Raw genomic sequence first — 72,089 nt, forward strand, 5'->3', positions numbered from 1 at the left:
TTTTATAAGCTTCTCTCGGGTGCGTAGACTTGTGTGAGACTTTGCGTTGTCATGGAGAAGGAGAAGTTGGTTTGTATTTTCGTGGTGACGAACAAGCCGAAGTCGGTGGTACAGTGCACTTCAGAGTTTATCGATGCGCCTTGAGGGAGGACATCAAACAGAACAAGTTTCAGATGAACTTCTCCATGAGTACCGGCTGAGGAAGCGTCTTTGGTCTTTTTCGTCCGAAGAGAGGCAGTGCGGCGCCATGCCATGGACTGCCGTATTGTCTCCGTTTCGAAGTGATGACCCATGTTTCATTGCCTGTGACAATGTTCCACAAAACTTTCTCTCGATCACCCTCGTAGTACGCAAGCAGTTCTATATTATTCCAGACCACTGGAGATATTTTAAACGAGTAAAATGAATCACGTCTGGTAAAATAATACGAATAATTTGGTAAATTTGAAGACAGATTTGAAATACCTTAACTAAACAAATAGCAGTTACGTACATTGATGGTCCTTGTTTGCTCTTTATGATCTTCTGTTAGGAGGCGAGGACCAGAGTGCACACACCTTTGAATACACCAACTGGTGGACGAATGTCTCAGTACTATCAACAGAGACGTCGAGTTGTGGATCGAGCTGTCTGGTTGTGATCCATCGATCACCTCGAATGAGAGTGTTCGCTCTTTCTGACACTACAAGAGGCACAGATATGTGCATCCGGCCGGCACACCGAAGGTCGGACAGGTTTGAGCAACCTTGTTGCGATGATACCAGATCCCACGCCCAACGACTCACCTTGCTTGTGTTCACTGCCACGTCTTCGTGGAAATTACGTAATCGACTATGAATATCTGCGGTACTCTCTTTTTCCACCGAAAGAAACTCAGTGACAGCTCTCTGCTTGGAACGCACCTCTGTTACAGACGCCACATTGTTCGTGATGTATAGCGTCGCCATGTACCGGAAATGCATGATACTATAGGGGCCGAAGCGGGTACATTCCATGGTGTCCCACAATAAATTACACATTTTTCAACAGAAATTGGCTTAGAAAAAAACTGTGTTGCATTCGCCCCTTGCCAGCCGCTGTGGTCGATCGGTTCTAGGCGCTTCAGTCCGGAACCACGCTACCGCTACGGCGCAGGTTCGAATCCTGCCTCGGGCATGGATGTGTGTGATGTCCTTAGGTTAGTCAGGTTTAAATAGTTTCTAAGTCTAGGGGACTGATGACCTCAGATGTTAAGTCCCATAGTGCTTAGAGCCATTCGCCCCTTGTACTGCTACCAGAACTTTAATTAGTGGAAATATGACAGCGACAGTGAAAACTTTTGATTACTATCTCATATATACCTTTGCAACTACTAAAAAGTTCATATTTATGTTATCAAATGAGTTTCGTTTTATTCAGTTGGAACACCGTTGATGGTCTGGAATTAAATACATTTAAAACTTGGGTTTGTATATAAATCCAAAAACTGTTCTTTCCAAAAGACAACCAGGCGTGATTCTTACAACTTTCTTGTTATATTTTCACTTCTACGTCTATAAGCAAACAATAACTGCAAATATGATTCGAGACCATTGGAGATACTATAACGAGTAAAATGAATCATGTCTGGTAAAATAACACGAATATTTTGGTAAATTCGAAGACAGATTTGATATGCTTTTGCTAAATATATAGCAGTTACGAACATTATGACCGCACAAGTGAAAAAAATTCGCAAGCAAAGATGGTTTTTGCCTACGCTGTATTTCCTTATACTTGCACAATGGCTGCTTTCGTGTTTGCTTGGAGGTTTGGCTTAGGTATATTGTCGTTCATTCCCAAACAGACTGAGACTAACATACGAACATCTTTCTTGACTTCTATTAGTCCGTTTCTTCTTCTTCTTCTTCTTCTTCTTCTGCTTTTACGGCCTCATTGGACCACTTCAGTCAATCATTTCTGGTCCTCTTCTTTGGTATTTTCCCCTTCCGAGTGGCCCAGTATCTCTTCATTCGTTCCGATGCTTTTCGTCGTTCCTTATCTGTAAATACCCTTTTCATTGTATGTCGTTTGTCAATTTTTGGTTTAAATCTTATTTCTGTGTCCCTCAACTTCTTTAAATTTGGCGTTTTGTTCTGCAAATCATCCAGAGTTATTTCCAGTTCTTCCATATCCTCTCTTATTTCCTTAAGCCATCCTCCTTGTTGTTTCAAATTCCAGAGTTTCTCAATAATTTTCCTTGATAATCTGGTTTCTGGTGTCCTCAGAATGTGACCACAAAAAGAGATCCTTTTCTTTCGTATAGTATCAGTGATGGGCTCCAGTTCTCTGTATACCACTTCATTTGGAACTATCCGCCATTGCCCAGCTTTTTGATATTTCTTATTTATGCATGTTCTAGCAATTCTTCTCTCTACTTTTAAAATTTTGTCAATTCTGTTTTTCTGGGTGACTTTAAAAAGAGTTTCACTTCCGTATGTAACCTCTGGTTGAACCACCGTCTTGTAATGTTTTAATTTTGTTTTAATTGATAGACATTTTTTATTGTACGTAGACCATGTTAGTTTTTGAGCTTTTATCATTTTATTAGTTCTTGCTCGCCATGCAGGTTTCTCGTCCAATTTATGTGTTATAATTTCACCCAGGTATTTAAATTGTTTCACTATTTTAATTTCCCTATTGTTCACTGTGATGTGATCTATTACAAGTGGATCCGTTACCATTATTTCAGTCTTTTCAAATGATATCTGGAGTCCAAATTTTTGTGCTATATTTTGTAAGCTTGTTATTTGTTTCGTGGCTTCCTGCATATTATTAGCTAGTAATGCTACGTCATCAGCAAATCCCAAGCAATTTAGGTTTATTTTATCTTTCTTAGTTCCAATTTTAATATTCATAGGATTTTCCTTGTACCATTCTCTCATTACATATTCAAGAGCACAATTGAATAGCAATGGTGATAAACAATCTCCCTGTCTCAACCCTGTTTTAATCGTAAATGGTTCAGATATTTCTCCTCTAAATTTTACTTTGGATTTGGTGTTTGTTAAGGTTAACTGTATCATTTTTATTAATTTAGGATGAAGTCCAAAATTCCTTAATATTTTCATCATTGAAGATCTATGGATGCAATCATACGCCTTTTTGAAATCTACAAAGGTTATGACTAGTTGTTTTTGCCTTCTTTTGTAGACATCCATAACTAACTTCAAGGTGATTATCTGTTCTGGGCAGCTTCTCGAGGATCTAAATCCTCCTTGATATTCTCCCAGTTCCAGTTCTAATTGATCTTTACAGCGGTTGTATAGTATTCTTGACATGATCTTATACGTGCAGTCCAAAAGGGAAATTCCTCTATAGTTGTCTGGATTTGATTTTTCTCCTTTCTTATGTAATGGATGTATTATAGCAGTAGTCCAATTTTCTGGTAATTTCTCTTCATTCCAGATTTTTACTATGCATTGGTGTAATGCTATCTTTACTGGTTCTGCTGCATATTTCCAAAGTTCAGCAAACGTTTGATCTTCTCCACTTGCTTTGTAGTTTTTGAGTTCTTTCAAAGCTCTGTAGACCTCATTAATTGTAGGTGGATTTATATTTTCTGCTGGTGTTTTAATTGGGGTTTCTGTGTTTATCTGAAGAAGTTCTGGGGGATCTTCACAATTTAGTAACTTGTTAAATGTTTCTGCTAGAATTTCTGTATTTTTACTATTGCTATGGGCTTGGTTATTATCTTTATCTTTTAACATTAATGTTGGAGGATCATATCTTTGTAATTGTCTGCCAAATATTTTGTAGTAGTCTCTTGAGTTTGTTTTTTCACTATTTGTTTCTATCATTAGAAGTATATCTTTTTGGTATTGACGTTTAACTCTCCTTATTATTTTTTGTGTTGTCTTCCTTTGTTTTGTGAGTTCCAAATATGATTTTTCTGTTTTTTCATTTTGATGCCTTAACCAGGCTTGGTGTCGATCCAACACTGCTTCATCACATTCATCGTTCCAGCACTGGTGTTTTTTCCTTGGGTTTATAGGGGCAACTTGTTCAGCTATTTGTTTCAATTTGGGAATTATTTCTTCCAGATCATCTGTTATTTTTATATCCCTGGTTTGTGCTTCATAATCCTCATTTTGTATCAGTTTATGAGGGTCATAGATTCTCTTCTTCTTCTGGTGGGATTTTTTCTTTGCTAATGGGGTTAATTTAATTTTAATTTTTATCATGTAATGATCTGATCCGGTATCTGTCCCTCTCAGTACTTTCACATTGTAAATTTCCTTGTGGTAATTCTTATCCATGCAGACATGGTCCAGTTGCCATTCTCCTTTTTTCCAGTCTGGATGTTTCCAAGTGTTTAGTTTACTTGGTCTTCTCTTAAAATACGTCGACTTTGAGATCATGTCATGGTTTCTGCAAAATTCCACTAGTCTTATGCCATTTTTGTTTGTTCTTCTTTGTGCTGTCCATTTCCCTATTATGTCTCTATATCTCTTTTCCCTTCATAACTGGGCATTGAAGCCTCCAATCAAAATTTTGACGTGATTTTTATTAATGTTATTCGTCGTTTGATCTAAGAGCTCCCAAAATTTTTCTACCTCTTCTCTGTGTTCTTTTTTATTATTTTTATCATTTGTCGGAGCATGGGCATTTATTATTGTGTACATTTTATTTGCAGCTTTTAGAGTTAATGTTGAGAGCCTGGGAGATTGTGCTTTAAATTCTATTATGGACTCTATTATTTTCAGACTCACCACGAATCCTGTTCCAAATTGTGGACACTGTTTCATGACTCTTTTCCCTGGTATTCCCTTATAAATCCTATATCCTTGTGGTTCTATCGGCTCCTGATCAGTATTTCTCACTTCTTGAAGTCCGGTTATGAGAATCCCCTTGCGATCCATTTCATCCGTCAGAATTTTGAGTTTGCCTGGTTGTATGAGGGAATTTATATTGTGTGTCGCAATGTAGTTTATTTGTCCTGTCTTGAGTTTTGGTCGTCTGTCCGTTTTGGGTATTTTCAGATGCTCCGACTCATCCAAGTTATCTTTCAGGTGACTGCCCACCGTATCCGAGTGCAGTCTTCCTTGGTTATTGCCAAGCGGTGGATTATTCCTTGAAAGATTTCCTTCCATGTTTGACTTTCAAAGGTAGTCCGTTTATATGGAAGATAATAAAATTAAAAGTGATATCGAACGTCTTGAGTCGTTTAAGTATCGTTAAATATACCGGGATGACGATTTGCTATTGAAATTCTAAAATGACATACCTGAATTTACATGTGAGCCTACTAGGTCGGCTTAATCGGACACACTACCTATACGAATAATGCGTAGCTGTAGCACATACCATCGCAACTTGACCCATAATAGGAGACCCCAACCGTGCTGTGATAGGGCGGACTATAAAGGTAAACTGCGTAACAACTGAGTCGGATCACGTGTCATACAGATGCGCAGTGACTCACAACACAGTGAGTGCAGTTAAAAAAGTTCCCGCTAAATAAACTTTGAAATAATCAGAAGAATGTGGAAACAATACTTTGCTCTAATACTTCACGTTCACTTGAGCACGCCCAGTAACAATAGGCAATGCAGACAGAAACGCTGATTTCAGACAACAGATCTGGAAAAGGACTGAAACAACTGGATAGAAAAAACCTTTTACTCGCTTCTGTTCGTGTTAGTAGTTTCACACTTAATTCATGCGGGAAATTATAGAATGCATACAAATAAACCGTTTTGTAACTGCAAGTCATGGCAGCAGCTCCAGCAGTGCAATAAGGTTCTCACTTTAAAAAGTATACACCATAAGATGCCAGTCATGACTTTAGAATTTGCTGCTTCAGTTGAATGGTGATTGCAGTAAACGGACGTAGGTAAATAGTAGCTGGATCTAAAAACGGGCGCTTACAGTTATGAAGGCTCCAAAACATTATTTGATGCTGTTAGGTCGTAGTAATGACCAGAAACCATTAGGAACAGTTTCACGAAACGGAGATTGTTCATTATTCGATAAACATTTTGCTGATTAGGAGTGTAAAGGTAGTATATTTGAAAATTATAACTTATTTCTGATTAAAATGTCGCGAAAGAGTCTGAAATGGGATCGTCGAAGCCGACAGTAAACAAGAGCGTGAACGTCTAACATGTTTGGTGAGTTTTCCAGGATCTTTGTCCGGCTTGCTGCCATGGGTAACGGGCGCAATCGCCCTCCTTTCATTCGCATTTCATGGGTAAATTGATTGCCAGTGCATTAGAGCCGCCTTGGCTACGCACGTTGCCGATGTGCTTGCTAATAATTACTACGTCAGCACCACCCTACGAGCATCCTGATCCCACAATCTTTGCATAACCGCTTATTCCGTGCGACTCACTTTAACGCTTATACAATTGCCTCGCACAAAGGGTTTCCAGGTCGAAAAATAGAAAAGCCAGACCTGGCGTTGTATTTAGATAAAAATTTTGCCCTAAAAATCTGAATACGTATTTGAACTAAAAATAGAATCATTTAGGAATTTACAATCGTTTAATAGTTATAATAAATATTTTTGTGATCAGTTTTAAATGTGCTTAAACCAAAAAACAATCAGCAAAAGCCTTATAATTTTACAATTGTGGTAGGAAGTAAATGCTCAATTGTCTTGGTTCAAATGGCTCTGAGCACTATGCAACTTAACTTCTGAGGTCATCAGTCGCATGGAACTTAGAACTAACTAAACCTTATTAACCTAAGGACATCACACACATTCATGCCCGAGGCAGGATTCGAACCTGCGACCGTAGCGGTCGCTCGGCTCCAGACTATAGCGCCTAGAACCGCACGGCCACACCGGCCGGCTCAATCGTCTTAATTAAGCTCATTCGGCCTACGATGAAAAACGTAGGACACGGACTTAATAATAACGTTGGTTAGTACAGGATGGTTATAATTAAACTTTCGCTGTTTGAGAGGGGCCCCCATGAAAAATGAGTGATCGTAGGACAACAAAACTTTGTGGAAACATTGTAAAGATACGCGGAAGAGCAATAACGCATAAGCTATTGAAAGAATCACATTTTAATTTCCACATGAAAAAGTAACATTTGTTAATTGCGTACCGCTTTTACGTTCCAGGTTACAAACTTTGCTTACTGTGAGGACCATCTGCATCCACGACAGGCTGGAACTGCACTAGAGATTGCTCTACTGTTGGCCGAAACATCTCAGGTGGGATGTTGCCTACTGCTTCTCTATGCTTGTCTTCAGCCTTCAACGTGTGTTAGTGTCTCGTTGATTAAACCTGTCCTCCAGGTAACTCCACAGCCAGAAATCACACGTGATTAAATCTAGTGATGATGGTGGCCACGCAGTTTGGAACGATTGGTCAATGATTCGTTTTCGTCGAAATGTGTTACGTAGCAGCTGAGTGATCCGAGCAATGCGTCGATACTCGCGAAGAGGAGCAGCACTGTTGCTGCTATTTTGATAAAACAGCTTTATACCTAAAGTCCTGCGCACTTTCTCCAGACGCACGTTGACTGTCTGCAACTGTAATTGACGCCTAACTTCAAGTCATGACATTATCACTACTAACAACGCAAATCCCGCAGGGCCAGTCTGAACATCATTCTTGCAAAGTTGGATACCTACAAGGTGAATATTTTCCATATACACTGGTTGAAGTAGCTAAAATTTAATTATAACCACCCTGTATAACCGTATGTAACCTTATTCTACCTTATACAGGACGATTCCGTGATGCTGTAACAAACTTTCAGCTGGTATGAGGGAGGACAAATGTGTCAATGTGAGGTAAGGGACTCTGGTCCGGAAACGACAGAGTCGAAAGTTATTACCAAAAAGTTACACAGTGATACACATGTACCGGCCCGTTGCTAAGATTGTAAGGCAGGTAACTATCGGAGGTGGTAGTATGGGCCGAAACAAGAAATAAAACCTAGTAACCATGGACTCTAAAAGCTTAAGAGCTATGACCACTTCTTGATCTTCAATTTCTATGTTTTTGGAGTATATACGAGGGCTGTCCAGAAAGTAAGTCCCGATCGGTCGCAAAATGGAAACCACAGTGAAAACCACAAACGTTTTATTTGCAACAGTCAGGTATACCTTCCACCTACTTCTCTACATAGTCGCCGCTCCAACTTCGAGTGTTGTCGTACTGTTGTATCAAGTTTCCAATATCCTCGTCATAGAAAGTAGTGGCATGTGCTTTCGGCCTGTTATCTGCCTTGGTCTGCAACTCGTTGTCTGTGGAAAAATTTTGTCTTCATGGCCAGCGGTTCTCGTGAGCAGAGATGAGACTCAGGGGGAGCCAATCACGGACTGTACTGTGGGTGATCAGACACTTCTCATCGGAAATTCTGGAGGAGCGTCCTAATTGCCCCTACAGTGCGCGACCGAGAATTGGCATGAAGAAGGAACTGCTCGACAGTTGTGTTATGTGGGCTGCATGACACAGGCGAAACTCTAACCAGGCCCTCATACATGGTGCGAGACGCTATTCCCTACGCATCTTTACGTGGTCACTGTTCACTCAAAACTGAAAAGAGTTACGCAACACGATCGACGGGCATACTAGGGACACTGCCCAACACGTCTGTGCATAGCTTTACCGGATTCTCCCAGTGGTTTCCATATTGCGACCGATCGGAACTTACTTTCTGGACAACCCTCGTAGTTTTATCCTTCAAGATGGGGTGCAAAATGCATACCCTAAGAGCTGTGGGCCTCTTGTTCGGTGGAGAGATATGATTCACGACATATAATAACTGCAACGGGCGCCTCCTCCTGAAATTCCTCTTATGTTCCTGTCGACTGTACAATTTCACCTCACTAAACCCCCACTATATTTACACTGAGCTTTTCATTCCACATTTCAGATTTTCTAGATTTTCTACTACGTTCAAATTTCTGACAGTCTATACTCTGAGCCTACACATTCTGATACACCCATTGTGATGCTGTAGGCAGAACTGGTACGAAAAGACGATGTGGTGCCACTCTTGTGTAAAGTCTTTTCGTTGGGTGAACATTGCCGGCGCTCCTCCCTTTGCTGCCGCGACAACGGTCGTCCTGCTGTCGGTAATGCCCTAGACGTCATCGAACTGTTCGTTTGGAAACTTCTGTTGACACAAAAAGCGGACAAAGTTCCAAGGCTGCCTTCCACTAAATCCGAGCAACATGCTTCTCGGTTATGTCAATGGTAGAATGGAGAATCACACACCCGCTCAAGGCCATATTCATGGCCTGCACAATGCCATTAAGTCTTCGCGGTGGAGGGCATGCATGCCCCCTGACGGGATGCGAAGAAGCTGGTTGCTTAGCTACACAAGGAAAGAGCTTATATCTTTGTTCTAAATTCATGTTGAAGCTCCACATGGGTCAGGAAAGGTGAAATACTAAGAGAAGCAGACTGAGCCGTGGCGAGCTGGCGCCAGTGTTATTTTTTTCATGTATCCCTGAGATCGATTGTGGTTGATCTAAGTTATCTTTGCTTTTCGCGTGTCGTATCTTCCGTGTTGGCGGGCGAAGCGAGTTGGTTGTAACCCTTCGACTGGTAACCCTAGAGATCTCGTAACATTCTCTGGGAGACGAGTGTCAACGGCTGCCGAACGAGCGTGATGACCGTTATATGTTGTGGTGTGAAGTTGGTCGGGCGTTTTGGCGACATGGGCAGCCTGGAGATACAAGTTCTGTGACTTCGCTGGGAACAAAATTTGAAGTGAAGCGGTGAAGCTGTGGTACCCCTCCTTCGTATTGTGTACGTGATATGAGTAAGTGCTCAGAGCTATTTGAAACATTTGAACACGCAAACCCACATATCGAGTCAAAGGTTCTGCCGAGTGTATGTATGTTTCAGAGTTGGAATGTATTTGCGATTCGCACAAAAACCTTTGATTGTGCCAGCGCCTTGGCGGGGAGTGAAATTTTATCTGAGGTCGAGGCCTGGCAGTGTTTAAGAACCTGGCCACTACCGGGAGTTGTTCACATACCGCCTTCCAAAGTTTAGCATTTATCTTCCTTCCACCAAGGCGGGTTAAGCTGGTAGATATATAAATAAATATTGTATGTAACCTGTTCTTATACGAACCTGTTTCCTTAAATATTGGAGACTGGCAACTGGCTAAACATTAAATTGCATAGCATCTGCTGAGTTCTTTGCGCAGCTCTTTCTAGTACTCTTTTATTAACACGTCTGAGCACGTGAACATTCATTTTTAAAGATTAGTGTTTCTGTTGTGGTTTTTTTTTTATATAAGTGGTTCTAAGATGTTATGTAATTGGATCTTAGCTTGGCACTAGTGCCGAAGTGTCACGAAGTCACCCTTTATTGGTAACTGTTTTCATTATATGTATTTTTGAGGGAAATCCTCTATGGGAGTTTGAATTTCTGAAGTTTGTCACTAATTCTGTTTTCTTAATAAGGGAAAATAAAGCGAGGGGTATTAGTGCCCGGCAACGCTAAGTTTGTAATTGACCTTTTAACAAGTGCGTCTTTAACGGATTGAAATAGTAAGTTTATAAGGGTATTTTATTGAAGAATGTTTTAAGTATGGCCATCTTAATGCAATAACTGATTTTAAGGAGTTTGATGAAGTGGCTATGTGAAGTAATCGATAATTGCTCTGCTTAAGGTTCTATAAATGCCTGGCACATTAAGTTATTTATAACTTTCTCTTAAGGGACTGTTTATTTGAGTACTGAGTACGTTGGGTTTCTAACTGTATTTGCAAAGCTTTATCTAGTGACTCGTCCACAATTTGCAATTGTCAAATTCCTTATAAGGCGTTATGTCAATAAACTGTCTTAATTATAAATTGTGACTACCGACTATGATTCCATCCCGATTCCTCTTTTATGGTATCTAAGATATGGTGGGTAAGTGTGGTACGAATAAAGGGAACCCACTTACCAAAGACAGTGCATGGGTAAGAAATGAAATTGGCTCATAGTCCTTAGTTAGCCATAACGAGGGGGAAGGAAGTGATGTGTTAACTGAATATAAACATATTAATAAAACAGAGGTTTTTTTTTCTTTTATTCTTATTGGTATGTATTCTGTCTGACAAAAAAAGTAACGCGCACAGAAGACACTGCCCCATATCAATGTAACTTCCGACACATATACTTCATGGCCGGGTAAGTAAGCGATTAGAGTAGCAATTCTCTGTAAGGAGTAGTACTACCACCAAAGCGCGTTAGGGTCGTTCGTGTTTAGTGTTGTTACCAGGACCGGTAGAGATATATAAGGGGTTTGAACAGCATCAGATATTGAGTAATCACTATGAAGGACACGCAGATGCCGTATACTCGCGTGAGACTGCTTTATCAGCACCTGATAGTTTGATATGAGCCTCACTATTGTCTCCATTTAGCCGGCTGGACGAATCATATAAAATCCAGATTTGTAGGACTTGATGTAGCTGTGTTATTCTGGATGATTGAGCTAACAATACGTAAGTCCCTTCCATGCGCTAGTCGCATGGGCCCTTTAAAATCCTGTATGACGTTGAGCATGGACGCCTTACAACCGTCGGTTCAATATTCGCGAGCAGTGATCAAATGCTAACGATCAACTGCAGTCTCAAAAATGGTTCAAATGGCTCTGAGCACTATGCGACTTAACTTCTGAGGTCATCAGTCGCCTAGAACTTAGAACTAATTAAACCTAACTAACCTAAGGACAGCACACACATCCATGCCCGAGGCAGGATTCGAACCTGCGACCGTAGCAGTCCCGCGGTTCCGGACTGAACGCCTAGAACCGCTAGACCACCGCGGCCGGCTACAACTGCAGTCTCAAAAGGCCACTGTCTTGTCACTGTCTAATTCCGCCATGTGCTTTTCTCCTTCTTACATAAGACATAACTAAGACATAACATGATTGTCTCACAAACAAAACGTAATTGCTTTTTCTGAATGAGAACCTTCTCCGTAATATTTTTCTGTATACAAAGAGTTAGATGGGGTCACTCTTACCTACTTTCATCGATTATGCTGGAATGCTAGTCACCTGCATATCGAAAAATGTAACTTTGGCGTTTCTGCCCTCTCGAGCGCTAGTCGCGTGTAGCTGTATGGTGTGAAATTGTAATAGACAGCAGAGTAAAAGGCAATAGCCAGCCGGTGTATTGTAATACGGTTCTGCGATATTTGCAGTTTTTTTGTTTGCAGCCAGGTTCGTTAAATAGCGCAAGAGATTAGTGTGAACATGCTTCAGATCTTACTAAACGGCGTTGTAAAACCGGCGGAGTATCTCTGCGCACGGCGAGAAGCTGACCACACGAAAACTGCCGCACAATTAGGAGACACGCTGCTGCCGTTGTTCGTAGCACTGTTCTTGCACACAAAGAGGTGGTTGCGAGCGAGCGACGGCAAGAGGCCGGGAGAAAGGCGGCGCGGGTCTGTTCGTATTTGCATTCAATAGGCGGGACGTGTCAAAGGGTAGCCTGCGCTGCGGTCTCGCTCCGTGAGAGCGCCTTGTAAATAAGGACCGGGCCAACGCCACCTCCGCTGCCGCCCCCCCGCCCCCCGTCCGCCACCCCCGCCAACCCTCCAACCCCCAGAAGCTGAAATTTACGGCGGCTGCTGCCCCGGGGTGTCTCGCAGCCTGCTACCAGCTAATTGCCGCGTAAAGCGAAGTCTCGCTTCCTCACGACCTCTGCACCAAGTGTTTACACTCACTGCCTTGCCTGTCCGAGTAATTCCCTCCAAGTCGAGCCGGCGCTAGGAATTTTAAGACAATTGGCGTAACAATTTGTGGCTACTGTTACGCGAGATATCTGGGAATGTTTTGCCTTACATAACAGAGGGGTTCCATGGCGACGTAACAGAGTATGCCTCTACCCTATCCTGATAGCAAGTTGCAGAGCAGTCAGCGCAGTTATTTAAATTCCAATCGCATTCCGCAGTCACCTGACGTAAGGTTGTGATCCTTGAGCAATAACCTACGACGTACGGCGTGTATTCAGTGTACAGAATATGCAACATTAAACGTCTTATTTTCAGTTCAGTTTCGTTTATTGTTTCCACATACAGTGCCTAACAGGAAAGTGAAGCACCCATAAGAGGGGGGAAACGAAATGGAACCCCACTTGTTGAAAGGGCATATGATGTAATTTCAGTAATTATAGTACTTACCCGTGTCGGGTCTTATCGATATTGCCCGTGACTGTGATCTTTGACTGTTACCCAGCAACTGCTTCTCACGTGGGGCCCAAGAGGGCATGCATAGCCGGCTCGCATGGTGGAATTTCTGTCTGGCGGTCAAAAAGGAAGATCCCACCTGATAACAAGAGCGCTGACTCCTCTCCGAGCAGAAAAACTAGGCGGGTGCCCTCAGAGCTATCGAGTCTGCTGGACGTCAGCGTCCCGGTCTATGCGAGCGTGCGGACAGGAGGTGAAGTGCGCAGCAGTGCATCGGGCGAAGGAGTCGTCGGGTTCTGGGACTGGTGTATCAGTTGCCTCTTGAGACAGCCCTTGTTCAACCAAAAAGAACTAAGCATTGGTGAGCATGTTTCATAACACTGTATGCTGCTGTGCACTTACGCTGCGGCTCCGACTTTAACGTACAGTCCAGTCTTTTTAGTGCTGTTTGCTGGACTTACCTCCCTATTGAGTTTTAGTCCCTTTTTCTACTTGCTTATTGGTCCCGACACACTTGAAAAGAGTTCATTATTTATTGTTTTATGTTAAATTACTTCTGCCCATTAATTTGTTCTTCTGATCTTGAGTCAAAATGAAATACTACTTACCTTAATTTTAAAGTGGCCATTATTAGTTTGAGTACCGAGGTGGCTGGGGAGAATAGGTCTGAGTGGTACAGCTGGTCGGATCTTTTTCAGTGAGTGCGCCCCTTTTAAGACTGTTATTATATGAACATTGTACTTGTTCTGGTCTGCACTGTACCTTTGCTTGATTCTATTTTCATTAGGCTTCCGTCATTAGCACAGTTTGTTGCAACTTAGTATTACGCTTGTACTAGCTCTTCCAGAACTTGTCGTTTATTGAGGAATTAATTACTGTTGGCGTCAGATACAGGCATTATTTTGTTGACTTAGTCTTATTTGTGGGGTTTAGATTATTTGGTAGTATCATGAAAGATTATTTTAAACATATTTCCGGGCGGGGGCAATGTATTGTGTAATTTGGGGAACTCTGAAGTGCCGCCCACTTTGGTGAGCTAGTTATTTGTTCAATCTTTTCTGTTAATATGTTTTAGAGGTACCAGTGCCTACGCTGTTTGGCTAGATTCTGTGGAACAGTTCGTCCAGTACTGTGGTTTGGTGCTGGGTTTGGGTCCTACCACATTTGGTAGATTGTAAAAAGACGCTAGCTGGACTTCTGCTGCCATCTATAATTGTATTGTAAAGGTTGGGACAATGTTTTGATTTTTATTATTTATGAGAGCAGGGCTGGTTTATTTTAATGAAATTGCTGCTGTGCGAATGCCGTTTGTTTGACGGCGTAGCCCTACCACTCCCCAAGCACTTAGCTCACTGATCATTTCAAGTATCTAGCCAAATTTACGAAGAACTGAAAATGAGCCCGTTTTTCATCATGTCGTTGCACCCACTGTGGCCAGGGTGCAAGCACTGATTCGGTTGGGAAGAGTGCCGTACAGCTGTAATGTTCCCTCCTGCAGCAAACTGGCAAACAAATGTTATAAACGGCCCTTGATATCCTGAATACTAGCACAGAGATGTAATCGATGTCAGAAAACATCTGTTCTATAGTGGACGGATGTGGGGATCTCGCTGACCATGGAAATACACTACTGGCCATTAAAATTGCTACGCCAGGAAGGAATGCAGATAATAAATGGGTATTCATAGGACAAATATATTATACTAGAACTGACATGTGATGACATCTTCATGCAATTTGGGTGCATAGATCCTGAGAAATCAGTATCGAGAACGGCCTTGATACGCCTGGGTATTGAGTCAAACAGAGCTTGGATGGCGTTTACAGGTACAGCTGCCCATGCAGCTTCAACACGATACCACAGGTCATCAAGAGTAGTGACTGGCGTATTGTGACGAGCCAGTTGCTCCGCCACCATTGACCAGACGTTTTCAGTTGGTGAGACATCTGGAGAATGTGCTGGCCAGGGCAGCAGTCGAACATTTTCTGGATCCAGAAAGGCCCGTACAGGATCTGCAACATGCGGTCGTGCAGTATCCTATTGAAATGTAGGGTTTTGCAGGGATCGAATGAAGGATAGAGCCACGGGTCATAACACATCTGAAATGTAACGTCCACTGTTCAAGGTGCCGTCAGTGCGAACAAGAGGTGACCGAGATGTGTAACCAGTGGCATCCCATACCATCACGCCGGGTGATACGCCAGTATGGCGATGACGAATACACGCTTCCAACGTGCGTTCACCGCGATGTCACCAAACACGAATGCGACCATCATGATGTTGTAAACAGAACCTGGATTCATCCGAAAAAATGACGTTTCGCCATTCGTCGTTGAGTACTCCATCGCAGGCGCTCCTATCTGTGATGCAGCGTCAAGGGTAACCGCAGCCACGGTCTCCGAGCTGATAGTCCATGCTGCTGCAAACGTTGTCGAACTGCTCGTGCAGATGGTTGTTGTCTTGCAAACGTCCCCATCTGTTGACTTAGGGATCGAGACGTGGCTGCACGATCCGTTACAGCCATGCGGATAAGGTGCCTGTCATCTCGACTTCTAGTGATACGAGGCCGTTGGGATCCAGCACGGCGTTCCGTATTACCCTCCTGAACCCACCGATTCCATACTCTGCTAACAGTCGTTGGATGTGGACCAACGCGAGCAGCAATGTAGTGATACGATAAACCGCAATCGCGATGGGCTACAATCTGACTTTTATCAAAGTCGGAAACGTGACGGTACGCATTTCTCCTCCTTACACGAGGCGTCACAACAACGTTTCACCACGCAGCGCCGGTCAACTGCTGTTTGTGTATGAGAAATCGGTCGGAAACTCTCCTCATGTCAGCACGTTGAAGGTGTCGCCACCAGTGCCAACCTTGTGTGAATGCTCTGAAAAGCTAATCATTTGCATATACAGCATCTTCTTCCTGTCGGTTAAATTTCGCGTCTGTAGCACGTCATCTTCGTGGTGTAGCAATTTTAATGGCCAATAGTGTAGTTCATAGAGTCATGTATACTCTGTGGACAAGCGTTGTCCTGTTGAAAAATTGCTCCGTAATACTGTCGCATGAGACGTAACACATGATGACGCAGAATCTACGTGACGTTCCCTTGTGCCGTCAGAGTTCCCTCAACCACTACTAGCCGTGACCTGAAGTCATACCCGAAATCTCCACACGCCATGACGCCAGAAGTGACACCCTTGTTCCTCTCCGAAGCACTGGTAGAATGGTACTTCTCGCGGGTTGTAGTGATACTCAGTAGGGATGGCCATCCGGAGTAGTGCAAAACAGTACACAATGCGAAGCCTTTCATCAATAGTACACGGTCACCGGTCACCGGTCACCGGTTACGATCATGACACCAGTCCAGACGCTGGCGTTTATGTTTAAGTGTCAACAACAGCCTACACATAGAACGGTAATTCCCAAGTTTGGCTGCTAGTAGTCTCCGAACAATAGTACACGATGACACAGAACGTTGCAGTGAGTCTTACTTGTTCCAGGATGATAGGCGCAGATTTAAAGGCGCTACAAAGTGCTTGGTACACAATACTGAGATCCTCCCTAGTGGTGCCAGACTTGAGCGACCTGAAACTTGACGGCTAGTATACTTGTCCTCACGTTCCTATGCTGCCTAACATAGGACCACTATTATGTCCGTAAGTCTCACAAATCTGAATTTTAGACGATTAGACAAGCCAGTCAAATGGAGACCACACTGATGCCCCTTTCAAACTCTGTCGCGTAATTATAATGCAGTCTCACAGGTGTATGCCGCATCTCCGTGTGATCAATCAACTTCTGACGTTGTTCACATCCCTCATATTTCCTATCAGGCCTGGTAACACCACTAAACATGGACAATTATAATGCTCTCTTCTGGCCGTAGTGTCTGTCACAGAGAATTGTAGCTGTAATCATTTACATGACGTATATGTGTACGAAGGTACACTGATATGTGATCATCTATTCTAGGTGCTTCACTTTCTCCGTCCGACAGTGTATATATCAACAGGAATATGGAACAAAAAACTTCTCCGTTTTATCAGTATGTTTATATCCAGTAAAGAACGTAGAATCAGTTTTTTGCCCTTTCTTGTAGCTAATGAAGGACCACGTGCCAGGTTTATTTCCTTCTCATTTACTATCATCGTCTCCTCTGAAAATCTTTCACCTTTTCGGAACTGTGAGGAGCTTCGATACGAAATCAAAAGAGCAATATAAGCTTCTTGCCTCTGTAGCTAAGCAGTCCCACCACGTGACATTCGTGCTCTCCACAGTTGCTTAAGTTTTATTTATTCATGTTTTGTAGATCTAGCCTGATGCATCACTATTTAAAACCAAGTTTCGTAGATTGTACGTTCTCCTTTGGCTGATATTTGCATTCTACCTAAGTCCATGTTTGGCTTTTCTTTCTTAATCTCGGACTCTTTAAGGAGACAACGAATACCTGTTTATGAGAGTTCAGGTAGTCTTCCTCTGATTTACGTAAAGGTCACATACACTGAAACGCCGAAGAAACTGGTACAGGCATGCCTATTCAAACACAGAGATATGTAAACAGGCAGAATACGACGCTGCAGCCGGCAACGCCTATATAAGACAATTATCGGGCGCAGATGTTACATTGGTTACTGCTGCTACAGGGCAGGTTATCAAGATTTAAATGAGTTTGAACGTGGTGTTACAATCGGCGCACGAGCGATGGGACACAGTATCTCCGAGGTAGTGATGAAGTAGGGATTTTCCCGTACGACCATTTCACGAGTGTACCGTGAATATCAGAAAACCAGTGAAACACCAAATTTCCGACATCACAGCGACCGGAAAAAGATCCTGCAAGAACGGGACCAACGACGACTACAGAGAATCGTTCACCGTGACAGAAGTGCAACCCTTCCACAGATTGCTGCAGATTTCAATGTTGGGCCGTCAACAAGTGTCAGCGTGCGAACCATTCAACGAAACATAATCGTTATGGGGGTCTACCCTTGATGAGTGCGCGACACAAAGTTCATCTGGGCCCGTCAACACCGACATTGGGCTGTTGATGACTCGAAACATGTTGCTTGGTCGGACGAGTCTCGTTTCAAATTGTGCCTAGCGGATAGACGTATATGGGTATGGACACAACATCGTGTATCCATGGACTTTGCATGTCAGCAGGGAACTGTTCAAGCTGGTGCAGGCTCTGTAATGGTATGGTGCATGTGCAGATGGAGTGTTATGAGATCCCTGATACGTGACACGTACGTAAGCATCCTGCCTGTCTGATCACATGCATCCATTCATGTACATTGTGCATTCCGACGGACTTGGGCAATTCCAGCAGGACAATGCGACACCCCACACGCCCAGGAATACTCTTTTGAGTTTAAACACTTCCGTTGGCCACTAAACTCTCCAGACACGAACTTTATTGAGCATATCTGAGATGCCTTACAACGTGCAGTTCAGAATAGACCTCCATCCCCTCGTACACTTACGGATTTATGGAGAGCCCTGCAGGATTCATGGTGTCACTTTCCTTCAGCACTACTTCACACGTTAGATGAGTCGAAGCCACGTCATGCTGGAGCAGGTCTGCATGCTCATGGGAGCCCTACACGATATTAGGTAGGTGTACAACTGTCTTTGGTTCTTCAGTATATTTCCCATTGTTATTGTTGTCGTTCATAGCCCGTTGTGATCTACTATGTTACAGGTGATAATTTATGTGTTAATCGAATGGTTATTCATGGTTGATGAACTATTCTGGAACATTTGTTAATTGAAGTGTTTTTCCATTTGTTATCATAGTACCGGAATTATTTTTTTTTTGTGACAGAATCTCCTTAGTGGGGTGAAATTCTACACAAGGTCACAATTTGAAATATCAAATTAATATTCATCAAGTATGAAATACAAAAGGTTTATTGTTTATTTATCACGTGTTAAAAATTAATAGTAACAGTTGGCACAACTTGTTAAATAAAATTAATTTATTTTATCTCGATGATGTGATATGTCTCTGCAGCCTGACGCCTTCTTACTCACAGTTCGTTGCTTCTCAAGGTCCTCATTTTCACTTCATCTCCTTTTTTCGTTCTTAATACCGATCCACATAGGTTCTCTTACGGCATCTTCATTGAAATCCTTCGAATTTTGACATTTTCGTTTTGAAAACATATATTTCTGACTCGTGTTCTTCTTTTATGATATAATTTTTTTCTTAACTTCTCAGATTGAACTCCTTGTTAACTTTTTGTCCTAGAGATTCTGGAGACCCGTTTCATTTTTCTGTTGTTATACATCCTTTACAAATGTCCAAAAAATTTTAGTAGTATTATTTTTATTATTTTTCCTGTGTTTTGATAGGTTTCACCATTGCTTCTTAATTTCCAGACTTCGGTGCTAGTTATTCGACGTAAGGCTTTCCTTGCAAATCTTCTCCGTAATATTTCTAGTTTGTGTAGATTAGAATTCTAGTTTCGCTACTGTGCGGTACTTTGAACGCATTTTGTTTAATGCGTCACATATTTATCATCATTTAGAATGAAATTACTTTGTTAATTCCACGTTACATATATTAGTGGCACGCTTTCCTTCAAAATGATGTGGAACAGTTTACTAGCCACATGTACATGATTTGTTTGGATGTGAAGTTACTGACCATCTGCAGATTACGAAGTAGTACAGCAGCTTAAATTTAACAGCAATGATTCCATTCGTCTCATAAGTTAATAATGAAACATTCTGAAATTTAAGAAGGATGTAAACATTAGTCTTCAGCATTACAAGTGCTGCTGCTTCAGAACTTCGTCTATAGAATAATAAAATTAGTTTCAATTGTTTGTCATAGGATAATGCACTACTACTTTAACAGGAGTCTACAAGAAATTCGTCTTAGAACAGCATTTGGCATACGATCATGAGATATCACTACCACTGGTACATGTCCTGACTCATGATTAAAAATTGAACATTGATCGTTTCTGATAAGCACTGAAACCAGTAGGTACATCCTAGGCTGTTTCTTCGAATTTTGACTACATGATGTGTTAGGGTAAGTGATTCCATTCCATTTGGTATCAGTCTCTTCAGTCGTTGTCACAAAGTGGGATCAATTATATCATTTGGTCGTTTTCAGAGCATAGAATTACGTTTACTCGCATTTAGACCTGTCTTTCATCTAAATTTGATGAGACAATGGTTGTACATGTGGTTCTGTCACGTCACAATTACATATGAAACGATTTTTATTGTATTTTACAATGGTTATGTTTTAAAACTAATTTAATTTAAAAATTAAAATAATCCAATTGACAAAGACAAATCCCACCCAAAATTAAGAGAACTTGTGCCTCTCATAAATTGATAAATGAAAGGGATACGAAGATCAAACAAAAAATGCAAAATTAACAGTTGATCTAGAGGAAATAGTTCCCCATTTGAAAGAAGCAACTGAACAGTTATCCCAATAAATTCAAAGAAAAACACCAAGGGTAGAACGATGGGCGTGATAAAACAGTGGTAGATATACACAATATTGATTAAGATAACAGAGTCATACAGCAGAAGAATCAAGTTAGGAACTCACAGAACAGAGAAAGATAACCTAATAAATAATAAGAACCAAATACTTCTAATGGTAGAAACAAATTATGAGAAAACAAACACTAAGGGTTTCTACTAAGTATTTAACAGACAATTGCAAAGATGTGTCCTCCAGTATTACAATAGTAAAAAAATAACATCGCCCATAGCAATAGAAAAAAATAAAGAAATTTTAACTGAAACATTTAACAAATTACCAAATTACTAAGATCCCCTGAACTCCTTCATATAAACATAGATAGCCCTATTCAAATATCAGCAGAAAATATAAACCCACCCTCAATCCATGAAGTGTACAAAGCTTTGAAAGGGCTCAAAAACTGCATAGCCCATGGAGAACATCAAATATCTACGAAACTTTGGAAATATGCAGCAGAACCAGTGAAGATATCACTACACCAATGCAGGGTGAAACTCTGGAACAAGGAAGAACTACCTGAACATTGGATTACAGCTACAATCCATCTATTACACAGAAAAGGAGACAAATCAGATCCAGACAGCTACAGAGGAATTTCCCTTTTGGTTTATCAGATATAAAGTCATGTCAAGAATTCTGTACAGTCGTTGTAAAAATCAATTTGAACTGGAACTAAGAGAATACCAAAGAGGGTTTAGACTCTGGAGAAGCTGCCCAGAGGACAATCACTTTGAAATTGGTAATGGATCATTACAAAAGAAACAAACACAAGTCATAACCTTTGTAAATTTCAAGAAAGCTTATGATTGTCTCCAGAGATCTTCAGTGACGACGATCCTAAGAAATTTCGGACTCCATCCAAAATTAATAAAAATGATAAAATTTACCAAACACCAAAACTAAAGTAAAGTTCAGAGGAAAAACATCTGAGACATTAAGGATTAAAACAAGATTGAGGCAGGGTATGGTTTATAGCTGTTCCTTTTCAATGGTGCTCTGGTTCACGTGATGAGGGAGTGATACAAAGAAAATCCTAAAAACATAAGAATTCTAACCAAGAAACATTAAATAAACTTGAATTGCTTGGGATTCGTAGATGTCCTAGCGTTACTAGCTAATACCAGTCAAGAAACCGGAAATCAAATAAAAGCCTACAAAATAAAGCACAAAAAATAAGATTCCAGATATCGTTCGAAAAGACTGAGATAATGGTATCAGATCCACTGGTAGTCAACCACATAACAGTAAATACAAGGAAAGTAAAGAAAAATAGTGAAACAATTCAGATACCTGGGAGAAATTAGAGCATATACAATAACAGTGACGAGAAAGCTGTATGGGAAGAAAGAACTAATAAAATGGTAAAAGCTCTAAATACAATTAAAAAATCTATAATTCGAAACTAAATTAAAACATTACAAGACGGCTGTTCTACCAGAAAAGTGAAATTCTTTTCAAAGTCACCCAGGGAAACAGAATCGACAAAATCCCAAAAGTAGAGACAAGAATAACTAGAACATAAATAAAACAGAAACATCAAAGAGATGATCAGTTGCGGATACTGGCAAATGAAGTGGTGTACCGCAAACTGGAGCCCATTATAGATACTGTACAGAAGAAAAGAATGTCTTTTTTTGGCGGAATTATCAGGACACCAGGTGCCGGATTATCAATAAATATCATAAAGAAACATGAAGCAACAAACAGGATGGATAAAGATGAAGAGCGACGAAAAAATTCAGAACCAATGAAAATGTACTGGGCAGCTCTGAAAGAGAATTTGTTAAAAAATGTGACCATAAAAATGATTGAAGTGGTCCGATGAGGCCTTAAAAGCAGGAAAGAACAATAAACTGTAATAATCATACTAAAATTCCAAATGTATGTCAGGTATATAAAAGATTAATTTCTCACAACACTAAATGTAATTTTTTTCGGTATAAATATCTTTGCAAGTAATTCCATCTTTTGCGAGATTATGTCTTTCTTTAGTTATATCTAGTGTTATGCTGAGTATGAAAGAAAGATTAATTTTTTCACCAAACTTAACAATTTATAGTTCACATAAAATAAATAACGCATTTGTTGAGAAATTTTAAGAAATGAACGAATGTGTTCGTTCAAACCTAAACTGACCAATTCTACATACACCACAGAAAATTTCAGAAGAACCCAGGACGATAATGGAAACCGGAAATCCTCTGCCTATAGTGACATACAACCAGCACTTAACAGAGGGAGAAAAAGAAAATCTTTTCTTCTCTGTGAAATGAAGATTGTGATATCGAAATATTGGACAACAATGGTAAATTCAATTGTATTTTTCAGCTATTGTTAAATGTAACGTAAACTTTATTTTTCAGTTTTTAGTAAATGTAAGGATTTCTACTTGGCATAGAAATATATTACTTTCCTTGTATCTTCTGTATTTGTATGGGTAATATCCGTTTACGTCGCACGTAGTTTCGACATTCAGTCACCAACTGACCATGGCCAAAGAAATCGAAAGCTTGTTCGCGACCAAATAAATAATAGTTCGCTTAAGACGTGGAAAGACGTTCGTATTTAATATTGTTGTCCTCTTTTGTCAAGCACCGACGGATAATTCAGTTAAGGTTTCGGTCTCTCTTTTTTTTTACATCAGTTGTACCAGTCTAGACTCACAATAACTTCAGTGCACCTGAGAGGCCTGTATATTGTCTTGGCCATCATAGCCACCTCTGAATGCATCTCACTATAGTAAATCCTCGCACGTATCATATTCCTTTCGCTGACAGCACTTCTTGGCTCCTCTTGCGCATTAAATGAATTGGACAGACTGCCGAGTGTTTGTAGCTACATTCACGTTTTTCATGATCAGATTCACCACAATGTGCACAAACTGCTTTGTCTCCGGAATGAGATTTTCACTCTGCAGCGGAGTATGCGCTGATATGAAACTTCCTGGCAGATTAAAACCGTGTGCCGGACCAGGACTTGAACTCGGGACCTTTGCCTTTCGCGGGCAAGTGCTCTACCAACTGAGCAACCCAAGCACGACTCACGCCCCGTCCTCACAGCTTTACTTTTGCCAGTACTTCGTCTCCTACTTTCCAAACTTTACAGAAGCTCTCCTGCGAACCATACAGAACTAGCACTCCTGAATGAAAGGATATTGCGGAGACATGGCTTAGCCACAGCCTAGGGGACGTTCCCAGAATTTTCACTCTGCAGTGGAGTGTGCGCTGATATGAAACTTCCTGGCAGATTAAAACTGCGTGCCGGACCGAGACTCGAGCTCGGGACCTTTGCTTTCTCTGTTTGGCATAACTTTGCAATGTGCCAAATATCGCAGTATTTGTTACACCTTGACACTAAAATGTAATATTTGACAGAGACAAAGCCTTGAGTGTATATTCGCTTTGCTCTTAGCAGTAACTTTCGTACCCTTGCGCTTATTCAAAGATCTGATGAACGAAATTATGCCCTATGGACCCTGTAAACAAAAATCTAATGTCAGTTACATGATTAACTATATTTCCTCGGAGTCTTTCGCAGCGTCATGACTGAATAAAATTTTCTTGCTTTTAAAGTCACGACAGCTCCAGTAAAATTCTCCAGATTTCGATGGCTAGCTCCGCCATCGTCATTAGGAATAAAAATACTGACTGCCAGGGCCGTTTTTTTGTGATAGGTTAATGAACAGCGTGGATCTCGGTCTTACTGTCTTGGCGGAAGGGTAAAATTGTTCTGTCCTACAATGATATGATTCAGATGACATCAATGGAGTGCACATTGAAGGTGTGGCGGTGGGACTTATTTACTGTGTTAACTATTCTAATGGAAGCTGGTTAATCCACAGGCATAGAAAACCTGTACTAGATAATGGAGTTATAGAATATGATCTGTAACAGACCGCCTGATTTAAACCAGAATCATTTCATGCTCTTCCCTGTTCAGTATTGCTACTAGTTTCATGAGTGTTGGTGATTGGTTCCATAAACAGCCGCGTCTGTTTCATTTAAGGTACATGTTGTTGATAGGCATATTTTACTGTTTGCTTTCACATTGACCATTTGTTTGTCTGACTTCCTATTTAGTAACACATTTATCCGCAAGGTTAGGTTATTGTGTTAGAGTTTGAACAGATATAAAGAAAGAGTTTAGTTTGTGTGTGTCAAGGAATGTTAGGTTAGCCTTAGCACTGCCTTCTGCTTTCTTATATTGCTTGACACAAGAGTGCCTAATTAGGCTGGCGACCGATATTAATATATATTGTTACAACTTGCTTTTGTACTGGGAGAACGTGTGTTCTTGACCCACTTGTTTACTGTTGGTGTTTCAGAAACGAATCCCAGTTTGATTGTTCTGATTCGATTAGGTTATCTCACAGTCATCTTTCTCAAAAATTCATCGCAGAGGTATTACGTTAGTATCTATTGCCGTTTAGAGGGAAGCAGTGTTACCGTTACGAGCTACATAGGTACCGATATTGGTGGTGTTAATATGGACGTCGCATGTCAAGCAGTCGTATCAAGACTGACATTTTATTAGTGGACGTAACAAGGCTGTCATTAGTCATGGTCTGAATCTGATTCCTTGAGGAACAGGGTGGTGGTGCCAGTGCCATGGAGTCGTGGTGCCAGTTTGGTGAAAGCCAGTGACCATGTCACGCAGGGCATCCACTTCGTCATAGAGATGCCTTGCCTTCTCTCAAATGGAGGTCTTTATAGTTAACATGTTTGTTTTCTCGTGGTGACTAACAAACCTTCTGAGAGGGAGCTGCATGCAGGCTCCACCAAAGCACTTTATTCTGCTGGCAATGAAGGATCTGCACCCAGAAGGCGCTAATCGTGGCCCATGCAGTGGAGCCATAGGTGAGGGAAGGGCGGAAAACCATCTGGTACAGTCAGAGCTTGGTATCTAAATTCAGTTCCCTGCTGTTGAAGAATGGATGTAACGCTTTTATCAGCATCTGTCCTTTTTGGGTGACGATGGCGATGGATGGGGATCCATCCAGACACTTAGATGTTTGGTATCCTGGCACCATTGGACCCAGACGCCTGCAATAATGATCTTGTGGCAGATGATAGGGCGCATTTGGTGAAGTATACTGCCGTAGTTTTGCTGGCACTGAGGACAACCTTGTTTGTACAACGCGTCCACCTGCATCTGGAGATGAGCAGTAAACTGGTCCGTGTTCTTGCTGGTTGTGTAGAGTGCCGTAACATCGGCGTATTGCACCAGGTGGCAATGAGGGATGTATGGAACATCATTAACATATACTGTACTTTAAAATGGATGGGAGACAACACAGAGCTTTGAGGGGTACCCATCGACATGTGACGTAAGTGCTAGTATTTTCCTTCCTGAGTAACCAAGAAGGTTCTATTGTTGAGGAATTTATTCACATCTGGGATGGTCGGTGTGTCAACATGTTGTGCACAATATTGTCCTGCCAAATCTTGTCACACATGTTTGCAGGTTTAGGAAAACCACTGGCATCAACATGGTAGAATTAAAGCCCTTACTGACATGTTCTGTAATCCTAACTTGGAGTTCGGACGCAGGTGGGAAGCGAATCCAAACTGTGGATTGCCCCAATCACTGTCAAAGACTGGGAAATGTAGTGAGGGATCAGAGATTCTAGGACCATTGCATGGTATTCAGAAGGTTAATGGGACTGTTGTTAGTAGGGATCATAGAATCCTTCAATGGCTTGGGGATAACAATCACCTTGACCTGCTTCCATTGTGGGGGGGGGGGGGGGGGGAGGCCAGTTGTGAGACAGCAGTTCGGGATGTTGGTAAATAACCAGGAGCCGACTACCCACACTTCCACTGAACTTCTGCTGGGGACATAAGGTAGGCGCAGTAAGGGGTGACCTTTGTCAGAAAGCGGTAATGGCCGCCAGAATACTGCAGAATACAGGACAGGCAATTGGTTCTGGGCCTCAAATGCATCGACTAGAGTTTCTACTACATGGAGGGCATCATGAGTTAAGCCATCCACTGTGGAGCACATTAGGGCTTGGGCAACAGCCCATTCTGATTTATGTTGGAGGAGAAAGGCGGACATCTTCTCCTCCCATTGTTATGCTTTCCAATCGGCGTGGCGGTGGCAGAATTCATGTTGGAGACGCCTCTTGCAATGCTCATGCTTAGGGACTTGAAATTGCTTCCAACACCTGCTGTAGTGGTTCTTCTGGATTTTAATTCACGCAGTAGGTGAGAGAAAAGTCATCCAGCACGGTTCAGGCCCTTGTGACAATGGAAGTAGAGGCCTCCAGTACGTCCAGAATGTTTGTGGCGAGGTAATCAACAGCGGTAACCAGATTTGTCACGTCGAGGTTTTGCCGAGTTGTTGAGGATCCTGGAAAACTTGTTACAACCCATGATGGTCAAGGTAGAATGGACATCTAAAGCCAGAGTGACATCAGTAAGGTGTGGGAGCACAGGTCGTGGTCAGAGGCGAGTTTGTGGAGTGTTTCCAATGAAAACTGTACCACAATGTTATTGAAAATGGCCACATCCAGAACATCAGTCAGAGTGAGCTGGTATATGGGAGGGAGTGTGGAAGACATAGACTGACAGTGCTAGACGGTTTTCCAGTTTAAGGAGGAGTCTGGTCTTGAGATTAGTAATGCGAAATGCCAAGATGGATGCTTGGTGTTGAGATCTGCCCTAACAATGAGTTTGCAAGTGATGTAGATATACTGAGGTACACTTCAAGAAGTGGTAGGTTAGCGTACAAATACCCCACAGCAAAAAGTAATAGTACCAATGCGGGTAGAAACAGTGACCCCTGTAGCCCCTATATGTTCTAGTGGTTAGAGAGCCTTGTGATTATGGACGGAGTCTTATGTAGCAACACTGCCATGCCCCAACCTCGGCGATGGAGTCAATCGGTGTGATAACAAACAATGTTGCAGAGATGAAAATCGTATGCGAGTTTCAGGCGGGTTTCTGAGACAAGTAAAATGTCCACATGGTGACTGAGAGGAAGGTGTCCAGTTCAGTTTCCATGTGTTTAATGCCATAGAAGAAACTAGATCCCGATGGGGCTGTTGGATCTGCGGTGGGTGATTCGCCATTATAAGAAAATCAGGCTGAGCCCATCAACAAGCGCAATGACCGTTGTGAGCCTGTCCCCTGTTTAGCAAACAACAGCCCTGATGTGGGACTGCGTGAATAGAGAAACGAGCTGGAGGATCTCTCACATATCGTCCCAGGAAGAAGCATCTGTGTCCACCACTTGGGGAATATCCCCGGTGGGCTGCTTGACCCTGTGGTGGTCAGGGGATGATATGGTGACTCGTGGAGAAAGAGCCACAATGGAGGGCTGTGGCACGTAACAGGCAGGCGTGGGAAGAATGCAGACAGTCTGTTTGGCGGGCGTTGGTATTTGTCACAGGAGATGGATGAGCAGGAGTAGACTGAGCTGCAGCAGCGAACGTGGTCGTAGGGGATGGAGCCATAGGGGGCTCCTGTGTCACAGATTCCGCAGGAACCTGAGCCCTAGTGGTTGGATGGTGTTCGCTGTGGTTCCAGGATGGTGGGGGTGGCCGATTCGTCCTCAGTGGTACCCAAACAGCAGGCGCATTTTGGTTTTCTGAGGCTGGGAGTTTGCACACATGCGAGCCGGCACTCTTGACACACCGAAAAGGCGATGAGCAGTAGTTGCTGACGTGTCGCAAACGTAGACATCTACAGCACATGGGGGGGGGGGGGGGCGGCTTGTGGCCTTCGTAAGTTTCAGGTGCACAGGTTGATATCTGATTTGTTAACTGTGTTCCATGCCCTCTCTACTAATAAGGGAGACAACATGGGCGGGTATAGGGATTAACTTTTGGTTCTCAGTGCCCCTCTTGTTGTATTGGTGGATCAAAAGGTCCAGGGACTTGAGATGGAGTAATTCATCCCTGACGTCTGTTTCCGTAAGTTCACAGGGAAGGTCTTTGATGACGATTTGTGTTCTTCTGTCGCCAGAAGTCTGATGAGTGCGATAGTCCCTAGCCCGTAACTTCACAAAGGTGAGGAATTGGCGATAATCGCCCTTTCTGTCAAGCAGGTGCTTGATATAGTCATTCTCGTAAACTGTGCAATAAGGCACTGCAGTTCAGTGTTCAGTTTAATCTAGTTTGTGAGATTGTAAACCACAAAAGGGGTGGATCTTCTCCTTTTTTGGTGGGTTCTGAGAATTGAGGTCGATAGGGGAACTTATGTCCTGCTCCGTGGCAGCAACAGGTGCGGCTGCTTCAGGTGTGGAAGCATCTGAATCCGAATCACGGCTGCTGCGATGCGCGCAAGTGGAAGATCGTTTAGATTTTCGATCACGGGGTGGGTGGTGGGGGACTAACAGGGTTGGGCCAACGAGATGGTGTAGACGAATCAGCAGTCGATGGGGCAGATGAAATATACTAATTTCTGTCGCCTATAAATCCCCAATAGTACGGGACACGCACGAAAAAACGACGGTGCCTTAGAAGGCGAATGACAAATCAACATCGACCCAGATGCTATTTCTACGAAACAACGCTGAGTAGAGCCCGTGACCGTAACGAACAACGCGCACATACTCGCAGGTGAGCACTGTCAGTTCCCCTACCGGGGCGGGCTGGTAGCAGCATAAGCGATGCTCTTCAGCCGAGAGATTTTAAAAGTGTACATGAGGACATTTAAAACAATAAAAAGGAGAAACGTGAGTGAGCATAGACATAAACAATGGGGAACATAATGGGAGAAAGAATACAGAAATAGGGATAATTGTAAAGTGGAGATTAAAAATAAAAATATTTTACACAAAAAACCACACACTGTGGGTATTAATAGACACAAGTCCAAGTATGGCAGGAGCACAAGTTGCAGAACGTTCAAAATAGCCACGCGATGGGCGGAACAGCACAGGAAAACTACGGACAACAAAACTTTATACAAGTCGAGCACATGACTAGAAAGCACACCACTTGACGACATTGTAATACTGCACCGACACGAGAACTGAAGGGTAGACAACATCCTTCACAAAGCCCCAAAGAAAAATCTAATGGGCCTATGTCAGGACACCTTGGGGGACAGGGAATGGGTCTCCCTTTGCCAATCCAGCGACCAGGAAATGTGTCGTCCAAAGCCTTCCTAACGAACGAGGCTCAGCGTGGAGCGGCAGCTGCTGCAGCATGATCTCAAGTGGCAGTTCTTCGAACTGTGGAAATGAAAACTGTTTCAACATGACCAGATAAACAGACAATGTTTTTGACGCCTCTACACAAAAAAACGGTTCCACCAGACCGTCATGAGGCAGCCACACCACACGATTGCCTTTGGACTGTCGCGCACAGCTTCCATGGTAAAATCGGAGTTCTCAGTGCCCCAGATCCTTACATTTTGTGTCCCTCACCTTTTTCAGATAGTCCTGGTCATCGCCGACGCGCCTCAGAACCACGTTTGTTAATACTTTACGCTTCGGACTGTCATCAGGTTGAATTGCATGTAGCAGCTGCACCTTACAGGCATGAAGCCACTGTACCTCGTGTAATACGTTGTGAACTGTGTTTGGTGGTAGCAGCAAGTGTCGTGATCCTTGACCGATTGATTTGGTTCGACTCCGAATAAATGCTTTTGGCACCCGTTCCTCTTCTGCACCACTCGTATTCGGATGTCCAGAAGCCGTCCTGTTCTTGAACCTCATGTGTCACTCTCTGATGCTCGAAAGTGAGGGTCGTGTCCTTCTGTGACTTGTCCGGAAGTCCCATTGGACCTGGTTGTCATATTTGGCCTCTATCAACCATTTCACACTGTACTATTTGGTGGTGGTGCCCATTTTCGTTAACAACTAACACGGAAAAAAAAAGAAACTGTAGGTGTGTGTGAATGCTACGCCGCAAATCTCACCTTTCTACATATCCCCATTTCTGAAATATACGTGATCAAAAATGTAAAGATCTTTTTGGAACGCCCTGTACATTGATAACCTCTGTACGCCTTAAATTAAATCACGCATTTAATTCTCTTTCTCTTTAGTGACACTTCCTAATGTGGTAACATCGGTATGTTGAAAACTGAGTGTTACTTTCAATCTTCAGTTGTCTCTTTGGTCTTTTGTGGTTGTTCGGCTCCTTTCTTGTTTTGTTTGATTACCTTTAGTACGCATTAGCCGGCATTTCACAACTGCGTATGTGCTTTCGTACCTGTACTCAGGAGATGGAAGCTATAAAGCGAAACAGCCCGAGTACCTTCAGCTGTGATCTAATGGACGTAGTGAGTTTGGTTGATCTCGACTGGCACTGATGTCATTGACTTTCTTTGCCTGTGGTTCGCAATTATACCATTTCTGTTCGCCTAAGCGTTTATCAGACAGTCGAAAAAATAGCTTTGAGATTTGAGAGAATTTTTCTCGCTTTCACTGACATTCTATGATAATCTAGAATTAAACTACAAAATCTCACGCACTAAAATTTCCTGAAGTAGAATCGTTATAGCAGTAGTAAGAAATGAAGCAATCAAGGCGATAATGATAGTACACCTCGTGATTCAGCATCTGCATATGGTGTCCATAGGATATTACGCAGTGCGTAGCGGAAGGTAGTACCTACTATAACGAAGTTGCTCTGTTTATATTTGCAATGATGTATCGATCGAGAAAAAATGGATATTAGTATACTTCCTCATGCACCTAACAATATTTCCGATTTTGCGTTGCTTTAAAAATTTACTAGACCAGGAACCAAACCTGGACACCTCATTTGGCTGATAATGACTTTCAGTTGAGCTACCCTCCCCTTCCCCCTCCCCTCTTCTCCGATCCCACCTTAATTTGTTCTTCCGCAGGACTATTAAGTATTTATAGACAATTAGGAATTTGACTTAAATTCTTGTTACCAAATGCTGATTTAATGAACACTTAGAAGAGTCAGTGTGACCAACAATAAACAATCTCTAATAACCTTTATGTTCTGCCGTTAAATACCAATCTTCCTTCCCCTTAAAAATAAATAAACAAATAAAACTATGGAAACCCCACTAGAAACGCAGGCTTGAACATTAATGCAGATACTAGCCAAGCCTGCAAGCTATGCTGTTTCATTGCACCACGAACGGCATCTGCGTAGTGTACTCAATACGTTACAAGCGTTAGTTGTAGTCACAGCAGTGTTCGTAATTGTGAGTACATTAATTAGGAAATAAGTGAATTCGAACGTGGGTAGTTGAACTCCGTAACTTTTTCCTTTATAGGAACAGAATAATAACCGCGACCAATCACAATGGAAGGTGATTTCAGTTAACACACATCGGTGTCGGACGTGTGCCCGTCTTCAGGTGGTTTACGTTCATGTACACGTTTCCAGACTCTGTGTTGGAGGTCGCTGTTTAAACCAAAAACAAATACTGTGATGATGACTAAATAGACACAAATGACACGTTTGGAAGAGGCTAAGTGCCATGTTTTGCAAAATATTATAGTACTTACATTTGGCTGGTGTATCCATATTGTTTTCACAGTACATTTACCATGTTTTACCATTTTTTTAGACGTTAACTGTTTATTAGTCACCACGCTAATTACTGGTCGTTCCATATTATGTCTTTGATAAATTAGTGGCACTTTAGATGGTTGTAACTTCGAAGCACATGCAGTCAAAACATCCAATGTGTTTACATCGGAAAACAGAGGTGATGGTCAAAGAGCTACAGAGTTGTTATACATACAGATACATAACAGAGATTAAAATTTATGAAAATGAACTTATTCCATGATTGTGGAACCGTACTGTCATTTATAATATAATAATGGGTGACAACTTACAAAGTTAAATAGCTTGCTTGTTTTCAAAAAATTGCTAGTTAATAGGGCCATGATTCACAGTTTTTATTTTTTTAAATATTTAATTAAAGATGTGTAGAAATACTTGTTTTGAAGGTTTACTTGTTCATTTAGAATTACGTGTGGTGATTTGGAACGAGGGATGTAAGCTTCGAGCTCTTCAAGAAGATTCATTTTCTCTCCTTTACTGGCAGTGTGCGGTATATGCAGGTTGTCTTTAATAGCAGTGATGTTCTTTCAGATGTGTTGCAGAAGTGGATTTATCAAAATTATTTTGCTGGAAGGTATAATATAGCGAAACGTCTTCCTGTGTTGCCTGTGTAGAATTATGGGCAATTGTCACATTAAGTTTGCAAATGTCTAATTTTCTGTGACACTGGCTATTGGTCTTGTTGCAGTGAATGATGAGCTGTTGTAGCTTGTTGTCAGTGCTGAAGAATATTTTAATACCATTGTTACGGAGAAGTTCAGCTGCTTGGTATGAAGTTTTTCCTATAAAGGGAATGCCAACAATGTGTGTATTTGTTCCAGAGAATCCGATTTAGAAGGCATGCACTGTTTCTTTTTGATTTTGTTGTGAAGTTAATCAATTACATCTGTGATTTACCCATTTCTGCGTGCAATTCCTGTGATAATGTTAATTTCTTTTTGTTCATGAAGAGGGCTGAGTGGGACATCGTGTATACGATGAAGCACAAATCTGAAGAATGCCATTTTGTGTGTGTATTGGGTGACTGGAGGAGTTGGTTATGGCAACATCACTGGTGGCGGGTTTTCAGTACATTTGAAAGGCATGTTTTATTTCACATTAGAGACTGCAAGATCAAGAAAATTGATTCCTTTATCTTCTTGATGTTCTACAGTGAAGTTAATGTAGTTCTGCACTTTACTGAGAGGATTTTAAAGTTTTTCACTCCCAGCAATTGTACCAATCTACAGAATAATGTTATCATAAACACAGCTTTTTCAATAAATTATTTCATCTTTAAATAAACATTCTGGCCTGAAGAATTGATTTTCTAAGTGAGTAAAGTAAATATCTGCAAGAATTCTTACCAAACTATTGTCCGTTGGAAGATGATCATCTCACTTGTAAATTTAGTTATGAAAAATGAAAAAGCGGTTCAATGATGTCATATATCTCAGCCTTCGATAAAATTTTGTATTTTAAAGGGCTGTTTTTAATTATCTTTATTGTGTCTCGAATATGTCCGCTAAGTTACAATGCGGAAGGAACTGAGTACTGAAAATCGTGGGAGACGGTGACTGAAGATGAATGTGACGAAAAGTAAGAGAACTACTCATGCAAAAGTCTCTGTACAACTTAAGTCAACCTCACGAATCCAGTCAGCACCAAAACAATACCAAGGGAGCTCCACAAGCAGGGAATTTCAGGGCAGGTTCGAAATCCAAAATCACTCTTTAGTGACGCAGATGGCCGTAACAAGTAAACGTGGGGCTGAAGCCATAAAACCTGGACTGTGGAGCAATGCAAGAATGTCGTTTGGTCGGATGGTTCTTGTGGCACACTATTTTAAACTTCCGGTCAGTTTGACGTCCCAAGAGTGAAACGTGGCAGGGGTTCGTTGATGATTTGGCCAGCCATATCATGATATTCCATGGACCCCATGGTTACTCTGCTAGATAGCATTACGTCCAAGGATTTTGTGACCATTTTACCTGATCAGTTCCATCCCATGTTCCCACTGGCGATGCAGTGTTGCAGGACGACAGAGTCCCTATTCACATCTAGTGACATCCAGGAGTTGTTTTGTGAGCACGAGGATGAAATGTTTCACATCCCATGGCTACAATAGTCACCAGATGTCGGTATTATTAATCCTTTGTAGTCTTCTTCGGAGATAAAGTGTGCGTGACCGCTATCCACCTCCAGTACCTGAACTTGCCGCTGTTTTTCTGGAAGAATGTTATAAGAGTTCCCCGAAAACTGCATAGGGCCTGTATTTAAAATTTCACCTTTGTTTAGGTATCTTCGGATTGGCTGACACTTGGTAGCGACGGGCATTTGGGTTACAGCACGTAAAATATCCTAGCATACAAATGCCCCCTGTCAAAGCTTTAAAAACACTATGCGGTGTGCTCACTATGGCATGTGGCGCAGTCCAGTGCAAACCAGGTGGGATCAGGCCTACAACAAATATTTACATCATAAACATGCCGCAGGTGTAGTGTACATTCTGGCCATAAGTTGGTGTGTGCAGCCGGAATTTGCGTTGTCAGGCGGCTCATGCTCCCTCCACAAGTCTGGCTCCGAAAACTGCTGTCATGGGATATGACCAGACTCTTCCCTTTCTCCATCTCGCCCCTCGCCGTCGCATAGCTTAGGAGCACACTGGGTGGCCTCTGTAGGCAGATCAGCTCATGCATGCCACTCTTCCCCTGCACCCCAGTGTAGCCTGCTGTCTGCCTCATTACCACTCACCTCTCCTCGCCCATTTGTCTCCACGTCTACGTGATGTTTATGGCCAGATGGTTTCGGCCTACAGTCTAAATTTTCAGCTGCATCACTTAACACACCTGTTTGTGGTCTCTGCCACGTGCCTTTATGCATTCCTCCCTCCCCCCACCCATTCCCCATTATTGCCATTCCATTTGTCAACGGGAAATATCGCAGATAGTAAACGGTGGCATTCTCAGTAATGTCCCTTCAGAAGCTGTGTGATTGAAACTATAATTTTCTTAAAATGATCTAAAATGAATGAAGTAGACTGTTTGCTAAAAACACCCTTTAATTGATTAAGTATGGAACAGAAGCTAAAAATCGAGCAGTTGGATGCACATGAACGAATAGATTTCTTAATGCCTCAACTCGACGGGAGCTTTCTGCAATGCATGGTTCTGCAAAACATTGTGTTTAACAGTGTGTGAAAAGAATGTATGTTTGTTATTTGGTGGTGAAGAACTGCAGACAACTGTCACTTATAAGGCTCTAAACTATTTAAGCCTCCTACTATCAGTACTTCTTTGTCTCACTGAGCAGCACCAGGATTTCATGTAAACCCCAAGAAATTTACACTGGATATATTGACAGTATTTTAATGACCTAGTATAAAAACGTACGTTGCAGTTGCTCACTGCAGTAGTCTTGATTATATTTTCATAAATATTATGTTCAAGAAACAAAAAGAAATTTAGATTGAGGTCATACTGACCTGTGCAAAAAACAATGAATAAATTTTAATGTGTTACAAATATAAAACTAAGAAAAACATCATTGGATACAATAGACTCAGAGAAAGAAACGCACATATTTTGAAAAAAAAAGGTTTCAAAAAAATAAAGACATGTAGTCATATTGACCTCTGTGGTACTAAGAAAGGTACAACAATACCTGACTCTAACAATGGATGTAAAAAGAAGCAGGAAATAATATCTTCATTGTTGCAGGTGTTTCGTATAAAAGTTGTTCAACACATTACTCATCATTCTACTTTCATAAATGTTACACTCAAGAAACAAACATACATTTTAAGTTGGGATCGTGCTGACTATTCAGTGCAAAAACCATGAACAAATTTTAATAATTGTAAATATAAAAATCAACGAAACGTCATTGGGAACAATTGACTCAGAGGGAGAATGTCATATTGTTTGAAAATAATAATTTTGAAAACAAAGGCGATATATAGTGTCTCTCACCCCTCCCCTCCCCCCAATAAAAAGAAAGAAAAACCGCGGGAAACTTTAGGGACAGGCTCCCTACATCAGAACAAGAAAAAAAATGTATCGTAAATCAGTGCTCTAAAGCGAATACCTTAAGAGATATGGGCAGCTGTTCATCTTTGATACTATGAAACATAGGTCCTCTATTGCAAGCACTTTGTTTTTCATATTTTGATAGGAGGTAGTACGGGCGGAAACAAGAAAAAATCTCTGGTAAACATCGGCTGTAAAATGCATACCTTAAGCGCTATGAGCACTTGTTCAGTAGAAGACATGTGTTTGGCATTAGTGTAGATGAACAAGTGCTCATGTGTGTGATGTCCTTAGGTTAGTTAGGTTTAAGTAGTTATAAGTTTAGCGGACTGATGACCTCAGATGTTAAGTCCCATAGTGTTCAGAGCCATTTGAACCATAAAGCTTCAAACTTTCTCATCTGGGGAGAGATTCAGCGACATTACTCGCCAAGGTCGGGTTTGCTGAGCACGAAGAAAAACAGTAGAAACTCTAGCCTTGTGCGGGTCACTATCTTGCTGAAATGGAAGCCCAGGGTGCCTTGCCGTGAAGAGCAACATAATGCGGCATAAACTGCAATTGAGGTACCTCTGCGTTGTAAGGGTGCCTCAAATGAAAACCAAAGGAGCCCTGCTATGAAAGGAAATGCCATGTCGGACCATCACTCCTGGCTGTCCGACCGTATGGCAGGCGATGATCAGTTTGGTATCCAGCACTGTCTGGGACGTCTAAAGACGCGTCATCGCTGGTTATCGGTGCTCATAGCGAAGCGAGACAGATTGCTGAGGACTGTTCTGCTCCAGTCAATGAGATTCCAGGCCTAAGACTACTGTCGCCAGCCATACGGCAAGCGCCAGGAGTGATGATCTGGGATGCCATTCTTTTCATAGCAGGAGACCTTTGGTTCTCATCTGCGGCATCGTTTCGGCACAGCGGTAAATCGACGCCCGTTTTCTTGCCCTTGATACCAAGCCATACTGAACTTTTATTTCAGGCAGAGATTCTACCTGTTATCTTCGTGATTTCCAAACCCTATCTCAACCAAATAGTCGCCGGATTTCTCCCCAACTGAGTATGCTTGGAGCATTGTGGGTAGGATCGTCCAAGCAGTTCGGGATTTTGACGGTCTGAAGATTCAATAGAACAGAATTTGGAACGATACCCCTCAGGAGGATATCCAACACGTCTATCAATCAGTGTCAAGCCGACTAACTGCTTGCGTAAGGACCAAAGATGCACCAACGCGTTATTGACTAGCTCAGTTTGTGAAGCTCTTTCCCTCTAAGGAACCATACATTTTTTCTGAAATTGTAATGATTTCAAAAATGGTTCAAATGGCTCTGAGCACTATGGGACTTAACTGTTGAGGTCATCAGTCCCCTAGAACTTAGAACTACTTAAACCTAACTAACCTAAGGACATCACACACATCCATGCCCGAGGCAGGATTCGAACCTGCGACCGTAGTGGTCGCGCGGCTCCAGACTGTAACACCTAGAACCGCTCGGCCACTCCGGCCGGCTGTAATGCTTTGTTTGACTGTACATGTACATCACATCTGCGGGATTCTGTCCCTTTCGGATAATACCTTCGTAGTGGGTCGTTTTTTATCGTAGACTCTGCATGCAGATGCAGAAACAGTGTGACAGTCATCACGTAACTTCTCTCATTTTCTGCCGTTATTCGTTAAGAAATGCTTTTGCATGAGACCGCGAGCGGCACTCAAAGCAAATTTAATGCTCTAAACTGCGGTTCTGCTGTTAAAAGAGTTCATTCACGGCAGTTCTCTGAGCATCCACCTGCGGTCGCTGCGCCTTTTCGCGACACACACTCGCGCGTCGAGTCGCCTGTGTTGTGGTACGACGGGACGGCGCTTTTCGCCGTTACTGACGACACGGAGACAGGCCCAGTGGCCACTGGCGGCTGCCTACCCCCTTCACCGTCCCCCTTTTTTCCTGCACGCCGCTTAAAATCCGCGCGTGTAATGGCGCCGGGCTGCGATGCGGATTCTCCGCTTCCGGCGGCGCCTCTTAATTCGGCCTAATTAAAAAGCCGGAATGTCCCGGTAATGGGGGGTGCGCCGGCGGGGCTTTTGTAGCGAGGGAGCGCCAACGCCACGGCGGATAGTAAAAGCTTTAAAGAGTACGGTCTGGGGCCGGCCTGGATTATTTAGAGGCTCTTGGAAAACTCCTCTCGGCTGCGCTCTCTTTATAAAAAGTCCGCCCTCTAAAATATTGAAACGTTAAAGCAACGCGCGAGGCGAAACGCGGGACAAAGCTCCGGGCTCAGCGCCTGCATCCCGTCGAGTGTTTCCTCCACTCCTCTGGATTTCTTTTTTTTATTTTTTTTCATCGCTTTTTCCTTTTTTCTGCTCCCCTTCCTCCACTTAAACACCGCTTTTACGAGTAACGTCCCTGCTGGCTTCGAGGATGTCCTCCATGCTCTCTGCGGTACGGCGGAGATGGAGCCCGCGTACGGAAACACACCGCTGACGCAGCACCACCACCTGAGCTGACTAGCAAGACCAAAAATGTTCTGTGGGGGCGGTAATAGTAGTATGAGGAGCAGGATCTTTAGTGGACATCAAACCTCCTGCTGCCTATGAATTTACCTTCAGAGAAGCGTCAGGGTTCAAACCTTGGAAAGACCGTTATCTGCATTAGATCACCATACGTTACAGTTATTTAGGTCAACTATGAATAACCTAAGGGAATAATAATAACTATCAAAAATGACAGGAGTCTATTGGGGCACATTTGTATGTGGCACCAGAATATGATTCTATAAACGATGTATGTCTTTGATAGGCTTTATATAGCTGACTGCATAAGACAGCAGAGCCAGAGATAACTGCTAGTGTTGCCGTAAGAGAGCCCTTGACGCACGGTTGTAGGTAGCTGTCTGTGAGGGAAAGACGATGGAGTAGGCAGTTTTTGTGATGTGCTGTTTGAAGCCACCAAGTGTTAGATTATTTTAGGTGTGTCAGTATTGTTAAATCTGGAAGCAGAAATCTTCATGCATGCAAGATAAAGATGTTAAATAATTATGAGTTTTGTTTTTGCCAGCGCGTTAATATAGATGAGTTGGCTGATTATTTGTGATAGTTAAGTAAACCCAGAATGTAGATAAACCGTTTTGATAAAAAGTCTAGTTACATATTTCACTTTGTAAGCTTTCTAAGATTCGTTAACAGAGCTATATTTAATTTGATGATTTACATTTGTGTTGGATTAATGACGTTAGATAATACTTGCTGTTTAAATTTCATTGTTTGTGAACCAATTGTGAGTAATGTAACTTTAATCGTCAGATGTTTTTGAAAAGACAAACTTAACTTGCAATATAATTTTGCTAAAGAGAAAAGTCGGCGTTAGTAATTCACCACAATCAGTGGCCCCTCCCTGCCCAGGTTATATATTTCTTAAGGAAGTTGGATATTCTCTAATATTCTCGTTTATCAGCCAAAAGAATTTCATGTGCATTTCAAAGTATTAAGGACAGCATTGCACACTGCCGAGCATATAGCAAGCATATTTATATTCTTGTGAGAGACCAGAATATATCGCGTTCCACCGTTGCTGTTCTAGAGGTACGACAATTTAATTTATTTGTTATGTGCACAGGGACCAAAGTTATTAGTTTTAAACAGGGCCATAGGATTCAGAGCCTAAGGTGCTGAATGTATTTTGCAGTTACTGTATTTCTTTATTGGTATTGGGAGTTGCATTGCCCAATCGAGTCGTGTAAAATTTTGCTAACAGTAACACAGAGTAAGCACACCACTTGCACGTACAACACGCTACACGACAATTCGACTTTTGTATCCATTCCACAGTTCACGCATTCATTCAACGTAATCGTGAAGTTTATTAGATCATTTTTTAAAGTACGTCACAATAATTAAAAATCCGAAAGACACAAAATAATGAGAAAGATTATATACTGCTCTAGAAAGGGACATAGAAGGTTAAGCAATATTCCACAGGAATTCGTATTTCACAAATGGAAAGATAGATTACCTTATCAAGGAAACTAGGAGTGTATTTCTTGTCTAGCGTATTTCTTGTCCCTACAAGTGATACACAATAAAAATTTAAGGGGATGAAATTCCAGTGCTGAACTCCGCGACTGCATGAGAGAGACCTTCCAGTCGGATAGCAGAAAGACTTAGGAAGCCTTGAAACGGAATGGCGAGCGTACTTAGCAACGAGCAAACCAAATACAACGATGATTCGTAGCAAGGAAAAAAACTGGCCAGATGCGAGTTGTTGCCCTCTGCCGGTTCCGAACGAATTTAGTTATTTATGTAGACAGTACATCGTTCCTGGAATGGAGAATCTTGGCGATTTTTGCCTCTTATCGACATTGATAATGGCAAGATGTCGGTCCCCGAAAATCCAAAGACTTTAGAGAATGTTTTCATCTCAAGTTTGAAGTCAGATAACAAATGAAAAAAGAAATGTTTTTGTATGTTATAGTTACAAACTTAAAATTTTCGGATTTTTTCCTATATTTTTAATGTGAAACCTTGCTTCTTGCCAAAATTCATTATACTAGGTCAACAGAAAGTGCCCTACAAGTTTTTATGAGAGAGATTGCGAGTATCAAAATATGTGACATAAATGGCCGTATCTTTTGATTGCATTGATTTAGAAGCTGACATTTACTACGCTATCAAGTGACCTTAGACCTGTGAAATAAATTTCAACCTGATACGTGTCCGTTCCTGAGAAAAAAAGTTTTCCGCAGGAGCACTGATAGGCAATCGGACAACAAATGACAAAAAAATTTGTGTGTGTCATGTAATTACAAATTAATAATTTACCGATTCTTTTTCCTCACCTTGTAATGGTACTTGAATTACGTAACCATTACGGCACCTCAACTCAACCTCTCGATACCAGCGATATTCTACTGTGTTCCTGTTAACTACTTAACATATTTCTGAGACAACATTCAGATTTGATTTCATTAATGTAGAGGTACTTTGATACATCGATATGTTTGTATTCTTTCTTTTGTCACTATGATCTTTGACGTACTTGTAACTCTGATTTTTGGGCGCGTAAGCGATAGTTAGTTGTTAGAGAGTCGGACCTTGAAAAAGTCAGGTCTTGGACGTCATGTTGGAAAGACGCATATTGAAGTCAGCTTATAAAATGTGAACTTTAACAGTCACTGTGAGGAAGATGTTTTCAAGTATGTTTTGTATTATGAAGTGATGTTTTGTGTGTTACGTGATATTGCAACAAAAGCAATAAAAAGGAAGTGTAAGTTAAATTCGGAGTGCTGATTATTTTTTTTTTTCATCACTATTGAGCTAACTTTGAAAGGTTTAATCTTCTAGAATGGTTTGTGAAGCGCATCTACAAAACTTTTGAATATAGCAGAATAAAACCTAGGCCTTTTTGCATCCGAGCTTGGAATCATCACCACCTAGATTTTCGGCGATTGAGCCATGATTTTACAACGATACCAGCGTGGGAAACACGAAAAGATGAGTGCCTAGTTTATTCATTATTACATAAAATGACTTTATTAACTGTGCTCTAATGACACCTGCCACAAAATAACTTTTTTGTTGCCCGAAAATGCAGTATTTAGCAGCGTGAGCAACACCACGATCATTATTAAATTTTGACCTTTGTTGTGGTAGGGTTGTTAGAAACTATACTGTGAAACCTTGCTTCTTGCCAAATTTCATTATTACAGGTCAAAAGGAAGTGTCCTATAGGTTTGGAATAGTGAGTTTGCAAGTATCAAAATATGTGAGATGAATGGCCTTCTCTTTTGAATTCATTGACGGATGAGATTCAATTTTTTTTATCGCCAAGGCACTTTAGATTTTAGTATATAGCATAAATTTCAATATGATGTGTGAATACGTCCCTAAGAGAAAAGGTTTTTAACAATCGGACAGACGGACAGACACGAACAACAAAGTAATCCTGTAACACAATGGTAGTCTACTTGGTCCCTATCGCCCACTGGTGGGCGTTCCGGATTTCATGGTGAGCATCAGGCGGTGGTGAGTTTAAAAACATTTTGAGCAGTTGTTTTATGAAATAACATTGAATTGATGTACTTGTAAGTAGTTATTATTATATGCTTTACTTGCCGTATCTGTGTCATATAAATTTGATATATTTACGTCCCAAATTGATAAATCACCGTTATTGTGGAATCGGTGGGTGATCAGAAAATTTTGCTAGTAAAGGAGATGGAAAAGTGCGCGTTAGGTGAAAATGGTTGACCACCCCTCCTATAAGGGTTGCATTTTTACGGACTGAGTTACGAAACACTAAAAACGAGTCAATTGCGTCAAATTGGAAACGACAAAGTTGTGAAAGTGATTAAAGTATTGTCCAATCGAGGAAACAAGATTCAACAGGATAACAGAATAAGAAAAGAAACGAAAATCAATTGGCACTGGCGAAGAATGTTTTCTTCAATAATAGAGCTCTTTTGATATCAAATATTGATGTGAAAATGGGGAAGAAGTTCCTGAAGACATACGAATGTGGCACAGCGTCCTGCAGATATGAAACTTGGACCATCGGAAATCCGATGAAGAAGAAACTGTAAGGATCTGATATACGGCGCTGTCGAAAATGCTAAAAATTGCTAGATAACGACTGATTATGCAGCAGAGTTTGTTTTACATCATCGTTGGCCAGCTATCGAAACTTAACCTTCATACATTTTTTGCGTCGAAAGTATCTTCTGTCAGCGGTCGTCCTATATGGCTTTAGCAGTTCCTGCATTCCAGTCCTTCCTGAGTCTACCTCTTTTTGGCCTTCATGGAGATCTCCACGTCCACACTTTATGAAGCATTGTTACCAGACATACGTCTCAAATAACCGTATCGTCCGAGTTGTTTGCTTTCTACACGCTGCATCAGTTTGAATTTGCGAGCGGACTTCGGAAAGTAAGTTACAGATTATTATGACAGGCCATGTAGTGGATCCGACACTCCACTTCAAAGTGCCAAAGGTAGATGAATATATTTCAACATAGACACCAAGTCTCTGCGAACAAGAGCAGCAACGTTCTATCAAACATTCAATCCACTGACTGTAGAAATTCGCGTCTTGGTCAACGTACCATTCGACAACCGTTGTGCGGATGTCCTCGTCGTCGAAAGATCTGCAATTGATGCAAATCAGTTCCTCGACTGACTGGTTCGTGTCGTCTGTCGTTGATGTCGATTATCTACCTTCCCGACCAGCATTATACACGTCCGTGCGGTCAAATTGTATCATTTCACCATGGATTAGATTAGATTCACTTTTCGTCCCATAGACCCAAAAATGAGATGATTTTCGTGTGTGAAACACGTCAAAATGAGTAACATAGAAAAGATAAAACATTTGAATATAATGCTTACTGCCCAGATCATTTTTCAGGATATTGTCAAAATAGGTAAATACATTACAGTAAACTGGAACTGCTAATATTTACAGCATTAATACAGTGTCAGAATAAAATGTAGTTATGCACTTTTAATCAACTTTTCATACACAAAGTCCAGTCAAAACTGAAATCTAACAGGCATTCTTAATTACGTTGGTCTAACAGTCTCTTTTAAGATATTCGTCTATAGAGTAGAAGGAGTTTCCTACCAAACAGTCTTTCAAACTCTGTTTAAACTTTGTTTTATTTGAAACCAAGTTTTTAATGATTACTGGAAATTTATTGAAAATGTGTGTTCCTGAATACTAGATCCCTTTTTGGGCCTAGGTAAGTGATTTTAGGTCTTTATGTAGATTTTCTTATACCTAGTATTGGTGCTATGTATTGAGCTATATTACTTGCAACAAATTTCATTAAGGATCAAATATACTGAGAAGCAGTGGTTAGAATACAGAGTTCCTTGAACAGGTTTCTGCTTGATGTTCTTGGATTTTACACTACAATGCTTTTGCATGCTAAAAATTTTTGCTCGGTTTGATCTGATACCCCAGAATATGATCCTTTATGGCATAATAGAATGAAAGTAAGCAAAGTAAGCAAGGGTTTTAAATTTGTGTCTGCTACATCTCACATCATTCTCACTGCAGATACAGACGTGTTTAGGCGCTTCAGCAATTCTGCAGTGTGTCCTTTCCAACTAAATTCATAATTACGTTGTAATCCCAGAAATTTAGCACTGTCAGCCTCTTCGATCTGCATGTCTTCATATGTTATACACATGCCAGAAGGAAATATCTTACGTGTTATGAACTGCATGTAGTGGATGTTTACAAAGTCTAGTGACAGTGAATTAGCTGTAACCATTTATTAATGTCAGTGAAAATTTGATTAGCAGCCATTTCAAAATCTGTACTTAACTTGCTACTGCAAACAAGGGAACTTTGCATCTTGCAACATAACAGACGAGAGGTCTTTAATGTACGCAAGAAAAAGCAACGGTCTCAACATAGAACCTTGAGGAACACCACATGTAATTAATTCCCAATCAGATGCTTACTGTGCAGGTGTTTCCCAACGACACCCTTCGTTTCCTGTTAGTTAGATAAGACTCAAACCACTTCCCAGCACCGCCGGTTTTACGTAAGAAAATGCTGTGATTCACACAGTGAAAGGATTCTGACAGTTCGCAGAAATGCAAGTAGCCTCTAATCTGTTACTGAATTAAGTATATTCTCATTGTACATGTAAAAAGTATTCTCTATATCAGAACCCTTAAGAATTGCGACTTGGAAGATATATTATTTGCAGACAGACACTTGAACACAACCTTTTCAAATATTTTTGAAAAAGTTGGCAGAAATGAGAATGATTGATGTAAGATTTCATTTAGTCCATATATCTCCAGAACTTCGTGGTGAATCTGTGTGAAAATTAGACGCTCAGCCAACATGAATCGTCCTGTCCCGAGTACTTTAACCTTGGGATACATTTCCAACCGCCGAATCATTTCACTCCCACACTCTCACGCACCTGCTATAATCGTACTGCAGCAGAACTGTGTTTGCAACAAACCCAGGACATGCGCCACTCTTGTTGCGCAATGGCCTAGCGTGGCACGACATGAGTAACTTAACAATTTGAAATCCTCTGGTATTTTCGTCGTTCGTTTGATGTCTTCATTCCTTACCCCGCGGATCATTGTTGTTCTGCAACAATTTCTCCTGTATATAATTTCCATAGCTTAGAGTGTATCTTTCATTTTCTTTACCAGTGTCCACACTTTTGTCTATGATCCACACATTAGTCCGATTCTAAGCCCCATTATAGATTTCCTGAAAGTTCTTTTGATTCTTAGCATTGAAAATATTTCAGAGGTTTCGGTCTTACTTTCCATACGACACAGTAACACGCTTGGGCGGCTTTTAATTCCGATCGACAACGCTGATCAACATATACATCTCACAATTGGGAGCCTGATCACCTGACAGTTGGTTGCTCAAATCCCATACAGTCACAGAACAGCAAAACTGTTATTTTATGGCGAATGTTCAAAACAGTGTGTGTGTATGTGGACTGGTTTCTGAATGAACGGGATTTGACGGTCGACGACTTTCAGTGTAAACTTCGTGAAAGGTACAGAGGATGAACAAATAGCTCAATCTCTGGTACTGATATGAATGTGACACCTCACTGCGTAATAAAGAACTTCGTAGTATAGTCGTCTATGGTAACAGAGCAGAAGAGAAGATAGCGAGAATTGGAAGGAAAATCAGCATTGGCCGTATTTTGTTGTTTTATTGTCAGCAAAATCGATTTTCGGTCACTTACTGACCATCCTCAGTTCTGTAATATACAATTAAAATCGGTAGGCACTGGAATCAAGCTATAACCACAAGCTTAGAGCGATCACATAAAACTTGTGATATGATGTAATGTGATGTGATCGCTCTAAGAATGTGGTTATGGCTTGATACCAGTGCCTACCAATTTTAATTGTATATTACAGCACTGAGGATGGTCAGTAAGTGACCGAAAATCGATTTTGCTGACAATAAAACAACAAAATACGGCCAATGCTGATTTTCCTTCCAATTCTATCCACTATTTGGTCGTGGTGCACACAACACGCCATGGAGTCGCCAATCAATAGTGAGAATTAGCTGAGTTGACTGGCCTTAGTTTTCTCAACTTTTCAACACACTACTGTAAATGAGTCATTCGTTTCCAAAGCTCTGTATTTTCCTAAGTACAACATGTACAAATACGACTAATGCATGAATAGAACCGAAACTCACCCAGTTTTGATTGTGCCCATCAATTGACGTTAGCATTGCATTGACAAAACAGCGACATAACAAAAAAGAGTATTTGTGTGTTGGAATACACGAGACGTTTACCTGTCACAACACTGGAGGAATTGCACTGAAGAGCCAAAGAAACTGGTACACCTGCCTATTATCATGTAGGGTCTCCGCGAGCACGCACAAGTGCCGCACCACGTCGTGGAATGGATTCGACTAATGTCTGAAGAGACAGTGCTGGAGGGAACTGACACCATGAATCCTACAGGGCTGTCTATAAATCCGTAAGAGTACGAGGGGTGGAGATCTCTTCAGAACAGGACATTGCAAGGCATCCCAAACATGCTCAATAATGTTCGGGTCTTAAGAGTTTGGTGGTCAGCGGAAGTGTTTAAACTCAGAAAAGTGTTCTGGAACCACTGTGTAGCAATTATGGACGTGTGGGGCGTCCTGCTGGAATTACCCAGTCGTCGGAATGCACAGTGGACATGAATGAATGCAGGAGATCAGACAGGACGCTTACATACGTGCCACCTGTCAGAGTCGTATCTAAAAGTGTCAGGTGTCCCATATAAACTGCACAGCCCCACACCACTACAGAGCCTCCACCCCTTCAACTGTCTCTTGCTGAGATGCAGGTTCCATGGATTCATGAGGTTCTCTCCATACCCGTACACATCCATGCGCTCGGTACAATTTTAAACGAGACTTATCCGACCAGGCAACATGTTTCCAGTCATCACCACTCCAGTGTCGGCGTTGACAGGCACAGGCGAGGCGTAAAGCTTTGTGTCGTGCAGTCATCAAGGGTACACGACTGATACTTCGGCTCCGAAGCCCATATCTATGATGTTTCGTTGAATGGTTCGTGCGCTGACACTTGTTGATGGTCCAGCATTGGAATCTGCAGCTATTTGCGGAAGGATTGCACTTCTGTCACATTCTTTTCAGTCGTCGTTGGTCCCGTTGTTGCAGGACCTATTTCCGGCCGCTGCGATGTCGGAGATTTGATGTTTTACCGGATTCCTGATATTCGCGGTACACTCTTGAATTGGTCGTAAGGGAAAAACCCCACTTCACCACTACCTCGGAGATATGTGTCCTATCGCTCGTGCGCCGTCTATAACACCACGTTGAAACTAACCTGCTATTGTAGCAGCAGTAACCGACCTAACAACTACGCCACACACTTGTCTTATACAGGCGTTGCCATTCGCAGTGCAATCTTCTGCAATATGTGATGACCAGTATCCGGACACCCTCAAAAACATATGTTTTTCATATCAGGTGCATTGTGCTGCCACCTACTGCCAGGTACTCCATATCAGCGACCTCAGTTGACATCGTGAGAGAGCAGAATGGGGCGCTCCGCCGAACTGACGGACTTTGAACGTGGTCAGGTGGTTGGGTGTCACTTGCGTCATACGTCTGTACGCGAGATTTCCACACTCCTAAACATCCCTAGGTCCACTGTTTCCGATGTGATGTGACATGTTACGCATAATCCTAAATGTGTAACTTCCTCTCGTGGAAATGGCGCAGAGAAAACATTGATAGTATTTCATGGCACGTGCAACAACAAAGACAGACTGCAGGCAGGTAATTTTATGCTATGAGAGATAGCAGCAGTAGACAGGAGGGGAGGGTCAGAAAAGGGACAGAGAGAGGGAGGTGATAAAATACAAGTAATACCCATAGTCTCACAGAACTCTGTAATGTGGGCAGCCATACCCGCTAGCCTTCATAATCAACGGAAGTTAAATGAACTGCAAGATAACTGTAATTGGCGATTTCTTTATTGTCATAACCGTTTTCACTGCATTAAAACAGCATCATCAGTTGAACTACATAGGAAGGAAAGGACCCCTTGTAATATATGTGATCAACATACTACAAGAACCTTCTTAAAAATTATTTTTAAAAAATTTAAATTTTTCCAAGAATTTTGAAGAATAAATTTTAAAATTTTTTTACAGAGCTTATGTAAAGTATTTAAACAGGCAGAAAAAATGAAAATTAAAACGTACTTACAACACTGTCATATTAGCATACCAAGACACCACGAAAAATCAAACCCCTAAAGAGGGCATGTCGTCAAAATAAATAAAACAAGACATAAGGACGAATAGCAAAGAGGAGCACTACATGGAAAAAGCACGCATTTAAGCACAGTGTGTGAAAAATTAACACATAAATAAGAAAATATCAAACTGGTACCTCACAAAGTCCTGTTTTATTTATCTCGACAGCTTCCCCTCTTCATGGGTTTGATTTTTGACTACGAATTTTTGTGCCAGTCTAAATGATTTACATAAGATCTACAAAAATATTTTCAAAAATTTGTCTCGAAAATTCTCTGAAAAATTTAAAAGTTTTAAATTGTTTTTAAAACATTCTTAAAGTATTTAGATCTTATATTTTACATGGGATCGTTCCTCCTTATTTAGTTTTCCTGAGGGTTCTGTTTTAACGCTGTAAAACCGGCTCTGATACTAAAGAAATCGCCGATTACAACTGTCTTGCGGTTCATTTTACTTCCATTCATTATGAATAATCAATGTAGAAAAGAAAGCAGTCTAAGTAAGAAATGACAAGAGACAGAAGTTTAACTGGATGAATATGTGAGCATGTGCTTTTCAGCTTCGTAAAGGGAAAGCTGACCGTATACGTGGGGAGACGTTATGAGGTTGAAAAATGAAGCTGCTTCAAATTCGTCTTAAAGAGTAACTGTCAACTGAATTGTGAGCAGAGTGCAGCGTAGCTTGTTCCAGAGGTGGACTGCAGCATGATTACTGTATCATAAGTACCCTCCGCCCCAAATCGTTAGGTGACTTGCCGGGTGTGTACGTAAAAGCTGTTGCGATGAAGTGTCACAGATGTTCGTAAGTCACAGGTTGTGAACACTGCGGTACTTTCAAGTGTACACTTGGTGACGCAGTTGCGGCGCAGCCTGCCAGAAATTGGTCCTCGGGGAATCCCAGCAGTCTCAGGAAACGCGCGGGGCTGCGCTGCGATGCTAGAGTGCGACGCCGCCCGACGAATCGCACCGCCTTCTCTAGTCGCCGGTCCGACCGCCGGCACGTCGCACATCGCAGCAATTCTCGCCGCTGTCTAGCGACGGTGGCGCCCGCGGGAAAAATTCTTGAGCCGACTCGAGGCGCGCGCCGCGGTGCTTTCTCACTGTCCCATTTGCCAGTCCACTTTATTTTCGGAGCCTGCAGGGGACGGGAAAGAATATATATAGGGCTCTTCGAGTCGGAGTAGTAAATTTGGCGCGCATGTTTAATTTCCCACCTGGAGCATTAATCTCCGGCGCGCCGGCGAGACGGAGATGGAGCTTAAGGGAGTCATCCCTCTGCCGGCTCGGGCCCCGCGGCGCCCCGCTATTTATCGCGGCGTTTCCCCCATCTTCTTCACTTACAGCCACCTAAATTGGCTGCGCCCTGGAGACGAGGTGTCCTGCCAGGACGCGGCGAGAAACCTGTGGCGAGGCGGGGTTCACCAGGGAACTTCACGAGCGGGTCACGACAGGCGACGTTAAGGTATCCCTCGTGGAAGCCGCTGTTTGCTTGAATACGTTGCACATGCCGTGTTTACCTCTCTTGCTAGGTCACTTTGCACGATTCCACTTGCAAATGCAACAACATGGATAGTGGACGCCTCCTGTTAACATTTCATTTGTTTAACATTCAGTTCACAGTACTTCATGTCATGACTGAATGACTTCATAATGTTTCAAATTACATGGTAAACATAGTGGCTATTCTTGCCAAAATAGAGACAGTGAAATAAATGGAAAACTCAATAATTCCGAAATCGTCTAATGTGTTTCTAGTAGCTTTTTTATTATGTCAATGTGGATTTCGAAATCACATACTCATCTTCAGAGCATCACTTCTTATGTAAGGAACTTCATTGTGGCGTTACTAAACAGATACGCTTATTTATGGGGGTTGTAGCGGATTCTTAACTGCCATCTACGAGGTTGTGGTGGAATATACTAGTGTACAGAATTAAAGAAGAATATATGTAGATTTTTCTTAAACGTATAGTTTATTGAGGAATTTTGTTGGTTTCGTTTACATAGAATGAAACAATGAAGTCTCTCGCACGTATTTACTCAGTTATTTCAACATACACAGTTTTCAAAGATGACTTTACAAGTTTCAAAGAATATGAAAAACGTAAACGATATTTTAGTTGAACAAAGAACACACATTGTAATCTTCAAATTTTTTGCTTGCATATTTTACAGAAAAGTTGTATAATTTAAGTTTGTGAATAGTTAAAATTAAGTATGGACATTACTATTACAGTTTACGAAACAAATGCGAATTACTAAACAATTATGTGGCTTCCATAAACCAATAAATGCTAGTATATTGTGCAGGAATACGATGTGCAAAACATTATTTTCAGAATATGCAGTAACTGTTTATCAATATGATAAGTTAACAAAGTTTGCCACTGTATATATCGTTTAAACTAACTGATAAAAGTGGAAATTAAGGTACAGGAAATACTCAAAGTAGCTATCAAGCGAGGTGGTATAGCAGTTAGCCAGTAGACCCGCATTTGGGAGGGTAGCGAGTAATTTTTTTTCTTTTATTAAAAAAGGGCTGCTGAGGGCCCAACTTCAGGAAGAGTTTGATTAGTCAGTCGCACATTTTCTCTTTGGTTCATTCACACGGTGGAACAGTCTGCTGTGCTCCTAGACTGACTTGTATAACAAGCTGTGTGACCCAGATAGGAGAGAGGAGGTTAAAGTACAAGAGCTGAGGCAGCCTAATGAAGCGTAGAGCATTCAGCAGGAAATGAAGAAAATTTGAAAAGCTAACTGACTCTTAAGTAATCATAACGAAGGCAAAATAGATATCGATAAGAATATCATTAAATGTTCAGTAAATAATTGTTAGTAATATGCATGTAGAAAAGATCATCGCTTTTTTTTTTTTTTTTTTTTGCTTTGCTTTAGGGTGCAAAACCAACTGGAGTCATACGCACCCAAGTCAAAACTATAGAACACTGTAGTTAAAAAACGACTATATGTCAGTCCCAAGCGAATTAGAGAAGACAGCTAAAAACAGTGACGTGGAGAAAGGGCTAAAACACACCATGTAGAAACGGAGGTCCAAAACTAAAAATTAAATGGCCTTTGCCATATTACTTTGACGGATAAAAATTAAAACGCGGTCGACAGCCCGTGCGTCATTTTCTAAAACGACCGATAACTCAGACGGCAAACCCAAGCGAGAACGCAAATGGTTAACGAAAGGAGGTCCTCCAAGCCGCTGGGAGAGGCTTAATAAGCCGGAGCTTATTCCCGTGAAGGGAGGACCATTGGCTATGCCAAAGGGACACCACCACCTGACAGACGGCAACACAGAGATCATCAGAAAGATTGTTCAAAGAGACGACAGTATGTCACCCAGCCAATGCGAAACCGTCCAACTGGCCGAGAAGCAAGCCGTCAGCCACCTTACGCTGGAGAGGAAGAATGCAGTGAGATACTGAAACTGGAGGAAGGAGCAAGGAAAGGAAAGGGAAGCATCGGGACTTTATACCGTATCATCGGCGACAAGCCTGACTAGGATTCGAACCTGAGATCTCCAGCTTAGCCGGTCGGTGTGGCCAACCGGTTCTAGGCGCTACATTTTGGAACCGTACGACCGCTACGGTCGCAGGTTCGAATCCTGAATCGGGCATGGATGTGTGTGATGTCCTTAGGCTTAAATAGTTCTAAGCTCTAGGGAACTGATGACCTCAGAAGTTAAGTCCCATGGTGCTCAGAGTCATCTCCTGCTTACTAGGCAGTTGCATTAACCACTGCACTACCCAGGAATAGTGTTTATCTTGGCACGCTCCCCAGCCAACTCATATTCTCACCTAGCACCACCTTCACGCAGTCCTCGTCCACACTCGCTACTTTTAGGTTCCCGCTGCAAGTTGAATGTGAATGTGCACCCATACTGAAGGTTGATGATTCATTGTTCATTGAGGCAAATCAGTTATATGACTGCATGGTGTTTGTTTTTACGGACATGTCCGGAAAACAGACAACACATTCATAGATAAGAGGACGATTACCAATTGGGACAGCAAACGTCACTTTTCGACCAGGTTGCGATTTTGTCAACTTTTTAAACAGTTTCGTGGGTTTGAATGCCAATTCGTTGTTCACGATCCACTGTACAGTGACTTTCAGTCTTTCTTCTGAGTTGCCTGTTTTTAAACGCAATTAGCCTTAGTGGGTCTTACTGTTCGAATACATTTCGTATAATTATCAATAGAACAACATTACTTGCCCCTCTGCATACTATCACTTAACAAAGACCTTGTTCCAATTGAAATATAAGTTTAGTTTATGACTGATGCTTACGAATCATACCTTCTTACTGATAATAGGCACTACATCTGTCAGTGGGTGGTGTCAAGTAATGTGCATTAACAATCCATCTTATTGGTTGCAGCCCTGAAGTGAATCAATATGATTAGTCAATAATAATTTGCACAAAGGATCCTGCATCTGTTAGCCTCACACAGCTACAAACTTACCTCATAGAATGAAATAAAGCATTTATGTACCTAAGTGTGTAGTATACATAGCTGAGTCTGTTATAAAGTGATGTGATCATGTCTACCAGAAAAAATTCTTGATTTCTTTATTTATTGATAGATTTAGCCTGACCAGATCAGGGCCTTAAAGCCCTCTCTTACATCTGACCAGGAACGATACATACAAAAAACTGTTGCATAGCAACCACAATAATAATAAACTGTATTATTAACGAAAGTAATAATGTTAATTTTAGTAATAACAGTAATAATAATAATAGTGATAGTAAAATAATGGAGGAATTAAAAATGAGATCAATTATTTATTGCATAACAAACTAAACTATAATAATTCTTATTTTTAACAAAAATTAATAATGTACAAGAATAGTAATAGTAACAATAAAAAACTAATAATAATAAAACTAATAATAATAATAATAATAATAATAATAATAATAATAATAATAAAGTAATCGAGACATTAAGACTTATGTTAATTAGTTTAATACCATTTAAGCCTGGAAAAGTGATGGCAGAGGAATGTTGATGAGAGTGAGCTACAAGAAGAGATAGCTAATGTGTTAGAAGGTGGGTTATTAACTGTCTTAAGAAGTTTGAAAGGATTTTAATTTCTCTAATATTCTGAGGAAAATTGTTTCTAGGCTGAGTCCCTGATACAGAAAATGGTGTAGAGAACATGGCAGTGTTGCTTAATGGTACAGAGAGGACTTTATTGTGCTGAGAATGAGTACTTCTACTACGTTGTTCAACAGTAGCATAAGGGCTGAAGATCAATAGAAAGGAGGAGAAGGAGGAGAAGATGATGCAGCAGACACAGGGGACTATCTACACTTATCGGCACATGGCCATGATAATTGTTCATAAGCAGGAGTGATATGGTCAAAACAGTGTACATCACAAAGGTATGGCACACAAGAATTCATCACCAGTTCCAACCAGCATGAGCTCTCATACAGAAGTCCTTGGTGAATAAGATCACCATTATCAAGGATGGGGTGTATTAGCGAATATACAAGTTTCTTTTTAAGCATGAGAGGAATTAATTTTTTATATTTCTGGAATTAATGAAGTGATGCTGACACCTTCTTACAGACTGCAGTTGTGTGTTCAGTCCAGTGTAGATGATGGTCCAGAATTAGCCCCAAATTCCATGCAGATGAAGAAAAGGTGTGCTGTTTGGGATAAAGGGTGGAAGAGCTTCTCTAAACTGAGAAGTAACAAGTCTTTTGTGAGCGACTAAGATTGATTGCACTATAGGGTCGGCATTTACGTTCAGGAAGACTGTGGGCAAATTTATTGGGGTTGCCCTTAGGTATAACTGGAGGTCATCAGTATGTAAATGATATTAGCAATGGGAGATAATAGTCGACACATCATTAACATGTAATGAGAAAAGCAATGAGCCCAACACTGATCCTTGTGGGACATCTGATACTACATTCTTCCATTCTGACCTCTTTGTTCTGACCATTACACACTGTTGGGAGCGTGTAAGGTATGACTGGGACCACTGTACAGAATTTGAAGAAAAATTTTCACTTTCGAGTTTAGGAAGTAGAATATCAAAGTCTACTGCGTCAAAAGCTTTGCTGAAGTCCAAAAAAGCATATAACGATCGGCTTTTGTGTGTCCATAGCTTGTTTCAGTTCTTCAGTCACTTTTGTAGGAGCAGTCGTCGTGCTGCGATTTTTCCGGAAACCAGACTAGTATTCATCCAGATGGTGTAACTGGTAAGCTGGCGCCGGCCGCGGTGGTCTAGCGGTTCTAGGCGCGCAGTCGGGAACCGCGCGACTGCTACGGTCGCAGGTTCGAATCCTGCCTCGGGCATGGATGGGTGTGATGTCCTTAGGATATTTAGGTTTAAGTAGTTCTAAGTTCTAGGGGACTGATGACCACAGATGTTAAGTCCCATAGTGCTCAGAGCCATTTGCTGGTCGTTAGCTGGTCGTTAACTAAGTATTCTGAAGCCTTAGGTAATGCTAGTAGAATGCATCTGGGCCTGTATTCGGTAGGTTCTTTGGCAGATTTCTTTTCGGGTAAAGGTTTCATGAGTCCATTTTTCTAGGCCATTGGGAAGACGCTGGAGGTCAGGTCAGTAACGTATCGACAAGAAAATTGATCATTTGTACTGTAATACTGTCGGGTCTGCTGCTGCAGAACGCATTCGCGCATTTGACTACCAGATGTGTTAAGGCTTACCGGCTGCAGAAAAAAATTACGATCATCCGCATATACTTCAAGGGATTCGATGGTTTACATCATTGTGTGTTAGTCAAGTAGAGATGTAGGCGTGGCAAAATACTCATTCATATCCTCATTGGGAACGAGAGGTTCAGCTGTAGACTGAATTTTGCCTATTCCTAGCCCTTGCAGATTTTTCCACAACGCTGAGGGCCTGTGAAAGTTCTGTTAAGGAGTAGGCGAGATGATACACGGAGGTCGGATGCTGTTTGTATTTCCTATGTGCTGTGGCTTTGCTGTTCATAAGGTGTTTGAGTTGATTGGTTCAAATGGTTCAAATGGCTCTGAGCACTATAGGACTTAACTGCTGAAGTCATCAGTCCCCTTGATTGGTAAGCCATCGTGCAGGTTTTCTCTCGACTCACAATTTTCATCGGAACATGTTTATTGTATAAATTATTGAGTCCCTCAGTGAAATTATATTCCTCATATTTTATTTCAAAGTTATTTCCTGTCGTTTCCTGCCAAGAGATATCGTAGGCGTCAGCTGTATGGTAAGATATATTCAAGCGCTTAAAATCTCTAAAATTGGCCACTTGCGGTTTCTGCTTTCGACATTGCAGTGAATAATTCATCAATACTAAATCATGAGCAAATACGTCGGGTACAGAAATTGGATCAGTATGAAATACTTTGTTTGGAGAATTCGTTGCTAAAATATGCCAAAGTTTACGGGAGATTACACATAGAGTGCGGAAAACCAGTTACAACACTCTCAAATAAATCTACATCGAGAAGAAAGTATCAAAAACAAATGGATTTCGAAGTACAATGTAAGCAAACACATATCAAAATACTACAGGCACACAACGTGCGACCACGTGTTAGCAAAAGTGTAAACCTCGCGAAATCTTACAGTGATTATGATATTTTCCGAAGACATTGAAAAACACCTGAGAATCAGTATACAGAATGTAAAAAATTGAAGATGGAAAGCAAGAACGTCCATGAAGGCCAGAACCCGTGTCGAATTACCGATCAGTTTTTATGCATTTTAAGATTCGCGAAAACCAGCTAATCGAAATTATGCGACTATAATACAGCCAGAAGGTGGCTTCAGTTTTGCCTCATAGCACAGATTGCAGCGTAGTTAATCTGGAATAGCTCCAGTGTCCCTCTCTCTTTTTCTCGCGTGCGATCGCCGGGGAAATGCAGGCTTACACAAAAAGTTACTCTAGGGACTTTCAGAAAGTAAGTTACACGTGTCGACCCACGGTAATACAGTTGCGCAACGAGAGTGGCGCATTGTCATAAGGACTGCCCGGGTTTTCTGCGGACACAGTTCTGCCGCGGATGCTTCATGGAGTGAGAGTGAAATGACGCGGCAAATGAAAACGCACTCCAAAGTAGAGGTAAGGGGGAAACTAGGACTGTTGTGGATAAAACGTCTAAAATGCAAACAGTTTCCGCGCGAAGTTTAGGTGATATGCAATGGTGTCCAAAATTAAACCAACAAACGGAAATTTTGCATTTATTTTGCCACAAAAAAATGTAAAGAAGTGATCGCAATTTTCAAACAACTTGTAGGAATTCATCCAGGTAATGTTTGCAGCGACCGCCGAGGCCAAACAACAAAAGTATAATCAACATATCCGAAGGAACAAGGAGGGGAGGGGGGAGGGGCGTTGTCAAAGGCGCCGACTTCAATGTTCAATGCACGTTCCTCGAAATCTTCCATAAACAAATTTGCAATCACAGGAGACAACGAACTACCCATTGCAACTCCATCTGTCTGCTCGTAATACTGGTCATTGAATAAAAGTTAGTGGATGTCCACACAAGCCGAAAGAGATTAGTTAATTCACCGCCAAATGTACCCTCACTTAACCGCAACGAATCAGACACAGGAACACGAGTGAAGAGAGAGACCACATGAAAACTTACTAAAATATCACAGACATTCAGTGGCATTCCCTCCAAACGACGTAAGAAACCAACTGAGTTCCTGATACGATGTTCACACCGACCAACTTGTAGACCTAACAGGGAAGCAAAATGTTTGCTTACACGATATGTCGGAGCGCCGATATTGCTCACAGTAGGACGCAAAGGAACCGCTTCCTTGTGTACATTCAGAAGGCCACATAACCTAGGGGGGACAGCAATATAGGTGTTAAGACTCTTGATAGTGTCCTGCGACAAACCACTTTTCTTCAGGAGGCTATTGGTCTTTCTCTACGCTTTTCATGGGGTCAGCATCGATTCTGCGATACGCTGAGTCAGATAATAAACGGCGCTCCGACATATCGTGAAGCCAAGTTAGTATTATTTACTCACATTGTCACTATGCACATTCAAATCATTGTAACACTATTTGTCATGTTAAAAAATTGTTATTTCTTAGGTAATTAAGAAGTAAAAAAGGTACTGTATGTGTGAATACCTGTTCTGATGTAAGATATGGCCTGATGGCCCTAATCAGATCGGGTTAAATAAATAAAATAAAATAAAAATAATGTGCAACTTATTTTCTGAAGTCACCTCGTGCGTTCGTTTCTGCGCTACCGGAAGTTTTCGTCAAATTCTCAGACCAATTTAAGAAGGACGCAGGTGCTTCTTATGTTCAAAGAGTTCCTGCTTCAGGAATATGCATACTGACAGGGAATTTTTGCTTCAGAAGGTGTTGCATCCGCTGAAGGCTAAAGAAGCACTAGAATCATAATAAGAGTTGATATGATAGATGTTAGGCTTTTCCTGCCCCCTCTCTACCACCCAGAGTGGTCTTTTTATCCCTACTACATATCAGTAATTTTCTGAATTATTATTTGAAATTTGTGTGTAGTTATTATATTTTAATTTTTTACATAATTAACGCGTCATTAAGGACACAGAATTGTGAATAAAATGCAACAGAACACGCATAACATCAGTTATTAAAAACAAACAAATTTCTCGGAAACTTATAAAACCTGAACAAGATTTAATAAGTGAGATGGTTTTAAGTGCATATAAAAAAACTGAATTATTCTTGAAATGACACAATTTCAGAGCTCTACTGGTCTCATACAGATCTGATTTTATGTATATAGACTGAAGCAGCTAATGACAGTTTGAACCAAGGCTGTGGATGGAACCCACGTCTCCTGTTGACTAAGTCACATTGACACAGCGGTTTTCACAATTGCACGGAATACCCTGGCATGCCTCCCTCCTCAATCCAAATTCTCACTGCCACCAAATTCTACTTTAAATTCTCCCTTACACATGAACAGAATTACCGAGATTCTCCATGATCTGGAATAACACCTCAGCATCGAACGTAAATAAGGGATCCAGTCTGAAACCCATGTACAGGGGCCTATACAAATGAAATGGCACAATTTCAGAGACTTTATTGGTCTCATACAGATATGATTTTATGTATGTAGACTGCAGTGGCGAGTGCAAATTTGTACCAAAGCTGGGAACGAGCCTAGGTCGCCCGCTTACTAGGCAGGTGCGTCAGCCACTAAGCCACCTTGGCAATGCGATTCGCACAACCGCACGGATACACTGGCATACCTCTCCTCGATCGAAATTCTCACTGCCGCGCATTTGAATTTAGGAAGGAAGCATTCCAGGGTACTCGGTGGAGTTGTGTGCCAAGCTGTGCCAAGCTGGCCTAGTAGTGCACCTACCTAGCAAGAGGGAGAGTCATGTTTCAGTCCTGGCCTTGGTACAGATTTTCACACTCTGCTTCACTCATGTATACATAGAATTAATTATTCATGTTTACAGCAATTTTAACTAGTTCCTACTTCTATAGAACTGACGCTTTTGTGTTAAGTTTTTTTGTGCATTTTCCACAGACCATCTTCTTACAAATAGTGCACTAGGAAGTATTGTTCATTACACTTGTAGAGTGTAGGAAATTCACATTTACGACATTTCGTCTCCATTTTCATTTCCATTATTTTCATAATCTTCTGTGGTCCTATGAAGTGGGTAACGTTTCACACATTCAGACCGTTATTCCTCTGCAAGTTTCTGAATAAAATGCCGTCTTTGCCCTTCTTCCCAGTAACAGTCCTGAATAATACACATGCATTTATTCCTGCTAGCCAAAAATATTGCAGCAGGAGAATACTGGCCAACGTTTTGAGGTGGCCTCGACTGAATCCTGCCTGGCCATTTTGTCTGTGTCAATCCCAGATTTTGTCTTGTAATAACTTACAGTTTCTAGGTTTTTATTTTTTCTCATTTGTATTTATAGTAACACAAGAATGAAGGGAATGTATCACATGCACATTTTTTAATTTCTGTCCTTTATAGAATGTCAAGAAAATATTGTTATAGTCTAAAAATTTGCCGGAAACAGAGAAGCCTTGAGAGACTTCACACAATGTGGTATTTCAGTTCTTGCTCTGCACAGTTCAAACAGTGTTTGAAAAAATTGGTTCAAATGGCTCTGAGCACTATGGGACTCAACTGCTGTGGTCATAAGTCCCCTAGAACTTAGAACTACTTAAACCTAACTAACCTAAGGACAGCACACAACACCCAGCCATCACGAGGCAGAGAAAATCTCTGACCCCGCCAGGAATCGAACCCGGGAACCCGGGCGTGGGAAGCAAGAACGCTACCGCACGACCACGAGATGCGGGCAAACAGTGTTTGAAGCTCTTCCCAAATTTCAGTTAACAAGTCAGACTGCTTGCTAACCGGAATTTGAAATGTGGTTTCTGAGGATTTCTCGTTTTGCCTGTTGCTTATCACCTTCTCCCAGCTCCCATTCTTTCTTTCGCCCTTCACCCTATCTAATTCAAAATATTCCATTTCTAATTTGCCTCTAGGGCACAAAACTTTATTTCCTCCTTCCACGATGTCTCGACTGCATAATCTACGGCTCCATGGAAGATTCTCCTCTGATACTTTTTTGGCTTCTCCGATGCATTCCCCCCATGAACCACCAACCTACAATCCCAACATGTTTCTCCCATACTAATTAACCCACGGCAACATCCACATTTGTCTCACATGGCGCTACCCACAAGGTAAACTAAAATGCGCTACAGCATCCTTAAGCTGTAATAAATAACAATCAATAAAACTTATCTTTCGGTGTGTTGTGCAGATAACTTCCAAGCATCACAGTATTATCTTGCAGGGATCAAATGACTACGCTGGGCGTTGAAGGTGAAACTTGCAAAAATTCAAAATCAGATGTGCGTTCTTCATTATAATGAATAAAACTTCATTCCAAATGAAAAAAGAGGGTCAAAAAATGTGTGTGAAATCCTATGGGACTTAACTGCTAAGGTCATCAGTCCCTAAGCTTACACACTACTTAACCTAAATTATCCTAAGGACAAACACACACACCCATGTCCGAGGGAAGACTCGAACCTCCGCCGGTTCAGCCGCACAGTCAATAACTGCAGCGTCTCAGACTGCTCGGTTAACCGCGCGCGGCAAAAGAGGGTCATTTTGGTTCCTCCAGGCGTTGTAGTGTTAAATGCTGTATGTCTGATCCATCACAGCAAATCGATCGAAATTCCAAATAAAAAGGAATTCCTAATTTTTACGAGATTTTGTTTTGGTGTTGGACTACAAACGGGGAGCACAGCGAGCGGTAGAGACGGCAGTGAGTGGAGGAAGCGGGTGGCAGTGGCTGTGGCGGTCGGGCCCACGCAGTCGGTGTGTCGCTGCGGCCAATAGGGCGGCGGCGCCGAATTAGCCCGAGGCGGGATTTATGTCCGGCGCTCGGCCGGCTTGATGGCGGCGCTGGCTGGCACGGCGCGCCTCGCCGGCGATCTGTTGGCAAGAAATACTGGCTTCCGCTTACAAATGGCGCCAGCGATCGCCGAAACGAGGCTGCGCTGTTTTTCGCGGCTGCGGCTGTGCGCGCCCACGACTCCCCGGGGGGCGGCGCGTCTCGACTTGCGGGCCGCCAAAGGGCGGGCCCCGCCTTCTGCTGGAACTGGAACTTGCTCCCAACACCACTCCCTGCACACTTTCTCTGACGAGCCGACACACAAGGGGCGTTCCAGTAACTAATGCAACACACTTTTTTTTCTCAGCCAAATTCGGCTGAAAAAATGCGAGATTTGTTGTGGGGCATCATATTCCCGCTTCAGCCCTACAGTTTCCCGACGTTACGATAGGTAGCGGCGCTACTGTAGCCTTCAAAATGGCATCTGTAGAGGAGGAGCCTTCCAAGCAGAGAGATGACTTTGAGTTTCTTTTGGCGGAAAACCAGAACATCGTAGATATTCAAAGGCGCTTGCAGAATGCCTGCGAAGACCTGGCAGTATACAAAAGCACGGTGAGTCGTTAGGCCGGGCGTCTGCCACCTCCGCAACAAGGTCGCTCATACACTACTGGCCATTAAAATTGCTACACCAAGAGGAAATGCAGATGATAAATGGGTATTCATTGGACAAATATATTATACTAGAACTGACATGTGATTACATTTTCACGCAATTTGGGTGCATAGATCCTGCGAAATCAGTACCCAGAACAATCACCTCTGGTCGTAATTACGGCCTTAATACGCCTGGGCATTTAGTCAAACAGAGCTTGGATGGCGTGGACAGGTACAGCTGCCCATGCAGCTTCAACACGATAGCACAGTTCACCAAGAGTAGTGACTGGCGTATTGTGACGAGCCAGTTGCTCGGCCACTATTGACCAGACGTTTTCAGTTGGTGAGAGATGTGCTGGTCAGGGCAGCAGTCGAACATTTTTCTGTATCCAGAAAGGCCCGTACAGGAACTGCAACATACGGTCGTGCATTATCCTGCTGAAATGTAGGGTTTCGTCCCCATCTGTTGACTCAGGGATCGAGACGTGGCTGCACGATCCGTTACAGCCATGCGGATAGGATGCCTGTCATCTCGAATGCTAGCGATACGAGGCCGTTGGGATCCAGCACGGCGTTCCGTGTTACCCTCCTGAACCCACCGATTCCATATTCTGCTAACAGTCATTGGATCTCGACCAACGCGAGCAGCAGTGTCAGGATACGATAAACCGCAATCGCGATAGGCTACAATCCGACCTTTATCAAAGTCGGAAACGTGATGGTGCGCATTTCTCCTCCTTACACGAGGCATCACAACAACGTTTCACCAGGCAACGCCTGTCAACTGCTGTTTGTGTATGAGGAATCGGTTGGAAACTTTTCTCATGTCAGCACGTTGTAGGTGTCACCACCAGCGCCAACCTTGTATGAATGCTCTGAAAAGCTAATCATTTGCATATCACAGTATCTTCTTCCTGTCGGTTAAATTTCGCGTCTGTAGCACGTCATCTTCGTGATGTAGCAATTTTAATGGCCAGTAGTGTACTTGTCTGATATCCCGCGTGACTGCCGGCCGTACCCAGTTCTGACTCCTGCAGTGTTACCCTCAGAAAAGTGAATAAACTGCTTCAACGTGCTCATTGCCACAAAAATGCAAACGAGGCCTCACACAACTCTTCGCACTCGAGCTCACAAGACTTCATTGGTCTGTCGTTATCCTCCCTACAGCCCGGATCTAGCACCTCCCACTTCCATCTTGTTGGCTCAATGAAGGACGCACTCCGCGGAAGCAGTGCATGGATGATTGGGTGGGTACTGATGCAGCGAGACGTTGGCTCGGACGTCGACCAGCGGAGTGGCACAATGCGAGACTACAGACCTTCCCAGTAAAATGGCGTAATACTGTCACATACAACGCAGATTATCTTGAAAAATATCGCTTTCTAGGCTGCGGAACGACATGGTGAATTGGTATCCTGAATAAAATTAACCTGCTTCAGAAAAGAAACGTGGTGAACTACGTATTGAAAACCCCTCGTATAATGCCGCACTTTGCAGTTCCTCCTAGACACAGGCACTTAATTAGTATCTTTTTTTTAGTTTTTTTCATCCACCAGGGTCCACAAAGGCAACGAATTTCCCGAATGTTAACATATTTTACATCCTACGGCACTAGCTGACATTTTTCAGATTAAAAGATGGGTTCATTTTGCATTCTGCATTCACCGCTGCACAGTTTCAGCTGTGTACCATTGTATGCGCTGTCGAGAAAAACATTCTAGTTTCACCAACTGCGACATAGTCACGAACATCAACAGTGATCCAATACTGTTAATTTTTTTTTACTCCAGTCTTTGATCACAATATAAATTCCTTTGATGATGATCGGTTTCAGTCAGTAATGACCATCTTCAGATCTGTTCTACACCATGTCCTAATGTGATAAGGCCGTGATGGCGTCTTCAAAACATAAAATTACAACCAGCAAAGCATCGTCACGTATTACTAAAATAGGCCACATCGTTCATACAGTCAGACTGTGAAGACCTTTCGTCTACTGTAAGATCTAATCTCCTTATATATGGGTGCCTCATGAGGAAGCGCAGTAGAAAAAGTGTTTTCAGCGACCCGTGCAACTCCTAGAGTTTGTTGGTTAAATTAATTTTCATCCGCAAAAAACTCCCTGTAAAAGTTTAAAAAATTCTCAAATGAAAATGTGACATCAGTGAAAAATATTTGTGTCAAAATTCAAATGGGTATGAATTCCTAAGGGACCAAACTGCTGTCATCGGTCCCTAGACTTACACACTACTTAAACTAACTTAATCTAACTTAAGCTAAGAACAACACACACATCCATGCTCGACGGAGGACTGAAACCTCCGGCGGGATGGGCCGCGCGCTCTGTGATATGGTGCCTCTAACCGCGCGGCCACTCCGCGCGGCTAGGTCTGTTTCGACGTCCCGCGCAGCCTCGTAGAGTTTCAGTTTCTTATTATAAAGTGACAACAATATTAACACAACACAATTACTTCAGTTACAATAGAGGTTCAAAAATGTCTTCATTGACTTGTAAATGAAGGTTGCACTGGTGGGACATCTTCTGTCCTACATAGCGAAATACTGTAGGAGTGTCCATAGTTTCTCCTACCGCTGTTGCCTCAGTCTGGGGGACCAGAATTTCTTCTGATTCAACGGTGGTATTATAAATAGGGTTGCGCATCTCTCCTCACACCAGAAAAGTACAGGTTATGCCATGGTAAAGGACCATCTCTGTCAATCCACTTTTTTGCAAACTGTCGGTTCATTAATCGACGCACAGGACGATTGGCGGATGCCGACGCCCCGTCATGTCTGAACCACACGCGCCGTCTTGTAGCGAGTAGCATGTCATCCAGCAATGCTCTGGCGAGCGACTTGTAATAACGACTGCCATTTAATGGCCTATGTAGGAGATATGGCCCATTTAAATAGTTACCAACACCTTCCCCCACACGTAGAACCGCACTTGATGAGCGGAAGTAATTGTGGTAGGAGGATTAAACTCACTCTAAACATGTTTCTTGTGGGTATAGAAGACCTCATCGCTATGTAATAGGCACCATCCATACCAGTGTACTCATTCCAGGTGTATCGCTCCATTAGTAAACAAGTACTGTGCTGGGTCAATACGTACAACTAAATATGAATGTGAAAAGGCTACTATTACTGAAGACTCGAGTATATCATCTAGCGGTGTAACAGGAACTGTTAGAATAACAAATCAGCCATTACATCTGAAGCGCAAATACGCTCTCTACCGGATTAAATAATGCTCATAAAAAATTATGACAGTATAGAAAAATATTTGTTTTTGTATCCCGTGAAACCTCCCGGAGTTTGTCGATTTAAAATTATTTTTACCCAGTGTATATGGTAACGCCGTGATGACGTTACAAACTTTCAGAGATCATCGATAAAGGTAAATAGGTCAATCTGGGGTATGTAACCCTGGTCCGGAAACGACCGAATGGAAAGTTACAAGCTCAACTATACACAGCAGGCGGTTACACGGGTAGCAGGGGTTGTGTGGCGTGGACTGGACAGTTTTTTTAGGTTAGATGGCCTCGGGAAAGTACAGAAAGGGCAACAGCCTCAAAGGGTGCGGGACAAAGTCAGGACATGCGGGGACCAAGCAGCAATCGGTATTGTAATTGTAAACTGTCGAAGCTGCGTTGGTAAAGAACCGGAACTTAAAGCGCTGATAGAAAGCACCGAAGCTGAAATGGTTATAGGTACGGAAAGCTGGCTGAAGCCAGACATAAATTCTGCTGAAATTTTTACAGAGGCACAGAGGGTGTTTAGAAAGGATAGACTGCATGCAACCGGTGGTGGCGTGTTTGTCGCTGTTAGTAGTAGTTTATCCTGTAGTGAAATAGAAGTAGATAATTCCTGTGAATTATTATGGGTGGAAAATATACTCAACAACCAAGCTAGGTTAATAATTGGCTCCTTTTACCGACCTCCCGACTCAGCAGCATTAGTGGCAGAACAACTGAGAGAAAATCTGGAATACATTTCACATAAATTTCTTCAGCATGACATAGTCTCAGGTAGAGATTTCAATTTACCAGATATAGACTGGGACACTCAGATGTTTAGGACGGGTGGTAGGGACAGAGCATCGAGTGACATTATACTGAGTGCACCATCCGAAAATTACCTCGAGCAACTAAACAGAGAACCGACTCGTGGAGATAACATCTTGGACCTACTGATAACAAACAGACCCGAACTTTTCGACTCTGTAAGCCCAGAACAGGGAATCAGTGATCATAAGACCGTAGCAGCATCCTTGAATATGGAAGTAAATAGGAATATAAAAAAAGGGAGGAAGGTTTATCTGTTTAGCAAGAGTAATAGGAGGCAGATTTCAGACTACCTATCAGATCAAAACAAACATTTCTGTTACGACACTGACAATGTTGAGTGTTTATGGAAAAAGTTCAAGGCAATCGTAAAATGCGTTTTAGACGGGTACGTGCCGATTAAAACTGTGAGGGACGGGAAAAACCCACCGTGGTTCAACAACAAAGTTAGGAAACTACTGTTAAAGCAAAGAGAGCTTCACAGCAAATTTAAACGCAGCCAAAACCTCTCAGACAAACAGAAGCTAAACGATGTCAAAGTTAGCGTAGGGGGGGCTATGCGTGAAGCGTTCAGTGAATTCGAAAGTAAAATTCTATGTACCGACTTGACAGAAAATCCTAGGAAGTTCTGGTCTTACGTTAAATCAGTAAGTGGATCGAAACAGCATATTCAGACACTCTGGGATGATGATGGTAATGAAACAGAGGATGACACGTGTAAAGCTGAAATACTAAACACCTCTTTCCAAAGGTGTTTCACAGAGGAAGACCACACTGCAGTTCCTTCTCTAAATCACTGCATGAACAAAAAAAAAAAAAAATGGCTGACATCGAAATAAGTGTCCAAGGAATAGAAAAGCAACTGAAATCACTCAACAGAGGAAAGTCCACTGGACCTGATGGGATACCAATTTGATTCTATGCAGAGTACGTGAAAGAACTTGCCCCCCTTCTAACAGCCGTGTACCGCAAGTCTCTAGAGGAACGGAAGGTTCCAAATGATTGGAAAAGAGCACAGGTAGTTCCAGTTTTCAAGAAGGGTCGTCTAGCAGATGTGCAAAACTATTGGCCTATATCTCTGACATCGATCTGTTGTAGAATTTTAGAACATGTTTTTTGCTCGCGTATCATGTGATTTCTGGAAACCTAGAATCTACTCTGTAGAAATCAACATGGATTCCGGAAACAGCGATCGTGTAAGACCCAACTCGCTTTATTTGTTCATGAGACCCAGAAAATATGAGATACAGGCTCCCAGGTAGCTGCCATTTTCCTTGACTTTCGGAAGGCGTTCGATACAGTTCCGCACTGTCGCCAAATAAACAATGTAAGAGCCTACGGAATATCAGACCAGCTGTGTGGCTGGACTGAAGAGTTTTTAGCAAACAGAACACAGGATGTTGTTCTCAATGGAGAGACGTCTACAGACGTTAAAGTAACCTCTGGCGTGCCACAGGGGAGTGTTATGGAACCATTGCTTTTCACACTGTATGTAAATGACCTAGTAGATAGTGCCGGAAGTTCCATGCGGCTTTTCGCGGATGATGTCGTAGCATACAGAGAAGTTGCAGCATTAGAAAATTGCAGCGAAATGCAGGAAGATCTGCAGCGGATAGGCACTTGGTGCAGGGAGTGGCAACTGACCCTTAAAATAGACATATGTAATGTATTGCGAATACATAGAAAGAAGAATCCTTTATTGTATGATTATATGATATTTCTGTAAAATATCTGGGAGTATGCGTACGAAACGATTTGAAGTGGAATGATCATATAAAATTAATTGTTGGTAAGGCGGGTGCCAGGTTGAGATTCATTGGGAGAGTCCTTAGAAAATGTTGTCCATCAACAAAGGAGGTGGCTTACAAAACACTCGTTCGACCTATACTTGAGTATTGCTCATCAGTGTGGGATCTGTACCAGGTCGGGTTGACAGAGGAGATAGAGAAGATCCAAAGAAGAGCGGCGCGTTTCGTCACAGGGTTATTTGGTAAGCGTGATAGCGTTACGGAGATGTTTAGCAAACTCAAGTAGCACACTCTGCAAGAGAGGCGCTCTGCATCGTGGTGTAGCATGCTGTCCAGGTTTTGAGAGGTTGCGTTTCTTCATGGGGTATCGAATATATTGCTTCGCCCTACTTATACCTCCCGAGGAGATCACGAATGTAAAATTAGAGAGATTCGAGCGCGCACGGAGGCTTTCCGGCAGTCATTCTTCCCGCGAATCATACGCGACTGGAACAGGAAAGGGAGGAAATGACAGTGGCACATAAAGTGCCCTCCGCCACACACCGTTGGGTGGCTTGCGGAGTATAAATGTAGATGTAGATGGAGATGAAATCGTTCAACTACCTCTGACAGTGGGATACGTGTACTGGTACTGTTGACGCTAACTAAGATTGTAGGGTAAGCAACTTTCAAAGGTGTTAGTACGAACCTAAACAAGAAAAAAACGCCTAGTAAATATGACGTGTTAAACGCATCCTTAAAAGCTACGAGCACTTGTTCATCCTCACTATTGTGAAACACATCTCTCCTATTCAACAACTGCCCATACTTCTTAAGGTGTGCATTTACAGCTCGTATTTACTGGACTTCTTCTTATTTTGGTCCATACTGTCTTCACCGAAATTATGGAAACCAAAAAAATGCAGTACAAGAGATATATTTCACCGTATCGAACATGAATAATTGTTCTTAGCTCATGAGGCTCGCATTTTAAAGGCATATTTACTAGGCATTTTATTCTTGCTCTGATCTATGCTGCCACCTCTGAAACATGCCTACCCTACAATCTTAGCAACAACAGCCAAATATATCGGAACTTCTGACTAGTTCATTTGTGGACCAGGGACCCTTTCTTCAGATTCTCCACCATCTCTGAAAGTTTGTTAACGCCACCAAAGAATCACACGGTATAAGTACAGAGTCCGCCACGGAAACCGCATATTTTTATATTGGTTAGTAAGGCCGAGCGGTTGGTCTCGGAGAGAAGAGGTCTTGACTTGACTGTTAGAGTGAGAAGTTCGGTTGTCGCGATGTCGTGGAACGTGAGCTATCGTACGTACGCTCTCCGGAGATTTTCGTTAACAATGAGTCTGTGAGCCAAACACAACGTGACTTTCGCATCCACTTCAAAATTATGACCCATCGGCCTGTTCCGGACTGAAACATCATTTTTTGATAGGTTGAAAGTTTCAACGCAGCTGGCTCTGTAACGAAGAGGAAACCACTTGGCTCTGTCAACACAGCCCGTACGTCCGAAAACAGGGAGCGAACGAGTTAAGGCGTGTGCGATACGGAACCGTAAACTCTCGGTTCGCTTACATCCTGCCAGTTGAGGAATCAACGCGTCAACAGTGAGAAGGATTCTGCACAAAGATCTTCATTATCACCCATATAAAACTCAGGTTCATCAGAAACTTATGATTAGCGTCGTGTCGTTTGCGAAATCATGGCTAGTAAATAAAATATGAATTTTTCGCATGTTAAGAAGCCCATTTTCTTTTAAATGGGTTCGTTAACAAATAAAATTGTAGCTACTGCTGTAATGAAAATGCTCAGATATTACATCAGTCCCCTCAACACATCACAAAAATAACGGTGTGGTGTGTGGTTGGAGAGAAGGGGATTTATTGGTCTGTTCATGTTTTGACGCAAACATCACAACTGTGAATGTTAATACAGAGCGCTGAATTACGATGCTCCAAACCTTATTCTTAACAGCATTTCGAAGTCGCATATGGGGAATGAGGTGAGCATGGTTTCAACAAGGTGCTACAACTGCACACACAGCTCGTAATTTAATGGCTGCCTTTCGAGGTCAGTTTCCAGGTCACCTTATTTCCAGATACGGCAATCTTCACTGGCCTCCTCGCTCCCCTGATCTAAGCTTATGCGATTTCTTTTTGTGGAAACTTCTCAAGTATCGTGTTAACGTTAACAAACCACACTGCTTCGAAGATCTGAAGACGACGACCCAGGAGGAAATCGTTCTTATTCCACGACAGATGTTAATGAACGCTACTTGGAGTTTTCTGGACCAGCTACAATCGCGCTTAGACATAAGTAGCCGTCTGAGCGGCGAAATCTTCAAAATGTAAATGAAACAATGAAATTCCCAACATAAACCACGTATTGTCTTAAATAAAAAGACATGTTATGCAGAACCTACTAAATGGATTTTGTTTGAAAACCATGTTGTTCCCGTGACGAATCCTTAAATACTCAGAACAGATATGAATGGGGTTCATTCTGGCGTCGATACGGTGCACAGATGGAAAAAACCACTCACATGAGCGACAGTGACAGAGGGCAGGTAGTTAATTAAGACCTTGCACCTGAGAACGAGCATTCTGGAACCGCGACACGGGTTGGCTGTTCACGTCCTATTGCAGTGTGCATCTGCGGAAAGTGGTTAGAAGACGGCGAAACAATGAGCAGTCGACAAGGTGTTTGACTTCCGTGTCCCATCACAGAACGTGGAGGTAACAGGCTTGCCTGCTCTCTAAAGCAGAATGGGCAACGATACGCGGCAGATCTGGTAACAAGTGTTTCGGAGCACAGCAAACAGCGTACATAGCAGTCGATCCCTATGTATTCCCACGCTGACCCAACGGACTCGTCAATTATGATTCCAATGAGCTCGGCACTAGCGAGATGGTACCGTGGAACAGGATCGAATTTGTGTGGCAGATTAATGACCACGGTTGGTGTAATCCTAGTCTGTGAGTGTTTTCTTTAGAGGGGGGGGGGGGGGAGTTCCACACGATCGTTTCGGCAAATGTTGGACTGGTTGCCAGTTTCCGCCTCAGAAAATACGATAAACAGTTTAAAAATGATGTCACACGAAACAAAGCTTCCACAGTTCACAGACAGGTGTTGCGAACGAATTAGGTAGCTGACGGATCCGGCCACAAAGTTAAATTAAATAAATTTGCCAGATTCTTAAGTTCAACAGACCTCGCACTAGAAGAGATTAACGCTAAGTAAAAAAAGGGAAGAAAAATTCGATTCTGCGGGCAGGGGTTACTCACTCAGGAAGATGTCATTAGCAAAAATTAAACTGGCGTTCTACGGGCCGGAGAGTGGTATTTTACACTCCTTAATCGGGTAGGTAGGTTAGAGAATTCAAAATGATAAATGGATATGTTGAAGTTTTATACTGTCGGAATTAGTGAAAGAAGGGCAGTACTTCTCGTCAAGTGAGTGCAGGACCAGCAACAAGATTTGGGGTAACGCAGGAGTAGCTGTAACGATGAATAAGAATGCAGCAATGCGAGTAAGTAAATACGCACAGCACAGTGAACTCCTTAGCGTAGCCGATATAGATGCAAAACCAACACCCACTACAGTATTACAAGTTTATTTTTTTAACTGCGGCCTAAGAGGAGAATAAAAAATATAGAAACACAAAAGAAATTATTCAAATCGTTAAGGAAGAAAAATTGTGAGGAACTGGATTACGGTAGTGCGAACAGGAAGAGAAGGACAAATAGCAGAAGAACACGGACTGGGAAGGGGGGGGGGGGGAGGTGGAACGAAATAAGAGGCCATTTGAGAGAATTTTGCGAAGAGCACAATTTAATCATTGCTAACAACTGGATTAAGATTCATGGAAGAGACCTAGAGACACCGGAAGATTTCAGCCAGGTCATATAATGGTAAGACGGAGAGTTATAAACCAGATTTTAAATTGCAGAACAATTGCAGTGAGAGAGATGGACTCTGACAATACTTAATTGGTTATGAACTGCAAATTAACTAAGTGGGGCCGAGATAAACCGAAAGAAACGAAGGCTGACGAGAGTTTCAAAGGGGGCATTAGGCAATGATTTGGAGCGCAATACAAGGCGAATGGCTAGCCGTGAGTCATGAAATAGTAAAGGCAGCAGAGGATCAAAGGAGAGACGAGACAAGGTCCAGGATTCCTTGATGACAACAAGATATTGGATTTTTATTTACGAAATGAGAAAATAGAAAAATACAGCAAATGAATCAGACGAAAGGAGATAAAGACATTTAAAAAATTAGATTGACAGAAAGTGCACGAATGGCTAGAGGATAAATATAACACATGACCACGGGAGAGATGGACGCCGTACGAATATTAAGAGTTCCGAAGTCAAGCCACTGCTAATCCCCCAAAAGAGAAAACTGAAAAGCGTAAGGAATACATAGAGTGGCTACACAAAGCAAACGAACAATATCTTGGAAAGAGAAGAGGAAGCAGATGAAGTTCAGATGTGATACTGCGACAAGAATATAACTGAACACTGAAGGACCCAAGTCGAAATATAGCACCTGGAGTGGACTAGATTTATTGAGACCCTTACACAGCCCTTCACGATAATATTATTCCACTTGATATTCAATATATATGAGACAGGCAGAATAATCACAGTCTTCAAGAAGTGTGCAATTATTGCAGTTCCATAGGCAGGTATCGACAGATGGGAATACTATCATATGTCAATTTCATAAGTCGTGTCTCAAAGAACTGGCGCGAATTATTTACAAAAGAACAGAAATATTGGTAGGGTCTGACTTCGGGATAGATCAGTCT

This window comes from Schistocerca piceifrons, chromosome 4 (genome assembly GCF_021461385.2).
Source record: "Schistocerca piceifrons isolate TAMUIC-IGC-003096 chromosome 4, iqSchPice1.1, whole genome shotgun sequence".
Classification (NCBI taxonomy): Eukaryota; Metazoa; Arthropoda; class Insecta; order Orthoptera; family Acrididae; genus Schistocerca; species Schistocerca piceifrons.